Here is a 72,089-nt window from a genome sequence, read left to right on the forward strand (position 1 = left end):
ATAATAGAATTGCTTAAATGGTCCAGAGTTTGTGTGAGAAAGGGCACGTATACAACTGACAGTGGAAGAAAACAGAACAATTAACATTTTTACTTAGGGGAAGTACAAATGACTATGCAACAGCAATCACTTTGGAAAAGCAGATGGACTCATGACAGGGAGAGAGAGAGAGAGGACATCGAGATGCCTGATTCAAGATTTCATTTCTGAGGGAGGAGAACAAAGAAAGGGTTCCATTCTGGGCTTCCCATTCCCACTCCAGTCATCATTTAGTGTACGTTATCCAGGTCTCTGAGTCCCTCTTCAGGTCGATAGGCCAAAGGGAGGCTCCTCTTTTTGTAGAGTTCTCTGCCTTTGCTGGAAGGGTTAAGGGCAGCCATTTTTCTTAAATTATCATTTTTATCTTGAGTGTATGAGTGTTTTGCCTGCATGCATGTCAGTATATCACATGTATGCAGTACCCATGGAGGCCAAAAAAAAAAAAAAAAAAAAAAAAAAAAAGGCTTTGGATCCTTTTGGGACTAGAGTTTCAGATGGTTGTTGGTCACCATGTAGGTGCTGGAACTGAAGCTGGGTCCTCTGCAAGACCTCTTAACCACCACTGAGACACATTGCCAATCTCTGCTACACACACACACACACACACACACACACACACACACACACAGAGAGAGAAAATTCCACTGTATACATCTCCCATCTCCCAGTCAGTTGCATTAAGCAACACAGGCCTACACAAGAAAGTCTTTTGTTTTTATTGTTTTGTATTTTTATTTTGTTTTTGTTTGAGACAGGGTTTCTCTGTGTAGCCCTGGCTGTCCTGGAACTCACTCTGTAGACCAGGCTGGCCTCGAACTCAGAAATCCACCTGCCTCTGCCTCCCAAGTGCTGGGATTAAAGGCATGTGCCACCACTGCCCAGCTCCAGGATGTCTTGTTTTTCAAATATACAGAAGGATTAAGCAATCTTAAATCTTTTTTTTTTAATTTTTTTCTACAAGAAGACCATGTTATGGGATGTCCTTGCCTTGAAGGACAAGGTGGTCAGCCTTCAATGCCTTGGCTATATGGACGTACCTTTCTGCCCTGTATAGACTCTAGTTAGACCATCTTTTTACCTTTCCTTTGAGGTCACCTCTCAAATTACTTTCAGTAAGTGATTTTCCTATGGGTTCTTTCATGATTGAAGGTAAGACCCCCAGGCTACTCAAACCCTCAGCTAACAGAAACCACACTTTGCAAAGATAGCTCTTGATTCTTTGTAAACATGACTCATTATTGACCCCACCTAGACACAAGGGACCTGACCCAGAAAATCTAAAGTGTCTCATAATTCCAGGAATTGGCCAGAGTTCCACCCTGGATATATGAGCTTGGCTTGTTAAATGTGGGAAAAGCCAGGTCACCTGGGAATAATTTTGCCAAGTAACGTGCTTTAGGTCTTCAGTTGCATTTCCTTGAATTTGATAAGGTCCTCGGTATTTGACCTTTGAGGGCCGAGGGACTTGTGGATGCAGAGTGGGGTGACAAAATCAAGGAATTGAATGCACTGTTTATTCTTAAAATGGCATCCAATACCTGCTCATTTGTAGACACCAATCTCTATATCAGAGGAGAAAGAAAGGACATTATACGATATACAGTCTCAGACTCTCAAGCCACAGCATGGTAACTTTACAGTGGAGACATCTACACAAAACCAACTCAAGTCACACAACTCCTGGCATGACCCACAGAGAACATAACAATGCTTTATGATGCTCTGAGCTAAGGATGGGGGGCGTTGTCTTCCCTCAGAGCACTGCCCTGCTGTTAAGTTCCTTTACGCACATGCAGAACACCTCCTATTTCCAGTCCTCTCCAGTTCCTTTCCACACTCTCCTACTTCAAAGTCCACTTTTTTCATTTCCCTTATTATAATCTTTAATTGTTTTTCCCGTATCTTCCACAACTTGTAGCGAGCACAAGGAGACCCTGTCAGATACCATTCAGGAATGAACAGATGGACTCCCAACAAAATGACAAGATTTCTTCAGAGACTCACTAAAGCTCATTTGAAAAGAATCTTGTAGTACAAGGTTGTGGCTCCTGGACAAAACTAAAGAAAAGCTTGCAGTATGTGTCATTTGGAATATAGTGGCCAGGTATAAAATTCCTACCATAAGCAAGGGCTACACACAAGTTATTTATTCTAAAATAAACTCACTCTTTTGTGGAGGCATCTCACTTATGCTTGGACCTGAGAGCCAACCCATGTGCTGTGAATCTCAGCTCTACCACTTTCGAGTTGCACAACTCGTCCTGCTACGGTTGTTCAGCACATAGTGAACTCAAGTGTGATAACTTGAGTGTACCCAACCATTTAACTGGAATGTGGTGCATCAGCTGCTATCCAGCTCAGTAAGTTAATTCATTTAGGTATTGTAATGGTGCCAACTGTCAACTTAATTGGCTTAAGAAACCTAGGGCATTAGTGAGGCACACCTTTGGGCGGGTCTATGAGGATGTTTCCAGAGAGGATTCACTGAGGCGGCTCTGAATGTGGGTGGCACATTCCGTGGGTGGGGGTCCCTAGCTGAATAAAAAAGAAAAAACTTCAGAAAGCCATTAACTCCTCCCGTTTTCCTCGATCCCCTTTCCCTCTGTTCTTGGTTCTGAGATGTGAGCAAGAAGTCTCTGGCTGAAGGTCCTTGTCCCAGCCATGTTTTCCCTCCATGATCAAGATACTCTCTGCACCATGAACCTCTCCTCCCCGAGTTGCAGAGGTCAGACATTCTGTCACACTCTTGAGGAAAGTAACTGGCTCTGGTAGCTGAACTCCCTTAATAATTTATGGTCACAGTGACAGTTTCACAGTATTTGACTTTAATTTTTCCCAAGATAAAATGCAGCGTAGTGCACTGGCCACTCTTGACTGCACTGTTGTATACCCTGACCTACCAAAAGAGAGATGATTGGTCATGCCCTCAATACACTCGGAACCATGAAGAAGCAAAGTGGTCTTCATTTATGACCTTCCAGTTTCAAAAGCATGTTGCTTATGTGTCTGTGTTCTACATATTCACTGCACCCAAAGTTGAGCAAGTTTAGGTGGGAAAGCACTACTTGTGGAAGTTTGCCTGAGAGATGTACATGCTCGAAATGACAGGATAACAGTAATCCTTTCAAGGATTTTGTTAGCATCACTGTCCTCATCAAACAGTATTTTCTCAGGGGAAATTTTTGTTCTGTTCTCCATATCAAAAACAAACTGGTGAGTGTTTGTTGAGTCCTGAAAAATAAAATAAAATCACTTTACAAAGCAATTAATGTGTGTGGATTCATTTAGCCAGTGAAGCACAGCGATGAATAGATACCATAATCACCTTAACGTGTGAGCAAACTAGACCACTCAGGGATTAGGCAACTTGTACAAAGGACATAGCCAGTAAACTGTAAAATGGGGTTGGAATTCAGGTCATCTACCTTCACAGAACAGTCCCTAGACCATTTTGGGGTCACCTCATAAAAATCTTGTATTGTTTCCAAACAGCTTCCTTGATTCTATCTGGCTGGTTTCTGTGAATCATGAAACTGATTTAAATTCATTGCTAAGAGACTCGAGGCCAAATACCTAGCCATGTAAGACTGCTCATGGCATAGGTCCTCCATTCTAGCCTCTAATCTAATTCACCTTTCTTTCTCATATCTGCATCTTGCTTTTGTCTCGCTTCTTTTACTTAAGCAGTCTCAGAAGGAACAAAGGCACAAGCAGCCCAAGTACAAAGGGTTTCTAGGCCAGTGAAATATCCCTATACAGAGGACTACACACACCTGAAGAGTAGACACATGCCAGGACACACACATGTAGACCTCCTCCGTGATCTACAGCAGCAGGAGTGAGCCTGAGAGCCACAGAACGTGGGGTGACTGTGAAGTGTTAATATAGGGTTATCAACTGTAACTAATGTGCTATTCTGGTAGCAAATATCGATAATGGTGAGACTATCCATAGACTGAAGGCCATGGATATATGGGAAATTTCTGTGCCCTCCTTTCAATTTTGCTGTGAACCTGAAGATTCTCCAAGAAAATTAAATCTTTAAAACCATAAAAAGCCCTCTTGGCATCAAAGACTGGTGAGAACAATAAGAAAATGGACATCACAAGCCATAAATGTGAAAATATTTTAATTAGCAAATTGATTTAAGTAACATATAAAAAATCATAATTAGAATAACCATCTCATGACTGCAAAGATAGTCTGGCATGTGAGAGGCTGTAGGTTCATTCCCCACACAACAATGGAAGTGAAGGCAATCATGATGTAACATTAGAAATTATTGATCATATTAATACATGAGAGAAACAACATAATCATGTGTATTCTAATAGGGAAAGTCATGTCATAAAAGCTAGCTTTCATTTTTTTATTTTTGTTTTCTTTTTCTTTTTAAGAACAAGCACTTTACTAGAACTATGGTCCATAAAAAGCACAGCTTTAGTTCGAACTGTAAGATGCCACTTCGTGGGATGGCAGCATTGTCGTATTCTATTGCTGGTGTCTGTCATGCTAACCATGAAGTATCTTTGTATTACACATGCAAAGAGTAAGGCCTGGGAGCTTAGTTACCCTGCTCTAGAACTCAATCAGTTAGTGGCAGAACCATGACCCACAGTCTTGAGTTTTCGTGCATTTCACTCAATATCAAAGTGACAACCCCCAAAACAAAAACCCTGCCAATGTCACTTTACCCTTCCTCTTAATGAAAAGTCAACTGTTCTACCAGCCCCTTTCCAGTGGTATTTCGGGTTCTTTTAATGTCAGGATCACAGTATATAGCAGGGGAAGATAATATGTTTTTTTATAATCAGAACACAAAGTCAGACTGAGAAGCAGGTATGTCCTTGAGAAGTGTATTTCATTTTAGAATTGATTCAACTCGTTTCAGGGAAAATTTTAAATCCATTAATAGAATTAGAAATGAACAAGGAGTCCTTTCGGCTGCCGCAGCCATCTTGCAGTAACTCGCCAAAATGACGAACACAAAGGGAAAGAGGAGATGCACCCGGTAAATGTTCTCTAGACTTTTTAGGAAACATGGCGTTGTTCCTTTGACCACGTACATGTGAATCTACAAGAAGGGTGATATTGTAGACATCAAGGGAATGGGCACTGTTCAAAAAGGAATGCCCCATAAGTGCTACCGTGGCAAAACTGGAAGAGTCTACAATGTCACCCAGCATGCTGTGGGCATCATTGTAAACAAGCAAGTTAAGGGCAAAGTTCTGGCCAAGAGGATCAATGTGCGGATTGAGCACATCAAGCACTCAAAGAGCAGAGACAGCTTCCTGAAATGGGTGAAGGAGAACGACCAGAAGAAAAAGGAAGCCAAGGAGAAGGGCACCTGGGTGCAGCTGAAGTGCCAGCCTGCGCCACCCGGAGAAGCACACTTTGTGAGGACTAACGGAAAAGAGCCTGAGCTGTTGGAGCCCATTCCATACAAATTCATGGCCTAATGTACACAAAGAAATAAAATACCAGTACCAGGAAAAAAAACAAAAACAAAAAGAAATGAACAAGGAGAACAACAGGACTGGGGGTGTGGCTCAATGGTAGAGCACTTGCCTAGGATACGCAAGGCCTTCGGTTCAGTCCCCAACTCGGCAAAAAGAAAAACAAAAGACCTTTAGATGGCTGATGCACGGATTCTCTTTGGAAGCATCATTAGCAACATGACTACTTCCCAATTCTTTCCATTTGATAGGACAACTAGACAAATAATTTCAAACACAAGCCCATGTAGGCAATATACAGTAACGGAACTAGAAAAAAAATTTACTATCCAGTTACTATTCTGTTTGGGTTATGCTAAATGTAGCTATAGAACCTGTCCAGCAGGGAAATTAGGCAGAAAACCCTAGGTTCCTTAGCAGTCATCTGTAGATATTACCATGAAGGGAAAGGTTTGTTCTTATAACTATCTCCTCACTAAGTAAACTAGATGCCTATAGGGCCCAACTGCAGAAGAACCAAAGCACCAAAGCTGAAGGCAGCATGCCTCCTATATGAATAGCACGGTCTCCTCGTCAACCCATCCAGGTAGCACTACTTCAGTCTTCCTCCTCCATCCTGGACCCTTGAGTCCCCCACATCCAACATTGCAATTGGTGTGCCCAGGTCATTACTGAGTTCAGCTTTCTGGGTTTTTAATTTGCTGTGTAGTATTCTACCCTAAGTGATTAATTAGAAAAAAAATCTCTTCAAGAAACCTTAACAAAATACCAGATTCCCTATTAACAGCAAAAGGGGAAGGGGATTCACAAGCCAAAATAGGAAAGAAGATATCTGTGGCAGAACAACTCTGGCCTCTGACCTCTGACCTCTGACCTGTGACCTCTGACCTCAGACGCCTACTCTCAAGGAGTCACCGGCAAACCCCCATTTTTAAGAGTTAGTGGGAAACAGGACTGCCGCTCTCCCACTTAGCCATCCTCCGAGCTCTCAGCAGACCTGGTGTCCGTCGGTAGCCACCTTCCAGTTCCTGCGATTGCTTGTCCTCTCCTCTACCTCAGGGTCAGGCACCGGAATATGGGTGCTCTTCTCTTTCTTTTTCCTTTTGGTTTTCTTAGTGTCTCTTTTCTCAGTTTCCTCAGAACTGCTAGTTGTGGAATCACCTGACTGGGAAGTATCACTTTCTCCCCCTAAAGTTAATGAATTTTTGGGAGACTTTTTCCTGGTACTAGAAGCTCGAGTTTCCTCTGAGAACTCACTTGAGGAATCTGCTGTTACGTCAGTAGCTCCCTTTTTGGTTTTCTTCTGTTTTTTGGTTTTGTTTGTTTGTTTGTTTGTTTGTTTGTTTGTTTGTTTTTTATGTGACCATTTTTCCTGCTTCTTCCTATGAGATTTCTTTGACTTCTTATGTTTTGGGATGCATGGCATAGATGATTTTACCTGGGAGATGTTTTTCCCCCATTGGTAATGTCTTGCTGATCATGACTGTCTGTTTCAACCTCTTCAGGATACACCTCTTTATAACCACTGTGAATCCATCTGCCTGGTATATTGGATCCATCATCATATAACTTCTTGTTCCAGGACTTAGCTTTAAGAAAATCATCTTCCAGGGCCCCAAAAATTTCATTGACCTCCAGTAGTCTCTCTAACTTTCTTCATCAAAACCATCACTTCTCATCCGACTCAAGCTGCTGGGCACTGTGTTCCTTCTGGTCCCCTGGTAGGCATCCTCCATCTGTGCTTCTCTAGTTGTCTGATTTTCCATGTGTGGGATTCCTCCTAAATCTTACTGTGAGCATCTGCATGTCGTCGGATGACATTCCTCAGGAAGACTTTCCCCAATGAACCCCATGTCATTCTTTAATCGCGAGTCGCAGCCTTGGAGTGATGGGGTGGGAGAAAAGGCAATGGCTTCCTTCTCATCATGTTTTAAAAAGAATAATAGCACACTCAGAATGGATGAAAACCCAATGCCATGAAGTACTTATGATGATAACTGTGCAGCAGGCAGCAGACAGACAGTGGAGTACTGGAAACATTCCCTTTAAGATAAGAGGCAAGACAAGTGTTCCAATTAGTCTCTGTTCAACACTGGCCAGCAGAGAGGCAAGACAACGAGGAAATAAGAGCAACTTCACTGTATGTGCTGAAGGTAGGCTTGTGGAGGTAGAAAGCAAACCCCCACAAGGTGAATTGCCAAAATTTACAAGAAACTATGAGGAAATCAACTTCATCCTACTTGTCAACACAAACAAGTTAAGTATCTTTTAAATCCTTTTTTACAGATTTTTATCCTTCTGTTTAATTGTGTGTGGGTGTGGGAAAGGCATGCACAAGTGAGTGCACTTGCCAGCAGAGGCCAGAAGAGGGAGTGGAATCCCATGGAGCTGAGGTTTCAGACAATTGTGAGCCAGCAATGTGGGTGCTGGGAACTAAACTCAGGTCTCCTGCAAGAGAAATAAGTACTTTGAACCACTGGGCCATCCCTCCAGCCCTAGGAGCGAAACATTAAGTATCATTCTTAATAGCATAATTTAAAGGGCCTTTAAATGGTAAGACATTACAAGCCTTGTTATAATCCTGTGTTGCTTTGAATGGAAAATGTGTCCCCATAGCCTCAGGTGTCTGAACACCTGGTCTCCATCCATCAGCATTCTTTGTGGAGGTTATAGAAGCTTGAGAAAGGATAGCCTGGCTGAAAGAAGTACGTCGCCTAGGGTGGGCTGGGGTTGTCTTGTCCCACTTCCACTTTATTCTCTGCTTTCATGCGGTTGATAATGCAATCTCTTGGCAGAGGAGGCCAGGGAAATAGATCAATGTCTTATCCAGTGACCAGTGAAGCTTCCTCCTGCAGCAGATGGGAAGAGATGCAGACTCACAGCTACACATTACTCAGAGAGAGTCCTTGGAACACACAGATCTGAGGGAGATGTCTCCATCAAGTCCTTCCCTGAGAGATCAGGAAACCTTGTGGGAGAGGAGGTGGAAAGAGTGGAAGAGCCAGAGGGGATGGAGGACCCCAGGAGAACAAGGCTTTCTGAATCAACTAAGCAAGGTGCATATGAACACACAGAGGCTGAAGCAGCAAGCGCTGGGCCCACTCGGGCCTGCACCAGGGCTTTTGTGTATGTTATAGCTTTCACCTTAGGTTTGTTTTGTTTTGTTTTGTTTGTTTGTTATTTGTTTATGGAACTCCTAAGTGTGTGAACAAGAGGTTCTGATTCTTGTGCCTGCCTCTTTGGCTCTTTTTCTTCTGTTGTATCACCTTGTCCAGCATCAATGTGATGGGTGTTTATTTGTCTGCTTTATCTTCTTATATTTTATTCTGTCTTGTTTGGTTGTTATCTCTTAGAAGTCTGTTCTTTTCTAATGAGAGACAGTAAGGGAGTGGATCAGGAGAGGAGGGAAAATGTGAAGGGATTGGGAGAAGTAGAGGGAGGGGAAACTGTAATCAGAATAAATTGTTTGAGAAAAAGAATCTATTTTCAAAGACAAGAAGGAAAATGGAAAGAGAAAAGATTGTTCATGAAGCAAAGAAGATCTGGTGATCAACCACACACAGCCTGTGAATTCCAACGGCCTGCTTGAAAAGTTTGGGAAGGGGTCATTTGTAGTCCGCAAACACTTGTGAAATCCAGAGAGTAACAACAAGCTGAACAATAGAACAGATACTGTCAGAACCCTAATATCTGTGGAAGTGGTCAGTGGAAGAACAAAGTTAAACAAGGTAATGAGAGAGAGAGAGAGAGAGAGAGAGAGAGAGAGAGAGAGAGAGAGAGAGAGAGAGGAGAAATGATCTCTCAACCTCCTGATCCTGCTGCCTGCTGCCATGCACACTCCACCAACACCTCACCTTTGATGAACTCTCCCTCCAGAACCTTGAGCCAAAACACGCTCTCCCTTGGGTTGCTCTTGGTCACGGTGGTTTGTCACAGCAACAGAAAGATAACTAAAACAAAACTTTAGTAATTTTTTTAGTAAATAAAAGCAAAGATGTATCATGTTCATAGGTTAGAAAATTCAGTTTGTAAAGACATCATTTTTTTTTTCCAGAATTGAGGCCATACCATAACAAAAATCTTTTTTTTTTCAAATTTTTATTAGATATTTTCTTCATTTACATTTCAAATGCTATCCTGAAACTCCCCTATACCCTCCCCCCACCCTGCTCCTCTACCCACCCACTCCCACTTCTTGGCCCTGGTGTTCCCCTGTACTGAGGCATATAAAGTTTGCAAGACCAAGGGGCCTCTCTTCCCAATGATGGCCAACTAGGCCATCTTCTCCTACATATGCAGCTAGAGCCATGAGCTCTGGGGGTACTGGTTAGTTCATATTGTTGCTCCACCTATAGGGTTGCAGACCCCTTCAGCTCCTTGGGTACTTTCTCTAGCTCCTCCATTGGGGGCCCTGTGTTCCATCCAATAGCTGACTGTGAGCATCCACTTATGTGTTTGCTAGGCCCCGGCATAGTCTCACAAGAGACAGATATATCAGGGTCCTTTCAGCAAAATCTTGCTGGCATGTGCAATAGTGTCTGCATTTGGAGGCTGATTATGGGATGGATCCCTGGGTGGGGTAGTCTCTAGATGGTCCATCCTTTCGTCTCAGCTCCAAACTTTGTCTCTATAAGTCCTTCTATGGGTATTTTGTTCCCTATTCTAAGGAGGAATGAAGTATCCACTTTGTTCTTCCTTCTTCTTGATTTTCTTGTGTTTCATAACAAAAATCTTAACCTTTTGTTTATTTGTTTATAGAACCCAAAAGCTGGTTTTAAATTTTATATAGAAACACCAAAGACCAAGAGAGAGAAAAATCTTCCTGGTGATGCTCCTGGCAAGGAGCTTGTTCTATCCAAGGACAAGACTGTCCATGAAGTCACAGACACTGGAGCAATCTCACGTCTCTGCAGCATCCATCGAGAAGGCAGTTTTACACCATGGTCATTTTCACAGAAGTCGCCTATGACCATAGGAAAACACAAATGTTTACATTGCAATTACCAACCATAGCAAAACTGCGGTTAGGAAGTGGCAACAATATAACTTTATGGTTTGGGTCACTATGGCATGAGAAACTATAATAAAGGTCACAGCGTTAGGAAGGTTGAGAACATTAGGAAGGGCTGACGTGGATCGGAAATGATTAGGTTGAGGCAGCTGCAGGGACCTGATGTTCTTCTAAACAACACCCAGTCCACCTCAGTCTGAAGAGTAAGAACTAACAATCTTAACCAATCAGAAACCCCCACTAACCTCTAACTAGGTGCTTTCCACTGGATTGACCAAATTAGGATCACCGTTCACTTTAACCAAATATTTACCTTGTCTTTCTTCCCTGCCCATCTGGTCCCCACCCTCTATGCTCCTTGCTGGAGCCCAAAAACCAACTTTTTGCCTTCTGGAGTGACCCACTACCTGAGTTGCTATGTATTCAAAGGAACCCTTTAAATTTTCAATATTCTTAAGTATATCTTCTAACAGAGTATAACTATAAAATATAAATATTTCTGCAGTTTTTTAAATCTAAAATTTGATAATAATAATAATAATAATAATAATAAAGGTAATTTTCGGCTCACAAATACAGATATTCCATTAAATCATGCTGGGATGATAAACAATATGGAAAAAATAAAATTGGACTTCAACCTACTCCTCAACATCAACTTCAAGATTAAAATTCCAAAAGCAAATGGTTAAAATATAAAATTTCTAGGGGAAAATCAAGGCACATATCTGAATTTCCCAAGGATAAGAAAGAACTTTGTAAATAAGATTTAAACACACACACACACACACACACACACACACACACACACACACACTCACACACACACTCCATAAGGTAAAAAATCAATACATTGACTAAATTAAAATTAAGAAGTTATGCTTATGCCGGGACATGGCAGTGGAAGCTGGAGCCTGAGGTGGGATGACCAGCGTGCGAATGCATCTGCGAAGGCAGAACCAGGAAGATCCCAGGCCTGGCAGCAGCTCTTGCTAAAGCAGAAAACTCTAGGTTCCTTGAAAGACCCCGCCCCCAAATGAGGTGGAGAATGAAGGGGAAGAACACAAAGTCAAATTGTAGCCTTCTCCCTGCTCTGCCACACACACACACACACACACACACACACACACACTACACACAAACAAGAAATAGAGACGCAGGACAGAAGGAACAGGAAAGGAGAAAGGAAGGGGGAAAGAAAAAACAAACAAACAAACAAACAAACCCTAAGAAACTCTGTTTACAGACGTCTCATCATAGAGACGAAGAAAAAAAAGTCTAGTCACAGAATTGGAAGAAATACTGGCAATAACTGGTAACTTGTATGATTCAATTTTTTTATTTTTTATTTTTTGTTTTTTTTTAATTACGCATTTTCCTCAATTACATTTCCAATGCTATCCCAAAAGTCTCCCACACCCTCTCCCCCCACTCCCCTACCCACCCGTTCCCATTTTTTGGCCCTGGCGTTCCCCTGTACTGGGGCATATAAAGTTTGTATGTCCAATGGGCCTCTCTTTCCAGTGATGGCTGACTAGGCCATCTTTTGATACAATGCAGCTAGAGTCAAGAGCTCCGGGGTACTGGTTAGTTCATAATGTTGTTCCACCTATAGGGTTGCGGACCCCTTTAGCTCCTTGGATACTTTCTCTAGCTCCTCCATTGGGGGCCCTGTGATCCATCCAATAGTTGACTGTGAGCATCCACTTCTGTGTTTGCTAGGCCCCGGCCTAGTCTCACAAGAGACAGCTATATCACGGTCCTTGCAACAAACGTGATTCAATTTTTTTTAAAAGAAAGACAAATTAAAAAAAAAAAAAGCCGCTGGCCTCTGCCTTCATGAAAGAGCAAACATGAATGACCAAAGGATGTTCCAACTCATTAGCAATTAGGGAAATGCAAATTAAAGCTTAACCAGTCACAGCTTTATAGCCACGAGATTGAGCAAGAAAACAACGTATTAAATATAAATGTGTAAATTCTGTGCCTTGGTGAGTCTGTAGTGAGAGCTGGGCTGAAGCTGGCCCTTGGAAGATGGCATCTCCGACTGTGGAGACTGGGAACCTGACAGTGTGCAGTCACAGAACGGGCTCTGTGGAGAAAGTCACATGGAAGAGTCAGGTGAACAGGCATAGTTGACTGTTGCTCAGATTCCTGCCACAAAGTGTGGGTGGTCAGGGCACTACAGGCTGAATTAGGGACGCTACAGAGACCCATGGGGATGGTCTCACTTGTGAATAGACAGGGAGTTCATCTAATCTACTCTGGGAACATTATGGAAACACTGTTAGCTTCCCAGCACCTTATAGGGAAGTTGGGTAAGGAGGTCTAAATGCCAGCTCTCTTGGTTATGGGTCCCTGGAAACCCCAGAGGCTTTTCACAGTTATAACGGTCACTGTAAGTAAGACAACGTGAGTTGCATGGTTCTATACCCACCCATCGCCCTAAGGGCAAACCCTGGAGAATCTTTGGCACATGTTTTGCTATTATATATCTATAATAATAGTACTTAGTCATAAGCTCATAGCAAAAACTAGGAAAAAAATTCAAATGTATACCAAGAGTCTAGACAAATAATGCTGCTATATTTATATGTTAGAATGCTATAGAAGAGAGAAAATAGATGAAATTTAATTGTATGCATCTATATTTTTATATTGGTGCTATAATATATGTTACCTCAGTATGTTACATACCTCAGTATGTTACCTCAATGACATAATACTGAGACTAGAAGGCCAGTCACAAACTTCTTAAAACAGAATGAATTTACATATCACTTAGGAATATTCTTATAAGTGACAAAAAGAAAACCAACAAAATGATTATCAGGCAATGATAATTTTAAAAAATACTTTGTGTGTATGTACCCCATGATAGCCAGTGACCATGGGGACCAGAAGAAAGCATTGGGTCCCCTGGATTTGGAGTTACAGGCAATTGTGGGCTCCCTGACACAGGTGCTAGGAACTAAATTCAGGTCCTCTGCAGAGCAGCAGGCACTCTTCAGTCCCAGTGATGATTTAAACCTTAGTGCATATGTCCTGGAGACTTGGCAGAGGGTGAGGGGAGTACAATGGAAAAGGCTTGAAAACATTCGAAGCACTTTCCTCTTCCTTGCCTTAGCCTGAGTGTGGGCACACGCACATACACACACACACACACACACACACACACACACACACACACACACACACATGCACACACTTACCTCAGCGTTACAGTTTCAGTGCACGTATACACTTTTACATTTTACTGTTAATTAAGACATTTCTGAATTTTTGAAAAAGCAGATAACAGATGTTCAAAGAATATGAAAAACAAAAGATAAATCTTTCAGTGAATTTCAACTCTCATCGTTGTAATAAATTTTTAGAAACATCTTTGTTAATTCAAAGACACAAGTCTTTATTTGTATTTGTTTTGTCCTGGTCTCTGTCTCTCTTTATGTGTCTCTCTCTTTCTTTGTCTCTCCCTCTTTCTGTCTGTCTTTGTCTGACTCTGTCTCTGTCTGTTTCTCTCTCTCTCTCTCTCTCTCTCTCTCTCTCTCTCTCTCTCTCTCTCTCTCTCGGGAGAGGTGGATGTGGGGGTGCCCCTGAGGGGATGCATGCATGCCCCAGCACCCACCATGAGGATAAAAGTGGTAACTTTCGGGAGTCAGCTCTCTCCTTCCACCACATGTGTCCTGGGGTCAAAGTCAGGTCTCCAGTCTTGGTAACAAGAGCGTTTACCCACTGAGCCATCTCTAAGGCCCTTTTTTTTTATTATTAGTGTATGTTGGGTGGGTACATGTGGCATGGCATGCACATGATTGCACACATGTGGCAATTAGGGGACACCTTTAAAAAAGAAGTTCTCTTCTTCCACCTCCAAGTGGCTTCCAGGGATCAAGCGTAGGCTTGAGTGGCAAATGTCATTATGTCCTACGCCATCTTGCCACCCAGACATGAATCTTTTCATGACTCGGCATTTATGCATACCTGGCAGTAGGCGTTTGTAAAAAACGGCCTCCACTCTTCTGAATCCAGTCAAAGACTAAGTAACAAAAGAGGCTGTAGCTGTTGAGGGCAGATCTGTCACCTATATGGCGTTTTTTTTTTTTTTTTTTTTTTTTTTCTTCTCTAGTGGAAGCTTGCGTTAGATTCCCTTGCATACATACAAGTAGGAGGACTATTAACCCAGTAGATTGGAGCTGTTTAATTCTCCATGAACCAAAGAGAGGCTAGAGAAATTCTCACCTTCAGCCCGTGCATAACCCTCTTGGCTTTCCTGCCTGTGCAGCAGGCAGCCTTTCCAGACCAGCTAATCTCTGCTTCCTCTTCACCTGGAGTTCACTTTGGCCTTTTCCTGTGTGTGCGTGAGATTCATTGCCCACTCATCTTGAATGGAAACACAGAGACTTCAAACCCACTGATAGCTATCAGCAAAACACCCATAGCTCCCAACACAAACATCCGAAGAGAAACTTCCTTTCTTTGGATCCCTTGTGAGGTGCAGAAATAAATATTGTTGCCTGGGTCCAGGGAGAAGATAAATCCTTCCCTGCTACCAAAAACATGAGAGAGAAAGAACCTGGACACTACGAATAATGCCCATCTTCCTGAGTTGCAGGACAAGCCAGCTGTGCCCAGAGGCTGGCTTAGTCCCAGCCCTGAGATACTCACATGAGTCTCTCCACACAGTTCTAGCCTAGAGCCCTTTGCAATCCAGAGCCAAAGCTTGTCTAAGACTGTCTCTTTCTTTTCCTATTGTCATGTCTGATACATCTTTTATCTTCAACACTCAGCATTGTGACTGGCACTTAGCACTGGACTCTGGTGACAGAGGAAACCTTGCTTAAGCTGTCTAAGGGACACCTTGCTCATTCTAACCAAAGGAAAATGGGAGTCAAGATTCTAAAGAGACCTACCCAGATCCACAGAGAGAATAGGAGAGGCAGAATCATTTGTCTTCTGAGTTCCATCCCTATTTACTACCAGGTATAGAAACTCCTGGAACAGCTATATTTTATCCCAGTTCCTGGACTTTTCAAGTCTGCACCTCTGCCTTGGCAGAAACAAAATGAGCTAATTAAATGCTCGCACTAGCTTATTTTGGAAACTTCATGGAGTGTGTGAGAGCCTGAATGAATTTCTGGCCACTATTGATTACTTCACACTCGGAGGGAACCATTCAAGCATGGTAAGAAGGTGAGGAAGCTAAACCAGTGGCCGAGGGTTATTAATATTGTAATGCTTTTGCTTATTGGTGCAGAAAAGCAACTCTTGGCTATATAAGGGACTAAAGCTTTTAAGGCTCTAACAGAGAAGAGAGAGAATCCTTCAAGGTAGAAGGACAGTCCAGCCAAATGCTCGTTTACCTAATTGCTTTGGAACAACCAAGATAACCCTGCTTACTGTGGGAGAAAGAAAATCAATAGACTGTATTTAGAGGAAGCTAAAGGCACAATTGGGTCATTCTCTGTGTGGCTAGTGGAGTGGTGCCTGGGCACAGATCCCCAGAGGAGCAGCACTAGGTAAAAAGTCTCCCACGCCGCCCAAGATAACCATGAGCTGCTATAAGAGTTCCTTGTAAAACATAGGGGTTTCAGGGCCGTAGAGAATGACACATGCCTAAGGCCAGTAGAACTTAAAAACATTTTCCCCAGCAAGAGGGCATTTAACCCACTGGTAAGATTGCTGAGTCTATGGATGACAGCATTGGTTCTCACAGAGATTTCTGGGACCTGAGTCAAATCTCTCCTGTTTCTTTCTCATGGAGATTTTTCAGGCTTTGCATATTCACTTTTTGCACGTGTCCATCCAAAAGTGGCTGGCACTGACCAGCACATGGGCAATCGCTCTAGCAAACGCAAGATGTTTGGAAGAAATTGACGTCAACTCATGAAACCCATCCTGACCTGTGATATGTAAGAAACTCCTGATGGTCCTGAAAGCCTCCAGCTGAAATTCAACACATCTAAAAAGTCTTTGTGTGTTTCAAAGCAATTTGTGTATCAGGTTATCCCAATATAGTATCAAGCTAAAATATGTCTAAAGCCTTTATTTATTTATTTCACAAGGTCTCATGGCTGACTTCCAATCCACAACCCTCCTGCCTCTGCTTCCCAAGTGCAAGAGTTACAGGCATATATACTACCATGCCCCTGACTGGAAAACAGTTTTAAATGAAGCAAAATCGACCTTTTCTACAGTGTGGATTCTCAAAGCTAGAATTAATTTATTCTCTGTAGTAAAAGTTGTCCTATTTTAGAATGTGTCACCAGCCTTGTGGATTATTCTAAAACATTCCATAAAGCATCGAGGCCTCCTGATTCCCTGTTCCATTACTGAGCTGTGGTATCCTCAGTTGGCTCCTGGTCTCCATCTCTGCTTCACTTGCTCCTCCTCAGCCTCCCACCTGCTTTCTGCCACTCTCCCATGTGTTACGCCTCCCATCTGCCTGGGGAAAGAGTCCAGACCCTTCACCTCCTGATGTCCTTTACCATGCAATGGTCTGGCCCAGCTAGAATCCCTCTTCATCAGTAGACCTGATGCATGATGTTCCCTTTGCCTTTCTAGCTACCTAATGTAACTTTTTATAATATAAGCTCCTTTAACAGGGAAAATTCCACTCATTCACCAGCACCCAGCTCCTTGCTTCTTCAAGCCTCCCTCTGCTCAGGCGGAACCATCTACCTTTCTCTGTTCTTGTTTCCTGGAACAGTTGTGGTTGTGTGTTGATCACACGGGCACACTTCCAGCTCCTAAGGACAGGGGTCTGGTTGGGCCTTTTCTGTATCTTCTGTATATCTATCTACCTATTACAGAAGCAACACTATTGAAAGAACCAGTTCTATTGGAGTATCAGAGAAATTACAGTGCCCCTAATAGTCAACGTCTGGACTCTGAGCTTTATCAATGCCTGTACTCCAAAGGAGGCTGAGGCAGAAGTATTGCCTCAATATTAACAGAGGCAATGTACCATAAATTAGCATTTGTAAAAATCAATCATACTTCTCTATAAGACAGAGACAGAGCAGAAACTTGAAATTGTCTTCACCTGGTCATTTGTATTTATCTGTTAATTATAAACCTTAATTCTCTCTTTTTACTTCAAGGCCTGCTGAACTCTTGTGTAGTCAAAGATGATCAACAACTCCTGCTCTGAGATGATTCTAAGGCTCTTTCCAAGTATGGGTCTACAGTATGTGGTGCTGTCACTAGAACTCTGGGCCTGTTGGATGTAAACCAGGTACTCTGAGCTACACCTCAGCCTTGGATGGATTTGAGGAGGCTTTATTTTATTTTATTTTTTTCCTGTATGGATGATCAAGAAGAAACAGGAAAGACAGCAGCTTGGTTATACTGTTCCCTTTTCCAAGCTACATTCCGGCTTCTGGTGTCCTTTCTATTTCTTCCCCTTGGCTAGACGCAGGCTTTTAGTTCCTTGGCTTGCCTCTGTCCTTGACTTACATTTATTCCATGTTCTTGTCTCAGTGTTAATGGTTAACAGAGCATGTACCGTAAATTAGCATTTATAAAAATCAATTACACTGCTTCATAAGACAGAGCAGAAACTTGAGATTGTCTTCAGCAGATCATTTGTATTTATCTGTTAATTATAAGCCTTAATTGTCTCTTTTTATCATATTAATTTGCACAAATTGTACAACTTCAGAGTTTAGCAGTTTTCAAGCCCTTGAAATACAATTATTCTCTTAGCATTCTTTTCAGCAACATGGTGTTCATTAATGATTAGGTTGGTAAAATTAGCAGTTCTGATAATTGGCCTTGGCTTCTCCTTGGATTATTTTTTTCCTTTCCCTACTAAAGTTCTGGTTCTCATAATTATACATGTCTCTTGGCTTCATCTTGTGCCTGGGCTCTGTTTTAATTGGCCTTCATGGTTCATAAGATTTCACAGGAACTGGGCTCGATGTAGAAAAGTACTTCCATGCCAACGAGCTGCTTCCAAATAGGTTTGACTCTTTCCCTTCTTGGACTTCTCTTCTGTGAGCTCGGCTTACATTGTTGAAACTCTTCACATCAGAAGAGTTCGACGTGGAGGGGGGAAGAGAGCCCACATCCCAGCCTCACCCACAAAACACTACAGGCACCCACCTTGCAAGCGGACTGGTCTCTCCTTGGCCACCTTTCAACTTGGGATTCATCTTCTCTCGGCCTGACAGTCACTTAGAAGGAGTCACATATCACACAGCAGGTATCCAGAGACGAAACAAGATTTGTTCTTCCAAGGGGACACACAAATCTTGATTAAGTAGACAATCTACTGTAAAGCATAATGCGCCTTAACCATCCCAGAACTAGACATCCTCCTGCACCCAAGAAAATTGTAGCTTTCTGACACTCTCCAGAGGCTGTGCTTTCAACTCTGATCATATTGATTGACAATCTGCACGCTCTTTCCCCAAGGCTGCAAAGCTTGGGGGGAAGAGAAAGACACCTGTCCCCTGCTGCAGAGCTAAGGATTCTATCCTGTTGCACTGACTGTGCCCTCCCAAACAGAGGTTCAAACCATGTGTAGTGATCATCCAACATTATAGAAACAAAAGTCTGAGTCTTTGACTGGACACCTAGGCAGATTAGGTCACGGGGCTGATGCCCCTTCAGAAGCCACCAATCTAAAATGAGTCCAAAGATTTTCATACTTTACCTGAGTCAACACCCAAGCCAGGTATGACACGAGAGTCCAGACTGAAAGTCTGCAAGCTGTGGCTCTTCAGGATTTTGGTCATTTTACTGGGTGGGCAAAGGTGGGGCAGCCAGAAGGCAGCAGGAAATAGGGTCCCGTGATGATGCTTACTCTCAAAAGATTCTTCCACATCCCATTCCAGAATAGCAAGGACCACACAGCACCGCACCTGGCTTAAGACCAATGTTTTATGTCTGTGAGTGAAAGGTTGCCACCCCATCAGAAAGGAAAGGCTTCCCGGTGCTCTGCCTGTTGCCACTCTCTGTTACTTGTGGGATCAGGTTGCTTTTAAGACAAGGTGTGTGTTCCACACACACAGTACCTGCCAGACAGATCTCTGTCTGAATGTTCTCGAATGGCCTACTTTAATCCACACCGGCTTGGAGCAGCTCACGCCACAGAAGTGTGGTCGGGTTACCTCCTGACAATCTCTCTCCACCCCAGTTTCCCCGAATGAAGCACTCCAGTCTCTTGTGCTGGTGCCTGGCCGCCGGATTCTGAGTCCTGTGACAGCGCTAAGCTATTCCCAGGGAACGACCAATGTAGGCTGAAAAAAAGCCACTCACCCAGCTGGGCCTCTCTGAACTGTCACTTTTATAAATTGCAAGGCTGGGATAGGAATGCTACCTAACCAAAAGGTGAGACCAGAGTGCATCTCAATGGCTGGGATCCAGGTAAGGAGAGGATGGAGGGAAGCTGGTCACGAAGAACCCTCTGTGTGGAAAGCTTTGCAGGCAAAGCGCGGGGGACGAAGGTGGGTAGGAGGGTGGGACCCCATCTTATGCCGTGATGCTGTCTTAGACTTTATTCTCTTGGGTTTGTTTTGTTTTGTTTTGTTTTGTATTGTATAGTTGAGGATTTTGTTTTGTTTTGTTTGAGCCAAGGCTAGCTTGGAACTCATGATTCTACCTCAGCGCCTGAGTGCTGGAATCACAGGAACATGACAGAGAGCTGACATCTTTCATTTGTCTCTTCAAAACCCACAAATCAACCCAGTGTAGGACATGCAGACCTGCCTTGCTGGCAGCTCCCTTCAATTCCTTCTCCCCTACCCTCTTCATAGGAACCACCTGGCCTCCTCCGTAGCTCAAGGATGGCCTTCCTTCCTCTTCAGTGTTAGCAAAGCGTGAGCCTTTCAGGGTTCTGCTGTGAGTCCTCCAGGGTTCAGCTGCCAGTTGTCTGACATCAGTGTCTAAGGACAGCAGCCAACACTGGGTCAGGGGTCAGTAAAAATTCAGCCACTGGCTGTCATCAGATTCCAGAGGGGGTAAAACAAGAACAGCTGCACCAGTTTCTTCTATGTATGTCTCAGACTCAGCTGAGAGCCATGCTTGTAAGCAGGGAGAGAGAGAGGGAGAGGTCTGAATTCTGCCTTAGGCTAGCCTGGTGCTCTCATGCAGGGCACCTTGACCCCTCCCCTTGCTCCCTCTATCCATGTCACATGTCATCATGACACATGCCACATGTTATCCCCTCAAGTAGAAGCTGAGAATGTTGGTGTTGGTCACGTAGAAGTAAAGATAAGAATGAGGGTCAGCAGCATCTGAGAAGGCGGGGGACAAGGGAAAGAAGGAAGATAGATCATAGGCACCAAAATACAGTCAGACGTTACAGTGCTCTGTCACATAGAAACACAGCAAAGGCAAACAATGACTTAACATCACTTCAGATATCTAGATAAAGGGTTTCAAACGCTCCCAGTACGGAGAAATAACAAATATCTAGGGCAGAAACTGTATCTATTTTACAGTGTATTGAGTAAATGTGGTTAATAGTTACACAATTTAGATGTAAAACTAGACTTAGACCCTACTTCAGTTTGACCCCGTGTCTTAATCAAGGGAGATATAAACCTGAAAATGACGGTTGCCAACCTGTGCCCCCAAGGGAAATCAGTCAGAACAGAGTAGTCTCCAAACTGGAAAGGGGTGCGGCCACAGTGTGCTGAGAAACAGCCTGGTCCTGCCAGCTTCCCAGGTTAGTCCTTCGTTTGTCTGGGTCTAATGTCTTTATTGGACTGAACTTTTGGAGGTCAGAAACTGTCTCTTTTCTACGTCGTTCCATCCTAACCTGGAGTAAACGCAAACTACTGAGAGAACTCTGTTGAACCGCATTGAATACAAGCCTGTTTAGGCTAAGGGCATGTCGCCTGTTCACATCATTCATCCGATCTTTTGAATTCTCTATGAGGGAGAGGGGTGACACAAGTCCTTGGAGGCCACAGCCTTCCTTCTCTGGAAGTGTTGGTTTTGTTTTATTTCAGCATATTGGCATGATAATTTTCCCCATAAGAAACATGCTTCCTCTTTTTAATAACTTGACAGCCTATTGTTTAAGCCTGAGGGTAAGGGAAAGACCAGAAATAATTTACAGAGGAAACTTGGCTCAGGTGTCTTCCCCAGATGCTATTGGTATCGTGAGACCATCCAGAGAGGTAATTCACATAAACATATGCTCACACAACGGGATTTCAGTGGGCTTTGTGTTTCTGCGAGGGGTTCAAATGCTAACATTTGCCATCTGGTCTGTTTGGCTGGCTGGGTGTGGTGTGTTCCCAGCATCTGGGTTCACTGTGTATTCTTCAGACATTTACAGAACTTAAGCACTGTGCTAGGCACAGAGGAGACAAAAATGAAAACAAGCACTCTGCTCTCAAAAGGGAAGTTATGGGCTAATAATAATGATGATGATAGTAATAATAATAATAGCACAATGGTGCCATGAAACAAAACTAAACTTGCTAAGTGAACCTGGTGGTGAGGAGCAAGGAAGTGGGGAAGAACCCACAAATTCAAACTGTTCACACCGGAAATACCTAAGAGAGGAAAATGACCAGAAGGCGAGGGAAGGAACTCAGTGCGTTGACACTAAGCCATAAATCAAAGGAATGCGTGAGGGAGACTCACAGGAACAGCCAGCAAGAGAGCAAATGTAGAGAGGAGAGCCATGAGATTCCAAGGACAGAAATGAACATGGGGTCAACAGTAGGGACAATCTCTGAGTCGGCCCCCCACGGCAGCCATGGCATTTGGCATCTTAGAAAAAGTCATATATGTGGGTAAATATGAAGTTGTATATATGTATGTGTATGTGTCAATTTGTGAGTTTTCTCATGGCAAGTGTGAAGTGAATAGAGCAGGCACACCAAACAGTGGCCATAATGCATAGCACGCAATATCAACAAATTCACCTGCCGCACTCATTTCCCACCATACTAGTTAATCTCCATAGTTAATCTGACAGGCTCTAAAATCCAACAAACAGGAAAGACTCAAGGAGTGTCTGTGAGGGTTTCTTAAGGGAGGTTAATTTCAGCAGGAAGGCTCACTGTAAGTTTGGGCAGCAGCATTCTATGCACTGAGGTCCTAGAATAGATTTAAAAAAAAAAAAAAAAAAAAAAAAAAAAAAACAGCCAATGGAGAATTAGACCTCCTCCCCCTCTGCTTCCTGACTAGATACAACGTGACCTGCTGCCTCAACCCACCTCATGCCTAACCATCCCTACAACTGTGAGCCAAAGCCTTTCTATCCTTAAGTCATTTGGTCAGATGATTTGGTGCCAACAACTAGAAAAATAACTAATGCACACCATTTTGCTTTATTATTTGTAATCTCCCATTTATAAGATGCCATCATCAACCCAAGTGAAAATGAATGGTGAGGCAGTTATTTTGCCTCATCTACTGCCCATGTTTCAGTTTTGTTACGTCGTCTTTTGCTGAATTGTTTTCTTCCACTGAACAATTCAGGTTAGGACCAGGTATTTCATTTAGTTGCTATGGTAAACTTTTGTTGTCCTTGTTTATTTGGCAATGTTTTTTATTTGATACAAAGAATTGTACACACTTATCTGCTAACCTTTAAACACATGGGCTCTTAAACATCACAGAGAAACCTGCCAAAAATCTTGCTACCTCCTCCAGGAGCATCGGTCTCAGCCGGACACTTTGCAAGTTAGAATCATACACACACCCAGGAGATTCACTTGGCATGGAAGTCTGTGAAACAACCACATCCTTCCCTAAGAAAAGCTCCAGTTCGGGGCTGGGGAGATGGCTCAGCAATTAGGAGCACCGGCTGTTCTTCCAGAGGACCCAGGTTCGATTCCCAGCACCCACATGGTGAATCTGGGACAGTTACTGTTTACACATGGGGAAAAAAAATCACGTTGACAGCTCTTCAAAGTGAAAAGCAACGTGCAGAGCACCCTTATCTGTAACCTGGATCTCAACATGGTGAATCACAAGGAAAGCATTCCTCCTCCCTCTTTACTAACCACAGAACAGGGATGTGGAGAAGTTAAACACCTTGCTTACCCACTGCTGTGGTTTGCTATAGGGACCGCAAACGGCAGCACCAAGTACTGAATCCAACTCTTCAGAGCCAGAACGTATCGTTTAGGTGCTAAGTGAAGTTCCTGCTAGGACAATTCTGTCTCTCACTCTTAACTAGACACATTCTTAACTAGAAGGGGTTTGCATCACCCTACCTCATCTAAGCATCCCTGATGAGTTGGAATGAGGGTGGACCTCTGGGTACCATGTGCCAAACAGACTAGAACTGACCAGGGAAGCCGAAGACCTCGCCTGGAAGTGGTACTGTGGGACATGGCCAGGTCCAGTCTTCTCTGCAGCAACTAGAGAAAGCCCCAGGAGTTCTGCTAAAGACAGAAGGCCTAGACACCATGTATTCCTGAGGCACAGTTAAAACTATGTCCTTAGAGTAAGGATGCTATATTCAATGCTGCATATATATCTTGTCTGTTAGTCTTGGCAATAGCCTTTTGAGGTAGCATTATTATTCTTGGCTTACTGATGGAGCCTGGAGAAGTTAAAGGAATTGTCCAGAACCATGAACAGGTCTGGCCACCAGCCAGTCAATTCTTTTCTCTCCATATCAATGATAAAAGCTTTGATTTTAAAAATGCCTTCAAACTGTTGACTAAAATTATTTATATCATTCTGACTAGCTTTATCCTTCTCAATCCTTATTTTCGCCCACCTCTCTTCAAATATTAAAAAGAAAAAAGAAAAGGACTGAATGTGGTGGGATGATGTCCCTAGAATATAAACACAGAGAAAGGCCTGAAGGTGCAGTTAAATCGGCTGGTGGGCCCGGAAACATTAACTTTGCTTGCAGTCCTTGGGCAAATGGGAACCACAGATGACCTCAGGATATCTTGCTGGAGATTAATACCCAAGGTTTCCTGGTAGGCTTTGTTATAGTCTTAGAGGTGAGAAGAAGTATTTACAGGGCTTCCGAGAAAGGCTCATTGTAACCCAAGATTATTAGCTAATTATCTGCTAGGGCCAGGCAGGGCTAAATTCCACAGAACTGTGTGTCTGCCCTCCAACCTCAAATGGGCAGGAGGGCAGACAAATCTTGCCATCTCTTTCTGCTGACCACAAAACTGGGGGAGTCTTGTTTTGTTTTGTTTTGTTTTCATCTTTACTCTATAGTCTACACTGGCCTTTGTCTACAATTATTCAACCCTTTCTCTTTGTAGAGGGTCAAAGATTAGCCTTAGACACCAGCTTTCCAGTCCCTTCCTTCTCGCTTCAGGGACTTTGGAGGGAAAAGCTAGAACCCTGAGGTCAGAGCTATTAGCGTTGTCAAGGATGCTTTTTCCAGAGGGAAAGCTAGGCTTGCAATTTCATAATAGGAGAGACCGGAGATAGGATGGTGTTCCGTGGCCTCTGCTCTTCCAGCTCAAAGCGTGAATGGGTTTTATTTAATTAAGCCTAAATAATACAAAGCACTTGCTGAAGTTGAAATTTAAAAGTAAAATATGTCTGACAGAGAGATGGGCAAGGTAGACACCATGCAGGCCTGGAAGCGCATTCTTCCAGGTGCACCCCTAGGAATAGACCCCCACCACACCACTACCACCACCCCTCAAAAACACCCTTTTCTTTCCTTAAAAGAATTATCGAGAATCTCCAGCCTATTCTGACCCCACCAATCTCCATTTCCCCTGCCTGTGTCTGAAGCACAGATCACTCAGGCCCCTGGACGCTGCTTTCTTCTCAGTCTCAGGTGAACTTAAGGCTTGAACTGTTTCCAGCTAGGGAGATGTCTTCTTGCTGAATAGAGGAAGCACTGGCTACTGGCCAGTTTCAGACCCAGAGCCTCCCAAACCATCAGGAAATCTGGGGGTTATGGGAAGTCAATCTCTTTGAAACCTGATTCCTCTAAATGAAAAGTCAAGCAGGGCACCCTTGGGTATGGTGCTTCCTGGGCTGTGATTTGTGGCCCTGCATAAAGTTAGTCCTCTTCCTGACAGAGCCCCTTTCCTCTCAACTGTCAGATGGTCTATGAAGGCAGGAAACCGAAAAGTCAGCTTCCACTTGGAGCAAGCTTAGGAACTGACGCATTCAGCCAGGAGGCCAAGGAGAATTCTTCATTCACAACCTGACCTGTTGTTCTTCCTCTATTCCCATGGATTTTCTTAATTTGCTCTCACCTCTACAGCTCCAGAGACAGGGCTCAAGGCTCTAGTAAAAAGGAAAGAAAGGAAGAAAGAAAGAAAGAAAGAAAGAAAGGAAGGAAGGAAGGAAGGAAGGAAGAAAGAAAGAAAGAAAGAAAGAAAGAAAGAGAGAAAGAAAGAGAGAGAGGAGAAATGAAGAAATAGAGAAAGAAAAGAAAAGAAGCACAAATTCAGATGACCACAGGTCCTTGACAACACTACAGATGTTGTAGCTTAAAGTAGTCACAGCCAGTATCAAGGTGTGAGGGGTGTTTTAGAAAATATCAAGGTGTCTACAAGCACAAATAACTGCCAGTTAAACAGCAAAGGGAGGCTTGCAGAGACTGTTAAGAAGAAATTCCTACATTCCAGAAGCAAATCCTTACACATGCAAGGCAATGATCTTTAAAATTTTAAACAAGTCTTAATAATAGTCTGGCAGTATCTACCACCAAAATCTTGAAAATAATAGTATCGTTGGATTTGTAAATTGAAATTTTAATAATAGCAGCAGCAGCAACAACAACAACAACAGAAATCCACTGAACACCTTCCAGGCACAAGACTGTAATAGGTGGTACCGATTCTTCTACCCAGCAGCCTCCAAACCCGGGCTTATTTAGTTCAGGAGTTGAAGTGGAGTAATTGAGTTAATAGATATGTGTAGTAAATGTGCCTGTTAGTCTTAAGGCATTTCTGAGTTTGTAGAAGACTCCACAAAAGACCAAAGTAAAAAAATAAAAATACAAAATACAAAAGGAAGAGGTTCAAGGTTAGTCTTATTGCTCTGAGGCCAGATCTTGTCAGCACCAATGGAGGCCGTCATGTCTTTAGGTTAGCACTTTTAGTGCAGTCGAAGTCATGAGGAGTGGGACAGGTGCAGATATCACTAAGAATATCATAACTCAGAAAGCTACCTTGAAGCTGCTGTTGAAGCTGACTGGAAAGAAACCTGCAGCAGACCCTAAGAGAAGAATGAAGCCAGAAGAACCATTCACTCTTACAACCAGTCTCTCCTCAAAGCCATCTGTTTGGTGGATGCTCCCCAGTATAATCTCTCAGTCCAGGGCCGTACAATGTAAATACTGCCAGGAGACCCACTGATCCTCAGGCTGGAGATATCACAAGGGCCACTGGAAAAGCATCCCATGAGGTAAAACAAACAAGCAAACAAACAAACCCAGCATATCCAAAAGGGAGAGGTATCCGTTTGTAGGGAGTAAACACTGACGGACTATGAGCTGTACGTCAGCCAGTGACCAGACACTTCAGACATCAAGGACAAGGAGGGGAAATAGAAACTGTTCAAAGCCAAGCTTAATGAAAGCCCAGGGGTATTCATTATGCACACCACCCCAGCAATAAATACTGCAGAAGTAAATCAAATAGAGGACGCTGCAGAGGAACGAAGAAACGCACAGAGTAATCAAGGGAAAGAGAGTCATACGCTCTGCTTGGTGCAAAGCCAACTGGAACACACCAGACAAGGGTGAGTCGGCATGGGATAAACAGAAAGCATTGAGGCTAGATAGACATAGATGGCCCAGGTTGTGCAGAGAAGCAAGCAAAGCCAAGCAGGGGGGTGGGAAATAAATCAAATATACACAAAAAGACAAGTCTGGGGAGGCAAGTGACAAGTGACAAGGCCTCTGTGAATGACAGCAGCAGCCAACCTGAGTGGTCAGAGCCTTTATCACAGAATAATCTCAACGTTAATCTAAGTGCTCAATGTTAATAGCCGTTAAAGAAGCTGTGCCTTCAGCCAGTTGCAAGATCTTAACTGCAACCCTCCAGATCTCCCAGGGGACCCTCGGGGCTCCAAAGGGCACAGTCTTTCTTCTTCAAGGATCGTGGAGACTGAGAAGCAAGAGTCAGAGTCAGACACACCTGATCCACAAGAAGACGAGGACAGAAACAGAACCTGGCTGAGGATGGGGACTCTAGTGACCTCGGGGTAGTGACCTCGGGGTAGTGAAGGTCACGCAGAACAGAGGCCGTGTTTCTCGAGTCAGGCTACAGTCTGATCACCTCTCTTCATGTGAGTCTGCATAGTCCCAAACATAAGGAGGTAAATCACACGGTGGTTTCTAGCCATGCATATCGAGGAGATTCTACTACATGCCGGAAATTGGGCTAGACGTTTTATGTCCAGTAACTCCAAGCTCTTAAAACAGGAAATTTTTGCTACTACCACGAGTTGTTATTAAAGAACGAGTGATAGTAATAATCAGAAACACGTGTCAATCGGGCACCACTCCACAAGCTTTAATGGATGTCAATTTGTTTCATTCCTATATAACTCTATGAAACTGGGGTCATTGCTAACCTAGTTTGGGGCAGTGAGAAAGTAATGACTCTGGGGCTGTACCAAACCACTGCTGGTGTCCTTGAGGCTAAACGCACTGGGATGTGACGTCCAGACCTGTGTGACTAGAAGACCCACACGCTTTTTTGAATTCCACGTCTCCCCAGCCTTTTGGGTAGGCTCCCAATATTTAGGTATTAAGTGTCCTATATAGGACAAATTCTTAGCAGCCACTCTGACCTTGAAGTTCACTGCATAGAATATGGTACAGGTAAATTAAAAAAAAAAAAGAAAAAGAAAAGAAAAAGGGGGCCTGTGCCCAGTTAGCCCACACACAGCTGATGATGAATATACAGTGTCGACAAGCTATAGCCAACATCCTATTGTTTGTTTCCCTTATTGGTATCTTATCTACATGTTTTTTGGGGGGAGGGGTTGGCATTTACCCCACATCTGGAGTTTATACAGCTACAGAAGTCCTGACCTTGAGTAGAAAAACAAAACAAACAAAAAAACCTTACATTCTTCAAGATTAGAAAAGCAGGTTTTATATATATATATTTAATTATTGCAAAACAAGAGAGCGTAGGTGTGGGAAGAGAGCCAAGTTATCCACAGAAGCACAAATGATCAGCCACTGAAGAGAACAGTGAGACCCGGGCTCCAGCTACAAATGTATCTGTGTGGATATCAGTTAGGAAAGACTAGGCAGGGCCAGGAGGTGACCAGTGTGAGATGTGTTCTCTTGCCAGACTTCCTACCTCCCAGTGGACATAAGTGTGCAAAAAGGGGGAAAAAATAGAATCACTTTTATTTCTTATCATAAATTGCTTTTTCTTTCAGTTAATTTTCAGGCAACAGGAGCCATTTATAAATAAGGTTGACACTGGAGGTTTTTCCACAACAGGAATGGCTTAGCTTCTAAGTTACTAGAAGCAAACATCTAACATATATAGAAGTGGCAGTGCCTTTGTCTTCTGTAACCTTCTATATTACAGAGGCCAACACCAGTAGCCAGGTCCATTCTTCGTTGAGCATCCAAAACCAGCACCATTAAGGTCCTCTTTGTGCTTCTCCCACAGAGTTGGAAGAGCACTCCCAAGCTGTTCATTCTAACTACCAACCAAGGGACGTGCTCTCAGCACTCACAGCCCAGAAGGCTCAACATGCAAACAATTTTTGAATTCTTCAAATACTACTGTAGAGTCAGAACAAGTTTTGTAGAATCTATACAGACAGTGGTAGGAATCTCTCTGAGACTCAGAACCACAAAGAACCAGAAACTGATCAGGTATCACAACCACCTCTTGACTTTTGGTCATCTTTGGGGCCAAGGACACAGCAAGGAGGCCCATTTGTTCCTTGAGAGGGCACATGGAACACACTGACTCCTATACCCGTATCCATATGCTACTCTGGCTATACATTTAGGTCAATCTCAAACACCCTTCCTCTCCCAGCTGTGGGATGGAAGTACCTAGGCTTAATGATGACAAGACTCTAAATTGCCCCCAAGAGAACACTTCAGCAGAAACCTGCAAACGGTGCAAGAATAGATGGCTACCAGGCACCTAGGGCAGATGTCATGAGGCCCAGGGGGCTTAAGCCTTCAGATAAGTCTACCACTGAAGCACACCAAATCACCTTCAAATATGTTGGTCTAAGACAACGAGCAAATATTTATGTCCTACAGTGTGGAGGGTTAGAAGTCTGGGAATAAACACCTCACTGTTTCTGGCTGGGGAATCTTGTGAGGCTGTAACCATCTAAAGGCTAAAGTAGGTTGGGAGGCGGGGCTCAGGTCTCACTTCCTGGCCCAGAACTGTCACCTTGCTGAGTGTGAGCAACAGTCTATTGCCTCCTTTTAAGGCAAGTTCTTGTACTCACCTACATACCAAAAACTGATTCTGTGGTTATCAGAAAATAATCAGTTAGTAATCAATCAGTTGGTTCCTCTTCTATTCATGTCACCATATACTAGTAGGAGCAGCTGAAGAGAGAAAGGATTTTAGGTTGCAATCTACCATGGCAGAGTACGATTGGTGATGACAGTTGACTCCACTGTAGCAAGGAGCATGCATGCAGTTACTTGCTCCTATCTTGTCCTAACAGGAAGAAGGTGGGGGAAGAGGATAAACGTGGAGTTGTCCATAGCCCTCAAGTCCCACCTTCCAGAGACCTATTTCCTCCAGACAGATCCCACCTCCTGAAGAATCCACCACTGTAAACAGCATTTCCAGCTGGAGGCCAAATGTTCAGGTACAAGAGTGAGCCTGTGAGGGGCAGTTCTCATTCACTGTAACGGTCCGTGGTGCAGGCTTGTTCATGGGAGCATCCTGGTCAGGGCACCGGCAGAGGCAATGCAAACTCCATCAGCCAAGTTCAAGCCCTCTTCAAAGTCTCTTGACAAGTCTGAACAACTGTTTAAAGACCACACACAAGAAGCAGCCGCGGTAGAGGCCAGGGTCAGCAAACCTCTCTCTGTGTGAAGGCCAGAGAGTAAATGTCTTGGGTTTCAAGGGCTAGAAATCAGTATATGTTCTGGCAAGGGGAAGGAGACCACAGAAGATAGGCAAATACATGAGTGTGGCTGGGCTCCAAAAAACAACTGCTTACAAAACCGGAATTGGGCCAGACTTGCATCACAGACCAGCATGTGCCAGATCCTGATAGGAGACCTAGAGCAGACCTAGAGATGTTTTCTCATGAAGAAATATCTAGAAAGCTTGACTTTGCTAAATATATGCATGCCATTTAGATTAATAACACTTAAAATCTACCTTTGGGGAAATCTTGAGATTGTATTTTTTATCCCCAGATAATGAGTAGGTTCTCGGGCTATCAGGCTAAGTTCAGAGTTTGCCCTCTTAAGAAGCTAAGAGTGGCTTAAAGCAGCAGGGGATTTTTGGTTGGTTGGTCGGTTGGCTGGCTGGCTTTTTGGGTTTTGGGCTTTTTTTTTTTTTTTTTTTTTTTGGTGGTGGTGGTGGTGATGGTGATGGGTTTTTTATATTGTTGTTTTGATTTGTTTTGTTTTCTTTCAGCCTCTGGGTGGGAGAGGAAAGAACTATGCGAGGGGGTGGGGGTGGGGAGCTAGATGTTCAGTTTCTGCCCAGATGCATACTCTGTCTGCAATTCCATCTGAGATAGCGTCGACTGCCCAGCCAGACCTAACACTACCCTCACCAACATGGATTCTGTCAGACACATTATAAAACTGGAAGCCCTGGGATAGCCCCCCAAGAATGTTGCTGAGAGACAGGAAGTTGCCCCGCTTCTAATCTACCCTCTTCCACTTTATACACCACAAGCACATCTTTTATTGGAGATCTGATTTCCAGACCAAGGGTTCCTGGTTTGGGTTTTGGTTCCTTTTGCTTTCAGTCATTTTGTTTATTTAGTCCATGCACTCTCCCTCCGAGCCACGCCCTCGGCTCCCAGACAGGTTTTCTAAAAGGCTAGTTTTATTGCATGCATTAACTTGAGAAGTACAGCCCCAGCCCTGTCTACCTCTCTGAAGAAAACAGTAACTCACCCTCTGCCAACCATGCCACGTGGGCAGGAGCATTAAATGCAGCAAATCTTAATCTCCTCTAAAACAGTGCCCCTTGGTTGTCCACAGTAAACACTCTCTGTCCTGATCCACTCCGTGTGTACTGGCTGAAATTTATTTACTGCTTTTCATCGTTATCAATCAAGGGTGATCTGCCTAGAAAGCTGCGAAACGGCCTCTGCAAGCTTGTAGTTCAAAAGCTTAGAGCAGCCCTGGCTTCCCCGGTCAATCGGCCAAGACTTCTGCTAACCACCCCAAAACACTAGCGATAAGACAGCAACGAGCAATAGGAGTTGGCAGAGGTTTAGCTCTGAGAAGACCGGGAACAAGCTTGTATTTCTACTTTGGTTGCTGAAGTATGTAAAAAAGAAGAAACATTGTATCTAACGGCTGTTTTTCAGATTGTTTCCACAGCAGGGCCAATCACAACTTCCCATCTCAGTACATACAGCCTCGGAAATGTGCTGTGTCTTCAACAGTGAACCACACGCCACACCAAGCATCCAGAAGTGAGGTAGGTGAGGTATATAGCCCATATCCAAAAAGAGACTCGAGGCGTTTAACTAAACTAAATGTGTGAATCTAGAATTCCGATTTCAATCAATTGGCTCAGTCTCTTTCCTGTCTGTCTTAAGCCCAGTCTCTCTCTTATATGACTATTTTTTTTCCCCCAACTACATCTTCATCCCAGGTATCCAACATAGCATCTTCACTATCCTTGGTGCAAGGTCAGAGGGTGAACAAAGACTCCTTATGCTGCATCCTATGTCACGTTCCCAGTGAGACAGGCATGGGGAGGAGCCTGCTGTACATCATATTAACTCAGGGTAAACACTCATCTCCCAGCTCCTCTTTTTCCCAGACACATTTGACTTAAACACACTCAACAGCATAAGCAAAGACTTGAATTTGCCATAACTGCTCTGAGCCTGACCCTAGGCCATGACACTCAGACTATATATATATATATATATATATATATATATATATATATATATATATATATATCAAAGTCATCTGGAGGGCATGTGGAAACCAATCACTGGGTCTGACTTAAAGTTTCTGACTCAGCCTGAAGTGGGTTCTAAAACTTAACATTTCTATCTTGAAGATGCCCATTAGACCGGGGATGACACGCTGAGAGGTACTGCATGGGACTCATAGGCACATGGGAGCTTCATGGAAGTCAATGATCGTGGGAACCAAGCCCTTCAGTTCTGCCTCAAGCAGAAAGACAACTTGCCTGATCCTATTGGAGCCCAGGTTGGGAGCTGGAGAGAAGTTGAGTCAGTAGATAGTGAAGCTTTAAAAGACCATACAGGAAGCAGTGAGGCTGGCAGCCCAGCTCTGAACTAGGACCCCGTGACCTCTGCTTCACTCCTTGTCTGTTCCTTGGATGTGACCACAGGCAAGCAGTTTCTTCCTCTGTATAAAAAGGTGTTGGAAAGCATAGTTATAGCCTTGGGAAGCTGAGGTAAGACTTGAATGAAGTCATCTATACAAATCATGCAAAGTGCAGTATTTGGAGGATTTCAAATAGGTTGAATGGAAATGTTCAACCTCAGCATATTGCCAGAACTTAGACCATCAAGGAGAGGCCTGGATACGAAGACTGGACTAAGCAGACAGGTAAAACTGAAAGAGGCCAGATGAGGAGGCACACGCCTGTAACACCAGCAACTCAGGAGGCTGAGGCAGAAGGGCTGTGAGTTCCAGGTCAGCCTGAGCTATATATTAAATCATTGTTTTTAAGATAAACAAACAAACAAACAAAACCAAAAAACACAAATTTTTAAAAAGCCATAAAACAGAGTGAAAAAACCAGTATGTGTAGCTGCCTCAATCCACTTTGGGCTCTGAACAATGCCTCTGCCCACAAGCAACGGACAACAGACCACAAGACCCAAAGCTCCTCCCCTGTGTTTCAGTACTCCTTCTATTAGCCCATTTTCTGTTACTATAACAAAATGCCTAAAGTTAAGTAAGTACCAAGAAAAGAGATCCATTTATATAACAGTTTTGGAGACTCTGAGAAGAAACATCATAACACTAACTCTGGTGTGGGGCACTCGGCTGTACTGCATCACAACAGATGGTCGCACGTGCGAGAGGGAGCGGTCACATAGCAAGACTAGGAACAAAGTGGGTCCCCCGAGAACTTCTGCTTCAGAAGGCATGCCTCCAAAGATTCAAACACTCACTCACCCTTAGGCCCTAATGGCCCCACCACCTTTTAACCTTGTCACACTCTGAACCCAGCTCTCAATGCATGAGCCCTCGAGAGACTCGGCCCATATCCAAACCAGTCTCTTCCACTTCTACTCAGCTTTCTGCTTCTGCTGGCCAGATCTCCAGGACTGCTTACCAGGCAGTTTTCCCCACTAGCCCGTAATCTGTCCTTTCTCAGCAAGCCTCTTGGCTTGTCCTGTCCTTCTACCCACGATGAGTCCAAGTGGTGCCAACGCATATGTCCTGAGCTCTCCTCACCGTGACATACAACCATTGATCACTAATCCAATTTTGCAAGCCCTTTTCTAAGAAGCGGTGTTAAAATGACCCCCATAAAAATTATTTTCCTACTCTTGTAGTTTTCAGATTGCCCAAATATGGAGAGCTTAGCTTGTTTTGTCAAGTCCAATTGCTTAGCAATGGCTGCCTGGGGCATCATGCGTTGCTCTAATTATTTAATTTTCTTTTTACTGTTTATTATTTTTTTAGTCAGATAGGCATGCATGCTTAAAGTTAATAGTCAGATAATTCTATATGGTTTATTATTAAAAAGGTGGCAGTCCCTGTCTCTCGCAGCCTCTTCTCCATTGTGAGGTACTTTCAACCTTGTCACTAATATCTGATCAATCTCTTGGTGTCTACAATGGCAATTTCATGTTCTACCACTTGCTTTAAAAAAAAAATGAGTTGGTCCTTTAGTTTGAGCCAATAATATTTACTAACTTCTTCCCATAAAACCTAGTATTTTATTTTTATATCTATGCTACTTTACCCATGTACATCTTAATCACAGTTTTAAATAGACCAGTATTTGGATTTGTAATAGTATTTCTATTTAAATGTTAGTCACAGATGAGCCAGGTAATAACATTTGCCTTTCCCTCACAATGTTTTTTAGTCTCTCTGAAAAAAAAAAAAACTGTGCCCTTGCTTTCATTTAAAATTTTCTATGTGTGTTTATCATTAATTGAATGCCTAACTCTGACCGCCCTGTAAATCTCTCAGGACATTTGATACATAGGACACGCCCTCAGTTCCATCTTCCTGGGCTTGTGGGAGCATCTCGCAGCTTCTGGCCTGTTCCACTCCAGCTAGGCTTCCTTCCTGGTGTCTCCCTTCACCTGCCCTTCTGAAGACTCCTTTTGCTTCCAGATTTCTGTGTCTTAAAACTCTCCCTTTCTTGGTTTAATACCCTTATACCTGGGACACATGTACCTGCTGTTTCCTAAGAACTTTCTGGAAAGGAAGTGGTTTTAAGCATTTGGTATGCTTGCTCTTCCCTTACGTCCTTTCGGTATTTTGAATGGCTGTTAAGGTCAAGGCTAACCACCATATCTCCCTAGAATTTGAAATGTGGGAAACCAGTGCCATTCTGAGGCTACTCCTTCTTGTGGTCTCCCGTTCAGTTTCTAGAATAGAAACTCCGTTCTCAATATTCTAAAATCTCATCACGAGGTAGCCTCCACGTGGGCCAATTCCCATCCAGTCAGACGAATCTCAGTGAGGTCTTCCAGGCTGGAAACGTCCTTCTTACAGAATTCTCTTAACCCATTTGGTTGGTGACTTTGCCTAGTGTTCCTTTCCCCCTTATTAACAACTTTTATTATTCAGATTTAGACGTCTTGAACTAGTCCTTAGATTTTTGTATTAGTGTCTCGCCTCCACTCTCTGTCACTTTTTATTTTTGCTGTATCTCACGTAGATTTACTCACTCTTATAGTTAGGATTTCTTTTCAAGCTTCCTTCTTCCCACTATGTTTTTAATTTCTAAAAATTTTTTTCTGTCCATTTGATTTCTGAGTTCGAGGCCAGCCTGGTCTACAAAGTGAGTTCCAGGACAGCCAGGACTACACAGAGAAACCCTGTCTCGAAAAAACCAAAAAAAAAAAAACCACAAACCCATTTCATTAAAAAAGGACTTATTAAAAAAAAAAAAAAAAAAAAAAAGATGTTCCTTTTCAAATAGCACTTGTTCTTATTTCATGGTAGTAATATTTTCTCGTTTCTTGAAGGATACTAATAATAGACTTTAATTATTTTCCCCTGTACTAGAGACTGAACCCTGAGCCTTATACATGCTGGGTAGGCACTCTACCACTGAGCTAAATCCAAAGCCCCTATAGGTTTAGATTTTTACAATGTTCATCTCCTGGCCTAACCTCTCCAAGACGTTTTGTGTCTGAGTGTCCTCTCCTTCTCCTTCCTCTCCTTCCTCCCCTTCATCTATATCCCCTCCCCTCTCAGATATCTTATAATCTTTGATCAAATCCTCTTATGCTGGGTGTGACTGAAAAGCTGACTTTAGACTTGGCTTGTTCTCAAATACGATAACATCGCCATCCTAAGACCTTATCTCTGTAGCCCAGTAATTGTCTTTCAATCATAGCTGTCGAGAGGAGCCAGTGAGCAGAAATCTCACTGAACGGTGGACGGGTAGCTACCATAGGTGAAAAACAGGAAATCAATAGGCAAAGCCCAAATCAGACTACATGTAGAGAAACCCATCCTTAGATTTCCTTCCTTTTGATAGCGGTGGGCTGGCCTCCCCATCTACCTGTGATCACACACCTGTGTGAAGATTCTTACTCTCTGCAGCCTAAGCAGCTTTCTTCTCCTGCCCTCTTAGAAGTGTTAACAGCTCCTGCAGTAGTCTACAGTTCTCTGTTGGTTTCCTTACACTGTACCTCTTTATAAGTGGCCCTATTGCCAGCGTTTCCTCTGTTACTATATTTGAGTGTGCTGTCTTCCTCCTGCTGGAACCTCATACTACACAGTGAACACAGCAGGGCTCACTGATGGCAGACAGCAAACGCTATCACGCACACACTAGCTCAATTGTGACGAACTTGCTGCCGTCATTTGGAAAGGACTCAGAGAGAACAGAATCCAAACTTGGGGAGACTGGCACTGCAGCCGGCATTTATCTCACATCTATGACGTCATGAGTTTGACCTTAGCACTAGAAAAAGAGATAAAGCTTAAAAAGTTTATACTCTCTCCCCCACCCCCATCAAAGTCAATTTGCCTTACAGATAAATATATGTAGTTACAAAACAACCTCAATCTTTCAGGCATAGATAAGTTAGTAAGTTAGTCATGGATTTTCTTCAGAATTCAAAGTTCAAAGTTCTGTCTCCCAATGAGTCCACGGGAATACAAAGACGTGGAAAGTCCACTTTGTTTCCTCTTTTAGAAGTTCCAAAGCAGAGGGAAGTCTTGCTCTCAGCTTCTCTTCCAGCTCCATATGCAGAGATTCTCCCCCATGTGAAGAGGGATGTGAAATAGCCATCAAACGAGAGCACACAAACCGGTCACCATCATCCTTGGACAGCAGAGGCCCCCTGGGAGACCAACTCAGCAGAGACAGATTCGAAGTTAAGAATATTCTCTTTCCTACTGATTTCCCAGTTCCCCCAACAAGTGAGCACCAGGCTCTGGCAGAAACTTGGCAAGCAGAGGTCAGAGTGTCTCCATGGCTCGGCAGGCCCTGGCAGAGCTCCCTTAGGACGGGGCGCAGAGGTGCCAGAAAGCCTAGTTACGTCACCAGTGCTGTCAGGCTCTGATCAGCAGATAAGATTATCGAGGGGCCTTTCATCTTCAGGTCATGTTCAGCAGCCCTGAGTCAGAGCTCAGGCTGCTCCTTGTGGAGATGGTGGGAAATGAGTGGGTGCAATCAACCCACATCTTCCTAGAGGAGGGCCACCGGACCAGATCCACCCATGCAATGGGCACAGACGAATGGGGACAGATTCCTGGGTTGTGGAATGGGAAGGCTGAAGAGAAACTAAAACGCACACACTCTGCCAGAGAACTTGGCCCAATTAGGACACATCACACAACCTGAAAACGTTATTCTCACACCAGCCACTCTAGCCAGAAGCTTCCAATGCACCGTAAATGTCCATTCACAGAGTCCTGGAGATCTAGGACCAGAAGAACGTGAATACTGCCCCCCACACACACACACACACACTTTGTGGATGAGAACCTTTGTATGGACAAGTCCTCGTCTGACAGACTACTGAAGATTTCCATCTGCTCACGATTAGCCAAGCCTTCCAACACCCAAACACTTTCAATTAGCTCTTTCTCCTGCTAACAGGTACTCACAGGAATGAGTAGCAGCAGCAACCAGAAAATCTCTAATTCTAAGAAGACTCACTCTGCAGGTCTTGCTAATACAGTGCTTTAAGTGGTCACTAATATCACCAGTCACATTCGCAAGACACAGGGGGTGGGGACAAAAGTAGGAGTCAGGTGAAAGACAGAATATGGCTAATATACCTTGTTGATGTGACAAGGACAAAACTCAGGGCTACAAATCTAAACAAAATAGTGGCCACTCATAATTACGGGCCAATAAAACCCAATGAGCTAAAGTGCACAAAACCTTTTGCCTTTCCTGTGAGTTTTTCCCATGGGGGGAAAAATATGATCAAACCCAAGATTTGGAGCTTACCCAGGGGACTTGCTGTCTACAAACAGGGGTTTTAAAACTGACAATGAAAGCTGAGTGTGTTGCACACGCCGTTGATCCCAACACTAGGCAGGCAGATCTCTGTGAGTTCAAAGTCAGCCTAGCCTATACAGCAAGTTCCAGGCCAGTCAAGGCTACACAAGGAAGATATAAAGACTTTCCCTGGTTAACGAATCTTCTGAAAACTCCAGAAATTACATTGGGGAAAATGTTCTTTTTATGGGGGAGAACAAAGGGGAAATCAAGGAGGAAGTGCCAGTCAGGTCTCAGTGAAGTCAAGCATGAAGTGGTTATGCCTTGTCTGTTATCTCCATTACCACCTGAATTTATAAGTGGTTCCAGGATGGCAGAAAGTATCTGATATCGCAGTGAGGGAGAAAAACAGATTGCTCAAAGCATCTGTCTTCTTTTCCTTTATGTAACATTATAAATGTAATGTAAATGCACACACAGCTTCACAAAGATAAAGGGACAAAGCTACACGGTGGAAGGGCAGTCATCTATGGATGGCAGGTATAGAGAAGGCCTCAACATTTTCCCCGTGGCTTGGTTTTCTGTGCTGAGAATGTATTTATCATTTTTCCTAAACAGAAAACAAGGAAATAATCTTTAGACTCACTCCACAATGTTCAGAAACTGTGCTGTGAAAGGCCAAAGAGAAAGGGCCCGGACTATGTTTGTGAGTTGTTGCTTCCCTTGTTTTATGAAGAGGAAACAGAAATGTTAAGACTCTAACTTGACCGCCACTCTTGAAAACGTGGTCAACCTCCCAACAAAACAAAATCCCTAGATGAAGAAAGAAGCCCTCACTGGACAAAAATCCCAGGGAAAGAAAAAGTTTGGATGGAAAGGTGGGAAACAGCTCTCAAAGTCCCCTTGATGGGACCACTCACAGCCAAGTGGGAGTCCTGGATTCTACAGGGTAAAGCTGCACACTGAGCAAAGGTGTGGCCAGAACCAACCAGAGCAAGGTGCTCTGTCACCGTCACACAGTAGGATTAACTGTGAGGAATCATGTGTTGCATGTGGCATGCGTTCTAGGACCACAGCCACTGTGAAGGTAGCAGTGGGCATATAACCCCACAGCCCAGGGTAAGCATGACAGGGCCATGCTATGCAGGCCTCCATTTCCTCAACTACACAGCAAAAAGTTTTGCCTGGAAAATCCTCAGAGTCCTGTCTAGTTCTATCATCTGTCTATCTATCTATCTATCATCTATCTATCTACCTATCTATCTGACTAACTAGATATTCATATATATGAATATATATATTTTTATTCATGTGAGTATATATATGTATATATTTGTGCACATATAAATATGTATATACTCACATGATATATATATATAATCACATGAATAAAAAGTTAAACCTATGATCTAATTCCAACCACTATTTCTCTCAGATTCATTAAACAATTGCCCCAGCACGTTGAACTGGTCTACCAGACATTGCTTCGGGGCTTAAAATTACGTGAGCTAATAGAGAGATGTAAAATCACTTTTGTAATCTGTGTAGGATTGTGCTACCTACTCACCCTCAATTATCTTTGAAAAACAGACAAGTCTATTTACTATATCATCTAGTTTCCAGACGGAGCCAAACCTTCCCTCCCTCTTCTTAAAAGCAAATCCCCAGATCTCAGGTGGGAGTCAGGCTAACTCCGGAGATTTGGTGGTCTGAGCTAGAAGCTTTCACAGTGGGCCACAAAGGCTTTATTTCCTGGGAGCAGTTTTTGTAAGGCAGGGAAGGAAGGCTGTATTTATAGTTAGAATATATAAATGGTTTTTGCAAATTAAACAGAATTGTCTCTGAAAAGCGACCAGTAAAGAGGTTCTATATTATTTGCATACAAGAATGCAAAATGCCAATAAAACCCCATTGGTCCTGCAGACAGGTACATTCTTATCAAAATGGGCCAGCAGAGTGAATCCAGCCACCCAGGAGATCACACTTCCACCCCTTAACAATATTAACTGAGACAATCTCAGAGACAATGACAGTGCGCACAGTTATAAATACAGGCTGCAGATAAATCACGATTATCAAACCCAAAAGCTGTTTGGAAAGAATAAGCCAGAAATGAATTTAAATGCATCGCTTAGAGGTCAAGTTCTAATGTTTTATCTGGTTGCAATCCACGTCTCTGCTCTGGGGATTCTCTGTTAACAGCATCCAGCCACTCTCCAGCCTCCTTGGTTGTCTCTTTTTGTCCATGACAGAGGCTCCATGGATTCACCGACCACTCCTCTCCTCCATTCTTTCACTGTCCGGGGGCAGGGGATAAACCAGGAAACTCTTTGAGATCTCTAGGAAGGTATTTGCAGCATTCGTTACAGGCAGGTATTCTCAAAGCCTCTGTCACAGACATGCATGCTTCCTCATTATTGTTTTAATATCTCTTATTTTAAAAATCAAATTTTGAATACATTTTATGTATTTCTAACAAGTCATTTGTTTGACAAGCCTCGGGTTATCTGTTTGCTCTCAGTTGAGATCTGAAATGTTAATTTAGTTACGAATACATGTGTATTATGTTTTGGGAGGGTTTTGTTTGTTTTAGATTTTTTTTTTTAAACCGGTTTCCAGAGAAGTGTATCTAAGTGCACATCTTAGTCCAAGGTAATAAAAGAGTCTGTTTACCTTCCTGCCTTAGCAGGTTCCAAGTCCTAAGGAAGCCAGTGCGTGAGTCATCTTTTTCCTGAGTGTCAAGTCTTCACAGAGCTAGTTGGCCTCTGTCTACACAGGAGCTGCATGGCCCGTTCCCACCCCAGCTCCAGAGCTGCTCGCCCTTCTCCTGAGGATAGAGAAACATTGTCCAAGTTCTGTGTCCCACCCATTTCTTAGACTAAGAGAACTGTGGACTGGAAAGTGCAGCGGTGCCAGCTCTGACATTAAAGTTCGCTGTCTCTATTTCTGAATAAGTCATCACTAAGGAACCAAAGGTCACTAATTTCACTGTGGGCTTTTGGAGCAGGGGGAGTGGGATTTGGTTTGGCTTTCTTAATGTTTTATAGTCATGATTCCTTTAAACTTCATTCTAAAGCCCAGCATAATGTAAGAAACTGAACACAGGAGAATAAAACGGGGTGGGGGAGGGAAGACAGAGGCTGGAGAACTATTCCCAAGGAAAATAACAACAGTTTCAGATTCAAAGGTCAAGTGTATAGAAATGGTGGACAAACTATCTGAAAGCCCTTGGCAGGAGGAAACTTTAAGAGATTATAGAGGTCAGGCTGGTGTTTAATTACAGCTTCACCATGGCCATCAGGACAGATGCCTCCTGAGCCCTTATGCCCAAACTTGTCTGTCACCTCCAGGACACCATCCACCTCTCTCAATGTTGCCCTTCTGTCATCATCTCTACTCCCTCTACCATCTCCTCAGTCTTCTCCACTCCCTTAGCCATGTCCTCCCTTCCTCCTCTTTCCCCTCCACCTCACCAGGTCTACCTCCATAGCTACTATTTCAGTCATCTTTCTACCAACACTGCCACGGCAACGTTGTATTTCCACGAGTCCTCCATCACCTCTGCCACCTTCCCCACCTTATCCATCGCCTCCTCCATAATTCTATTGTGCTGGCCACAAGCGTCTCCACCTGCATCATCACTGCTGCCTGTATTGCTGCCTCTACCACACTCTGGACTGCTTCTTCCTCTCCCACCATTCCGTCCATCTTCGTAAGCTCCTGTGTATCTTCGTCCACTTCCCCCATGACACCCACTCCTCCCTTTAGTCCACCACCTTTCTACAGCTCTGCACTTCCACCACTTGCTCGCAGGACCTTTCCTTTTCTGGAATAGTCCTCCTCATTTGGAGACTGCAGGGAGGGCAGTTTCGCAATCTTTTCTGCTTCTTCCTTTGTTTCTTGTTTTCTTTTCCCTACTCTCAGTATTTTGGTTCTCTTTGCACCCCTGCATCCTAAAGGTGATTTTACACTGATTCCCTCCCTTTATAAACCAGGGAGTGGCACTATTGGAGTAGGTGTGACCCTGTTGGAGTAGGTGTGGCCTTGTTGGAATAGCTGTGTCACTGTGGGTGTGGGCTTTAAGACCCTCCTCCTAGATGCCTGGAAATCAGTATTATGCTAGATGAAGGTGTAGAACTCTCAGTTCTGCCTGCACCATGCCTACCTGGATGCTGCCATGCTCCCACTTTGATGATAATGGACTGAATCTCTGAACCTGTAAGCCAGCCCCAATTAAATGTTGCCCTTCATAAGAGTTGCATTGGTCATGGGGTCTGTTCACGGCAGTAAAACCCAAACTAAGACAGTGGGCATGGAATAAAAATCAATAAATGTGCCTCTCTTGTCCTCCATCAGCAAGCTCACCTCTCACTATTCTTAATCCTGTTTCTACTCTCGCCCCCAAATCATCTCTGGAGAGAGACCCACCTGGTGGTGATGAAGCTGACATGTAGGAATGTTCTTTCCTCTCTCTAGCCTCAATGGTCTGTCTCTGCAAACAAACAAACAAACAAACAAACAAACAATAACAGCATAACCATCTCATCCACTGAAAAATGACTTTAGCCTAGATATAGCAATCTGGAAACAAGGCACAGTATAATACGAGGCATGCTGCCTGCTTCACAGGTAAGACTGGGCTGAGATGTGTGAGCCACCTATACCCCAATGATCATTTTTCTCCTGCCATGGTCACATGAGCATCACAGCAGAAAAAAATATCCAGCCTCAGATGGAATGTACTGGGATGGTGGAGAACAACATAGTAAGAATTCAAGGCATAATGACACGTAAACATACAATACAAAGGGAATTTACCATAAAAATCCAACTGAGCAGGCCCTCTGTCTCCTTTATGGAGCCTGTGATAGAAAATCATGGGGATTTTCAGGTGGTAAAGTGGCCACAGGAGGGAAGTAAGCTTGAGGAATGAGTCAGCCCCATCCAACAGACTACACCAGGAGCAAACAGGACGAGAAGTCTCTGAAACTGCTGGTTCCAAAGCCCCAGTTGGCTCCTTCTTGCTCTGAATCTTAGCCTTTGAAAGGGATTAAGGAAGAAAGACATGAACTTTTCAAACAAATACAAAAACTCTTAGGCACTGAATTACCATACAAGTTAGAAGGGCGAATCTTTTCCGGTACCATTTCCTTACCTTGTACCATCTCACATGGGCAGTGGGACAAAGAATAAAACAGAAACTAAGAGCTTTGGAAGGCGATAGTGATCATCAATATACTCCACATGGCATGCAGAATGTAGCAGCTCTCCATGGAAATGACTGAGGTATATAAGGGGAAAAATTTGTTCTTGAGGAAAGGCCAAGAAGTGTTCATTGAATCTCACCTATCACAATGAATGAAAAAGCTCCTACTGTGTGTTAGGATCTATGAGATCTCCCAGAACAACCTGTGACAGACAGCACCCGGCCATAGCCAGGCATCTCTCTCTATCCTCTCACTCAACTTTGTCTGTCCCTCTCTCTTCTTATTGATTTATGATTATATATTTTATATTGGTCTCATGTGGCTTTATTTTGGTCTGATGGCATATCATCTCCTCCCACTGGACTACAAACACCAGCAGAGCTTTTACATCTGTTTTGGTTCCTGCACAGCTATATTCCCAGAGCTAAGGATGGCTCTTGGCACAAAGTATTTGCTTCATAATTGTTAGGGAAGGCAGGGGCTTAGGAACTGGTAGAGGAGGCCAATTCTCAAAGAGGCAGCTTAATGCTTTCAGTCACTAACATTACAAGTAGTCCCCCAAACTTCTTGTCACTGATTTCTTAAAAATAGACCAGAAGAACACCTTGAGGACCTTAAACTATCCACAAAGCAAAGGACAAACTGAAAAGTACAAAGGTATTCTTTCCTGACCCAAAGTCAACAAAAGATGAAGGGTAAACTCAATAGTAAAAGTAGCTAGCAGTCTCATGGGTCCATCTTGAGTTTGGGGCCACACAATGCACAGCCTTTAACTGACGCAAAGGTAAAAGCAACAGTAACATACTACAGTAAACACTTCCTCCTTGGTGGATCTGAAAGGGGGACTCAGTTTTATGCCCAACCCTAACATCATCTTGGGCAGAATTGTTTCCAAGCTACTTTAATAAAACCTCTTCTGCAGACTCAAGGACTACAGGTCTTTGTTTTCTTCTTATGGCCCACCATGGCCCTCCGGCTGCATATCCCTACTTCTCTACATTATTAAACGTTCACTTATGCTCTATTGTTTGGACAAATGACCTAAAGAAGGTATCACCAACCTTAGGTCACCCCACCCAAGGACTAATGTGGTATCTACTTCCCTGGTGACATAATTAGTTAATATGTATTATTAGGGGAAAAAAGTCTATGGGCTAAATAAATAATTGTACTTCTAAATAATACACATGACTGTTGATATTTGAATGAAAATGCCCCCCACCCACCCCGTAGATGTTAGGAGTGGCACTATTGGAAGGTATGGCCTTGTTGAAGTAGGTGTGGCCTTGTTGAAGTAGGTGTGGCCTCCTTGGAGTAGGTATGGCCTTGTTGAAGTAGATGTGGTCTTCTTGGCATGGGTGTGGCCTTCTTGGAGGAAGTATGTCCAGGTCCAGGGTTGCTCTCCCTTCCTGCTGCCTGCCCATCTGGATGTAGAACTCTCACCACGTCTGCCTGCATGTCTCCATGCTTCCTGGCATGACCACAATGGACTAAACCTCTGAACTATAACATGGTTTTCTCCATAAGAGTTTCTGTGATCATAGTGTCTCCTCACAGCAGTAAAACCCTAGCCAAGACAACTGTTAATATAATTATGAGGTTGTCTATGTAAAGTGAAATATATTTTACACATCCCTTTGACTTTAGATTTCGGGCCAGATGATATCATGATCAGTGACTGCCATGTTTGTGGACTAACGTCTTTCATTTGCTTCTGTTCCTCAGTCTGCTATGATCTCACCCTGTGTAGCCTCCCAGCCCGCTCTCCACCTTCAATCCTTGGCCATATTAAAGGATAAGTGACCTGGTGGAGGGAGTGAACAGTGTGTGACAGCTACAAACTCGGTCCAACGTAAACACCCTCATCTCTAGTCCTGCTTTTTTATTTAAATTCAATTCGTATCTCTTAAGATAATCAAGGTGAGGCAGGCAGAAGGGATAGGAATCTACACTTGACAAAAGATCACATATTTAACCTAGAAGACTTTGAAATAGCCCCAGCAGAAAAAAAAAATCCTTTAAGAGGAAAGACAACTGTGTGTGTAAAGAGTATTAAATAGGAAACCATCTATAGTAGAATATAAATGCACAGGGGAAAGGGCTATGTGCTGCCTCTGTAAATCTACTTCAGTGAGGCTCTGATAGGTCCCTGGCTGAAGACATGCTGGTCCTGAAACCCAGGGGAATGTTCACTGTGTTTTAAGTTATTGCACATTAATCCATTCGATTCTCACCCACAGCCCTAGCAGATTCTATTATCCACCCATTTTATAGACAAGAAAAGTAAGACCCAGAGAAGCAAATTCCTTGCCCAAGGCTGCATAACAAGCAAGAAGTAAAGCTGGCATTTGAATGGTCTCATCATAAAGCCCATGTGTTTAGTCCCTAGTCTTTCAAGAAGCTAGGTGAGTGTGGTGCTTTGAATATGCTTGGTCCAGGGAGTACAACTATTAAGAGGTGTGGCTTTGTTGGAGTAGGTGTGGTCTCGTTAGAAGGACTGTTTCACTGTGGGGGTGGGCTGAGAGACCCTCCTCCTAGCTGCCTGAAAGACAATCTTCTCCTGGCTGCCTGTGGATCAAGATGTAGAACTTTAGTCTCCTCCAGCCCTATGTTGGCCTGGATGCTGCCATGCTTCCTGCTGTGACAATGATGAACTAAACCTCTGAACCTGTAAGCCAGTCCCAATTAAATGTTGTCCTTTATAAGAGTTGCCTTGGTCATGTTGTCTGTTCACAGTAATGGAAACCATGAGACAGTGGGACTCATAACTACTGGGGCCTGTCACCACAGGCTGGTACACATCTTAGATCTATACAAGGAATAGAGAAAAGCTTTGAAAGGGCAACCCAGGAGGGATAAGAAGCCAATGATTTCTGCCATCCACCCAGCAGTTGGCATTAAAGGTGCTTACTGGCCTGTTTCTCATGCCACTCTTTTAGTTGCTGTGGTGGTTTTGAATATGCTTGGCCCATAGGGAGTGGTACTGTTAGGAGGTGTGGCCTTGTTGAAGGAGGTGTGTCACTGTGCGGGTGGGCTTTGGAGGTCTCCTTCTATGCTCAGCCTCTACCCATTGTTGAAGAGAACTTTCTCCTAGCTGCCTGAAGATGCCAATCTTCTCTTGTCTGCCTTTGGATCAAGATGTAGAAAAACTCTTGGCTCCTTCTCCAGCACTGTGTCTGCCTGGATGCTGCCATGCTTCCTGCCATGATGATAATGAATTGGACCTCTTAACCTGGAAGCCAGCCCCAATTAAATGTTGTCCCTTATAAGATTTGCCTTGGTCATGGTGTCTCTTTGCACAATATAACCCTAACTAAGACAGCTGCTTAAACAAGAAAATTATTGTAGAATCAAAATTGTGTGGCACTGTACCAATCGGTATGGGTTGAGATGGTATCCATAGTCTACCTCAGGAGTAAGGGACCTATCACCTGTGTTCTCCCTATGTATACCACACCCACATGGCACAGCCTTCTCAGTACCAAACCTATGCAAGCCATAAGGTCATAGGGTATGAGATCACAGCTCTCTCCTCTAGCCCATAGTTATCCCAGCTCAAGACTTCTTATAACAAATCTGCTTCACAGAGACTCGACCACAACAAGCTTCTAACAATTCAATATGCTTTCCTCTCTCCCTTGCTACTTAGAGCTGACCACAAGAGCACTGTCTACTGAAGCTCATGAGTTATAGTCCCTGCCCCAGAGTAAGTTTCCCAGGAAACCCAGCCCATCCGGCTCTCATGCCAACAACTGCAACCATGCCACATTTTCAGATAAAAAAAAATCTCTTGAATCAATAAATAACCCACATTCAACAGGACTGCACTAAACTGGAAGCAAACACAAATGACTACATTCACTCTCTACAGAACACACATTACCCACAAGTCCATTCTTTAACATGGAGTCTCTTAAAGAGTCTTTGGAAAGAAACCCTGTTCCAAGCTCTTTATGGGATGTGCTATCCCCCTGACCCTTGGCTATTGTTTTCCTTGTCAATTAGGGGCACTACAGAGGTCTAAGCATAGAAAGGTGGGTCTGGCCTGAACTGCTTTGTGGTGCATGAGCAGCAAGCCAAACTATGTTCTTGAAGTAAACCTTTAGGGGAAATCCCCTATTTACCATAGAATGCTTGTATATGACTGGTTGTGCATATTATTAAAATCAGATGCACCCTGGGAAGTGACATACACAGCTGGGAAATGATTATATAATCCTAATCTGTGATTTAGAATAGAGACATACTCAAATCAGCAATCATCCCCTCCTTTTGAACTACACAGAGAGCAGCCTGGAGAGGTAACCTGGAGCCTTGGCTGCCCTCACTTGGGAGGACTGTTCTCTTCACTCGGGAGGACTGTTCTCTTCACTCGGGAGGACTGTTCTCTTCACTCGGGAGGACTGTTCTCTTGCACTGGATTTGCCTTGAATAAAGTCCCCTTGCTGCTCTGCAGTCTGTGTGGTCTTTTACCTCATTCTTGAATAAAAGGCCAAGAACCTGGGAACATAGGTCTTCTCCCATGACCTCTCATAAGATAGTTTCTGTATCTGCTCCCCACACCCAGAGAAAAGGACACATAATAGTCCACGTGCCTACTTTCCAAGATCTGTTAGTTATTGTTTTTATTTTTGAGGTCTTACTAACAGCAACATACATACTGATGGTTCTGATATTATAGTCAACATATAATATTCCTTATGAGGTTTTTCATTATAAATTCTGTATGGGCCAATATTGAAAGTACTGCTCACAATCACTTTGACTCGTATATACTTGGTATTCCTTTCCGTTTCTTCCTTTTAGGTCTCTCTGTATCGTGCACATGACAGATGAATCTCACGAATGTCGCATATCTAGCTCACAAGAAGCATCTCTTTCACGGGTAGTATTGATTCACCTGTGTGACCTGCCAGCAGGTCACACTGACACCTCAGTGCCTTTTTTGCTCATTTTTGTTAAGTGTTCCTTTTCTTGCCATCCTTTCTTCCTATTTGGTTTTGTTTGAATAGTTCACGCTTCTCGCTGCTGGATTAAATTCTGTAAATCTGTAGCTACTATTTGGACGGCTGCCCTAACTTATTTTCTGACTTACACCCAGTTTTCCCAACAACGCCGAATAACTGTGAATTTCTATAACCAACCCAGAACAAGAAGCTAAATTTCTCCTCATCCCATGCTCTGACTCCTCTTGACATCCCAAACATCTCAGTCCAAGGCTCGCACCTGACCTATGAATCCGGTCTTGTTTCTTCCATTCATACACATTTCAAGTTTGTCATCTCCACAAAAGAACTCTGACGCACTCAGCTGTCCTCTTAATCATTTCTCTCTGGACTGAAAATGTGCCTCTGCTAAATGTGCATTTTCCGGTCAAAGCCAACTTTAGCTCAGTACCCACTGTGGCTCCTGGGATCCAGTGGAGGTACTTTCAAAGGAATAACTTCTGCGTGGCCTGGGTTCCTCTTTCTTAAGTACTCAGTCCTAGGGAGCTAAGCCCTGGGCACTTTCTATGCTCCTCTCTGGCTATGTTCTACATGGCTTTGTCCTTAATATCATCATAGAGAGGAAAGGTAGGCCTGGCCCCAAAAAGGGCCATATCAGACAGCCCATGCCAGATATCGGTGACTGTGCCAGATGTTGGTGTCACTTATAGCATCTGCTGGGGAAAGGTCAGATATGACAGTAGTTCATCTGAACTAATGGTACAACTACTAGTAGAACATATGAACTACTCATTCATCTGAACTAGCAGAAAGTGTGGGTTGACAACTTCCCTAGACCCGTAGAAGAACTTCAGAAAGAGTCAGCTTGCTATCCATATACCTGGAGAAACAGAAAGACAAAGGAAAAGAGACCTAGCCCACCCTAACAAATTGCAGGCATGCAACTGAGCCCGACATGGCTTTCTGTCTCAGAAGCATTTAGGAGTAGAGAGTTGTGACCCCTCTATAGACAGCTCAAAGTACAGGTGAACAAGGCTCTGGCCCTCACAAGCAACTGAAGAAGACAGATGCACACAAGGCTGTGCAGAGAACAAAACGAAAATGTTCTCAAAACTCAGTAATTTCGAGGCACAGTGACTGGAAGTCATCATTCTAAGGAGACAAGAACTGAACCACTTGAGAGTCCAGACAAGAAAACCACTTCCTCTTCGGGGCCAACTCCCTAGTATGCCCCCCCCCCATTCCCTGTCTCTTTTACATTTTACAAATGTTTGAAATTTCTCTCAGTAGAAGTAAGGGCAGTCTCCAGCAATTTTAGAAAAAACAAGATCAAAATAGAAGTGCTCTAGGATGGTCAGCTTAAGTGGAAATTAGGTCAAACCCATGTATAACCGACGAATATCAGTATCAGAGCATCGCAGTGGGATAGGAGACAAAGCTTGGTGATTTGTAAGCCCCGAGGCCGAGGCCATGGGGATATCACTGAGAGAAAACCCAAATGTTAAACAAAGAGCAGGCATGTGTCACCTGCCATTCTAGGTGTGCACTGCTGATTTCTATTTATGGAAAAACAAACATAGCCAAAAGGGCTGTCACTGTTCACTCTCCTGAAGCCACTCAGAAGGAAGCTGTTTAGAAAGCCTCACCAGTGTCTGTGTCATCGACTGTCACCTGGGACTGTGAGTACCACAAACCCTAAGTTCCTCTTCATATTCTGGTTCCTTCCTGGGCACAGTCACCTGATCGGGTCACCACCTCTTCACAGAATGGCCTTTAAACTCTTCCAAGGTGCCTCCAAGGACAGCGACCGTCTCCCATGTCCCCATGCCTGCAAGGATCTGATGATTCTCCTCCCATTCCTCCGTCCACAGCTGTGCTCTTGATGACCCCTCATTTGTCCCTCTCCCTAAACAATTAGATCTGCACGAGGATAGGTAGGTGTGACAGAGGATTCTTGTGGGGGGGTGGAATATGATTTTTTTTTATGTGGCTTCAGAGCATCAGCCTGGTTTAATAACCCCCAAGCACCACTTTGTGTTGAGGCAAGGTATAAATATATGCTAATAGGAGGTCTAGCTCCTTGTCACAACACATTGCAGGCTGCATTCGTGCAAGATAAAATAAAAAGATTAGATGCAATCTTGAAGTCAATCAGAAAGCAAGAGAGAACTGGGAAAAAAAAGAGCTCAGATTGTCAACAAGGAAAAGCAGAAAAATGACTTGAATCGAATCGCAGTTTATCTCGTTAAGCGTTAAAGGAAACCAATTTCTCTCAGAAATTGGAAGGCAATTTAAACATTTCTACAGTTTTACTAAAGTTTGAAATTTCCAGGGAAAGAATGAGGTGGGTTTTTGCTTTGTTTTGTTTTATTTTATTTCTGCACACCTGACATTTTTGCCTGACTTTCAGGGGCCACCATCAGAGAATCTTTTTAAAAGGAGAGCCAGTTATCAAGACGTGAGAAATGGTTCACTAAAGAAACATTCCATTGACTTCTTGGGGCAAAAGGTTCAAGGAAACTAAAACGTGTAGGAAAAAAAAATCAGACTACAACATCCAGTCTGATGTTGGATTGTCTTAGTTAGGGATTTACTGCTGTGAACAGACACCATGACCAAGGCAACTCTTAAAAGGACAACATTTAATTGGGGCTGGCTTACAGGTTCAGAGGTTCAGTCCATTATCATCAAGGCATGAGCATGGCAGTGCCCAGCCAGGCAGGCATAGAAGGATCTGAGAGTCAACAGGAACAGACTGCCTTCCAGGCAGCTAAGAAGAGGGTCTCAAAGCCCACACCCCCATGACACTTCCTCCAACAGGGCCACACTTACTCCAACAAGGCCACATCTCCTAATAGTGCCAAACATATCCAAACCACCCCAGGAAGACACCTTTTAAAGCTACTCTGGTCAACCCTCTTCTGTTAGAGAACTCTGTGTGTCCTTTTAAGTCCTGGTATTCCTGTCAATATTGAAAACACACTGCTCAATCATGCTTGTTTCCAGCTAGCAAGTTGCTTCTAGATGGAACATCAGCTGGGTCTTAACTTTAAAAAGGAAAAGAGGCTTCATTAGTGATTTCTCTCCACAGTGGGAAGGAATTATCCTTCTCATGATTCTCAGCAAGGGAGGAAGCAGTAACAGTGGCATTGCAAAACAGAGGTCACCACTGGTTTGTAACTTGTAGGAGTCTTCTTAAAGGAGACTTGAGTTTATCATGAACAGCACCTTTGGTTTAGAGCCTGATCACTTTAGGGACTCTAACTTGGCTTTGGACGTTTACCCTTCACTAGCTCAAGGAGACCTCTCTTTGTTGAATAATTCTACCTAGTGATTTATCCATGGGGGTAGTTTGAATATGCTTGGCCCAGGGAATGGCACCATTTGGAGGTATGGCCTTGTTGGAGTAGGTGTGGCCTTGTTGGAAGAAGTATGTCACTGGGGATCTGGACTTTAAGACCTTCCTCCTGGGCTGGAAAGATGGCTCAGTGGTTAAGAGCACTGACTGTTCTTCCAGAGGTCTTGAGTTCAATTCCCAGCAATCACATGATGGCTCACAACCATCTGTAATGGGATCTGATGCCCTCCTCAGGTGTGTTTGAGGAAGAGAGCAATAAAATAGTCAATACATTAAATAAACAAACAAACAAACAAACAAACCTTCCTCTTAGCTGTCTGGAAGGCAGTCTGCTCCTGTTTGCCTTCAGGTGAAGATGTAGAACTCTCAGCTCCTCCTGCACCATGCCTGCCTGGACACTGCCATGCTTCCGCCTTGATGATAATGGACTGAACCTCTGAACCTGTAAGCCAGCCCCAATTAAATGTTGTCCTTATAAGAGTTGCCTTGGTCATGGTGTCTGTTCACAGCAGTAAAACCCTAACTAAGGCACCCCATTCTACTCAATATCGATGAATGTTGTTTGTGTCTTTCACAGTGAAAAAGTCAAGCAATACTGTAATTTTAGCAAATGCACTTTAAGATGTTTCAAGATAAATAGGCTGAGACTGGTTTGGATCGATGTCTCTGGAAACCCACCGTTGCTGCCTCTGAAAACCTGCACACATGGATCCTCAAAGTTACCACTTCCTTTGTTAACATTTGGTATGAGGTGGACAAAGTATAGCTTTCCAGAATTCACTCACTGCTTTGAGACATATTTTCTGAGCATGTCCTTATGAGCTAAAGAAGTATGGTGCTGTTGTAGTTAGGATGGCAATAGTTCCTACAGCTTTGAACACTTGGAGCCCAGGTGGTAGCCATCTTTCAGAGAGTTGCAGAATCTTTGTGAAACCCAACTAGAGGAAGTAGGTCATGAGATGGAGTTGGGGGCTTTGAGTCTATCACCTAGTCTTACCTGTGGTTCACTCCCTGACACCAGGATGTGAGGAGACCTAGCCACATGCTCTGGCCCTCAGGAACGCTACTCTGTCTCCCCAGTCAGAAGGGGATGATACCCATTCGAACTGTGAACCAAAATGAATTCTTCCTCCTTTGAGTTGCTTTTGTCAAGTATTTGGTCACAGTGAGGAGAAGAACTAACTGGGACATGAAGCTCAAGCTTTCTGAAATGGGAAATGCAATAACAAACAACAGACAGCGTGCCAGTTGTGCCTTATTATTATGGCAGACAAAAATCTCAGACAGACTCGTCAGAGAGAATGTTCAGGAACAACAGCAAAAAAAGTGCCTACCCTGTTACTCACTTCTACTGACAACTTTTCCCTTTCAATAACGAGTTATGTGCCAGGAGCAAACAATATGAAATCCATTCCTAATGAGCAATAATTACAGCTCTACGGAGCCATACAATCAGTGTTCAGTGATTTCATTATTAGATAGCACCATAAATTATGCTAATGCTGATAACAGTCCTGGATGAGAGAGGTTCAGATCCAGGAGACTGCACTGAAATTATTTACATCCTCTATTTCTGAAACAATACATCCAGCAATTTGAAAATCAGATGATCTGATTTATTCTGGCAGGACACACATGTTGCATCAGCCATAAAATTAAGCGGGCTTCTTCTTCTCCTTCTCCTTCTCCTTCTCCTTCTCCTTCTCCTTCTCCTTCTCCTCCTCCTCCTCCTCCTCCTCCTCCTCCTCCTCCTCCTCCTCCTACTTTCTTCTTCTTCTTCTTCTTCTTCTTCTTCTCCTCCTCCTCCTCCTCCTCCTCCTCCTCCTCCTCCTCCTTCTCCTTTTCTCCCCTTTTCTTTTTAAAGTTCCCCTTCAGCCTTCTCTTACTTTACAGATCGCCAGTCTTCTCCAGAGAGGCTTCTAGTAAGTGTAGGTCTTCTTTCTAAAATCATTTGGTAATGGTGGCTGATGCCCTTACAGAGCAAGAACAGCCCCGGTGACTGCTACATCTTTATAAACGCTAAGATTTAGGATGTGATGTGTGAGACATCGCAGTTGCCCATCAGGTATGGGAAAGTGAGTAGCAAGCTCTTGTGTGTGAGAGATTTTTTGCCCATCCTTTCCAAACTCCAAGGTTTTAAAGGGTGGTTTGTACAAGGCGACTCTCCAAGCGGACATGAGAAGCAGCCCTGCTTTTCTGGAGTCTGCGCTCCTATGCTTAACTCTTTCCTCAGACTTATTTTTGTTTACTCTTCGATCAGTAGTAATGAGAACTGTTTTCCCTCCCATCCACGTACTAACGGGCCTTGCTCAGCTTCCAAGAACAGAAGAGATTGGGTAGGTTCAGCCATAGACAAAAGCTGATTTCCTTTCTTTCTTTCTTTCTTTTTTCAGTACTATTTTTATGCCTGATACTATGGACTTTAACTTCATAAAAATCCTACACAATGCTTTTGTGTTGCCCATTCTGCGATGGAAAACAGAAGACCCACACGGTGCTTTACGTGAAAAGTTCTCCCATGGGCTCTGATAGCTGAACACTGCCCCCCCCCCTGTTGGTAGCGCTGCTTGGAGAAGGTTGTGAAACCTTTGAGAGGTGGAAACTTGCTGGGGGTGGGCTTTGAGTAATGATAGTTCTTCCCTTCTTCCTATTCGCTCCCTCTGCTTCATGACTGCATTGAAGATGTAAGCTCTCAGCTCCCTGTTCTGGCCACCAGGCTTGATGCTTACTGCCACATTAGAGGACTCTATCGCTCTGAAACAGTGAGCCTAGATAAATCTTTCCTTTTCTCTGTTGTCTTGGCAATGGCATTTTAGCACAGAAACAGGAAAGTAACTACTATACACAGAGGCAAAAAGAAAACAGGGGGAAAAAAATTAAAAACCCAACTTGCTGAGGATGAGAAAAAAAAAAAGGAAAAACCAGAATTCAAACCTAGGAAAACAAAAGATCACTCCCTTCTGCAGAGATTATGAGGAATCTTAAGCAAATCTGATTCCAATCTGATTCCAAAAGCAACTTTTCCTGATGCCCTGATAACGAGGGGAGGGATTACATCAGATAATGCTCAGAAAGACTCACAGAAACAACCCAACTGGAGCACTTTACATCGCTCCAGTGTGGCGGGTGCCAGATGATATAACCACTGTGGAAAACTGTTGTGGATAACAGTACCAACTAAGTCTAAGCCATACACTTACACCCTGTGAACCAGCCATTGTTTATACCAAGCAGAAATTGTATGTCCCATAACACTCATAGCAGAGATACTTAAAATTAGAAATGGCCCAAATGGCCACCAACGTGGGCAATAGATATGTCCATGAACAAATTGTGGTGATCTATTTAATGGATCACTGTACAGGAACCAAAACTAGATCACTGGGGCTGCTAAACACAAACAAATACTACAGACCCATGAAAGAAATTGAAACAAAGATGTCCTATATGACTCTCGAAAGTGTAAAAATCATCAACCAGCTCTATGGGATCAGAACAATGATCACCTTTAGGCTATGAGGTATTGATGTGGTTAGTAGTTGCATGATGTCGTCATATATAAAATACACTCCGCTGTACACTTCCTCTCTGTGAAATTTACCTAAGTTGTATCTCAGGGTTTTGTTTTTTTGTTTTTTGTTTTTAATAAATAAAGTTTCATCAGATCTCTTTGTTCCCTAAGTTGCAGTTGTGACAACCACTTTCCCAGAATCCTCCCTGTTTCTCCAAATTCAGCTCCTCGTCTTTGACCTCTCCTTATCCTTCCCAGATTTATTCTTTCCTAACCCACTTGTAGCTTTGTGTCCCTTTCTATGTAAATCAATTTAGCTCCCTCTGTAACCATCCCTTTTTTTGCTCTCAATATAATCAGCAAAATAAAAATCAAACAAATATCTCTCTAGAAGACTATCAGTGCGGGTGCAGATGCAGACTACTATCATTTGTCCCTAAACTCTCGGAGAGGAATAAACCCATGGGTGGTCAATACTCACAACCTGAATGGTGAGTAAACGTAGTGCTGTAACCAATGAACACTCTTACTCAGTCATGATCCGTTATCCAAATTGTGACACTGGGACATCCACTAAGGTCTTGTCAGACTCCAGTGTTGAGGATGTATTAAGTCATAAAGATATACAGAGTCCACATCAAAAATCAAAATTTCAGAGGCATCTGCCTAGAGATTGTAAAACACATGCAAAATGACAGACCCAGGTTCTCTGATGCCATTAGCATTGCTTTTCATCCTTATATCTCTAATTCACTGCCTTTTACTAAGCAAGCATAACCAGGCAATTCCACCGTCCAAAGGGAATAAAACAATAATTATTTTAGAATTTTTATAGAAAAGACAAGACATTTAAGCAAAGTATTAAATTATCTCATCTCTGAAGTGTTTGAAATAAGCCACACTCAGTTCCTCACCACACATGAACTCCTAGAAGTGACCTTAGCTCCCCACTGCTTGCTGGGAGAGCACTCAGGTGGGACCACCTCAGAGGAATGGCCTTGCTTTTGAACTAGGAGTACACCTGCTACCAAACCCTGACAGAACCTCAAAGTTCAAAGTCGGGGGTGCAAGGAGAAAAGAGATACAGAACAATCACTTCAACCAATACCTGGTCTCCACTGTTACAGCGCAGGCGTCGATAGCCTATATGAAGCCGAGCGTGATGATAAAACCTGCCTGCCTGGAGTCCCAGCACTCTGGGCAGCTAAGGCAAGAGAATCCAGCCCAGGCTACAGGATGAGTTCCAGGCCATCCTGAGCATCCCAGTGAGACCTTGTCTCCAAACCCACAAAGCAAAACCAACCTGCCTCTTCAAAGTGTAAGCCACTTTTCAAGAATTGATATATCACAGGCATTCATAAAGCATTATGTCACACAAAAACATGCCCATGTTTAGAAAGAGAAAGCACCGATCCTCCCTGGTCCCCCAGGATAGCCCTCTCAGTTGCGTGATCTCTGTATAAATACAGAAGTTAGCTGCTAAGAAATACACCTTTACTTCTTAGAAAAGAATCCCTGTGTTTATCTTTTGGTAGGTCTGGGCTTGCTAGACATAAACCATCCCTCATCAGCAACAAGTAGAGGTTTATTTTTGTTGTTCATAAAATAAACCAGGTCCCAGCCAAAGGAAATGACTCCTGGAGGCAGCCCTGTCATAGAAGTGCTGTAGAAGTTACAAATGGCTCTGTGGCCCAGGCCATAAACAGTCTTTAAAAAGGCTGGTGCTGGGCTGTTGATATTAAAAATCACCTCATTAATTATGTTTGTAAACAATGCAGCTGTCTGTGCTTGCAGGCTGGCTTCCTCGGCATGATAATATTTGTAACAATAATAACCATCATCTCAAGCATAGCAATAAATACTCAGGCCAGAAGCCCCCAGGGAAATCACATCTGGGTGCTGCCACCTGGCCATTCAAAGTACTTCCTCAGAAGGTAGGAAGGTGGTTGGTTGTCCTCCACCCCCAGGGCACTTTATTAGAATCAAATATTCTACTGCAGTCTTCCCTACCTTGTCTTTTTGGGTTTTTGTTTTGTTTAGTTTTGGTTTTTGTCTTTTTTTTTTTTTTTTTTTTTTTGGACATGTCAAGAAAGAAAGAATAGGGGCTGGAGAGATGGCTCAGCAGGTAAGAGCACTGACTGCTCTTCCAAAGGTCATGAGTTCAAATCTCAGCAACCACATGGTGGCTCACAACCATCTTTAATAAGATCTGATGCCCTCTTCTGGTGTGTCTGAAGAGACAGCTATAGTGTACTTAGATATAATAATAAATAAATCTTTAAAAAAAAAAAAAAAAAAAAAAAGAAAGAAAGAATAAATCCAAAGGGAGGCTAACTATGTCCTGGGGCATGATGGGAAAGGGACCTAAGAAGCCTTCGTGAAGGACAAGTGACGATGGGCTGGTAGCATCCTTTCTGGGTGTTTGTCCAGTTGTGCTTTTACCCTACAACAATCTATCAGATACCTACTATGTGTCGAGGATGCACCGCCGCTGGAGAAAACTCACAAGCAAATATCCATTTTCTATGTCAGTTGACAACGCTGCGGGGATGTCCCTGGCAGACAGCATAGTAAGGAAACTGAGAGACACACGGCATTTGTTTTCTTGGAAGTCGTACACTTGGAACACGCAATTCTAAAGTAAGCCTGGCTGTTGTGAGTTCTTAAAATCACTCAAATCAAATGAGCTTCCATGTCCCCTAGACAGGGTAGAAGTACTAGACTTCTTTCCCCATGAGAGAACAACACCTTCATACCTCATTTATACCTCCTCCGCATGTGAATTTTAATTCTGAACTTCACCAGAGAGATATAAATGTGGTACCCCATTCCAAAGCATCGCCCATTTTCTCTGTCTCTGTCCCTGTCTCTCTCCTCTCTCACTCTGTGTATATATTAATTTTATAGATCTTTTTATTGTCTGAACTACACTGGTTGCGTGAGAAGCAGAACAATCGGCCAAGAAGTCCCATTTCACACATGCCATCCTTATAATTCAAATAGGACAATAAAAAGAGAGAGAGTGGGAGATCTATAAACTGGTGATAAATCAGTGTCCTAAACCAAATTAACCATCGAAATGGATTATCATAAAAATAACGCCATGAAAAATATTCTTCACCTTCCTGGTTCAGCTGCCTACAATAGACAAAGGGAGGAAGGGGGTATGTACATATATATGTGTGTGAGTGTATGTGTGTACACATGTGTGTGTGTGCATGTACGTGTACATGTGTGTGTGCTCATGTACACTTACACATCTATAGAGACTTACACATGGGCCAAGCTTGTGGGCAGATACACACACACTCTCTCTTATTCAGAGCCCACACGGCATGCATGCTGCCTGTTCCTCCTCGATTAACACCAGGGTAAAGAAATTGCAGGACTGACTGCTAAAGTCTCCCAGTTTCTAATACTCTGCTTCCATTCAGTATGGTAAATAACAGTAACCACATGCCAAGAATCATGTTAAACCCTATGGATACAAATGAGCTAAAACAGGCACCATCCTTGTCCTCATAAAACTTACAGTCAGGCCAGAATAAACAGACATTAATCAAATAATTACACATATAAAAATGGTTATAGCTATAAATTCTCACAAGTGTCAACAAGGCACAGGCTGCTATGAGAGTAATGAACAATCTGAGGTCAAGAACAAATGAACCTTTGAGCCAAAAACCAGTAGGGACTAGAGAGATATAAAACAAAACAAAACAACAACAACAAACAAACAAACAAACCCACTGGCAGGCAGCATCCCACACTGACAGGAGAGAAATATGGTTCTTCTCGGGATAAGGCCGAGCAGATGGATGAAGAATGTAGTTGGGACCAGGAACAAGGAGAAAAGAAAGCAATGCTCCTGACAGGGAGACTCATTCACAAAGACACTAGGGGTGAGGGAAGGTCGTATATCTGGGGAATCAAAAGGAAGTCTGAAGGGCAGAGAGCAAACAGGAAATGACATCACAGGAGCTGGAGTTGGGGCAGAGGCAAAAGCCACACCATGCAGATTAGGAGCATGGGATAGGGAGGAGGAAGGAAGTGAGCGTTGGGCTTTCTCTTGCAAAGCCTTACTTCATTTTCTGTGGAGAACTCACTGGTTTGAGGGAAGGAAAAAACTAGGAAATCCTTTATTAGGCCTCTTCCTAGTCCTCAGCACTGATCTCACAGAGTCTAAACCAGAAGCTGGATGGTGAATCTAACACTAACTAGCTGAGTGGCCAAGGATAGTGTGTTTGACTCCTTTAAGGCTCAAGTCCCCGACCTGTAAAATGGCAACAATAATAGTTTTGGTGGGGATTAAATAAAAGCATGCCAGTGAAGTCTGGCCACCATAAGCCCTCAGTAAGTGTTAGCTATTGGTGGCATTATAGACGCAGGGAAATCGGCAGATTAGAAGGAAATTACTATACCTCACTCATCATGAGGAGGAATGACACACATTTCTTTCACAGACAGATCAGGATGAATTGGTTGGGAGAAGCCATTGCTTCTGTGCTGGTTAGTTTTTCGTCAACTTGACACAAACCTAGACTCCTCTGGGAAGGAGAAGCCTCTGTTGAGGAATGACTCCATCAAACTGTCCTGTAGGCATGTCTGGGTGGCAGGGGTGGGGTGGGGGTGGGGTGGAGAGACACTTTCTTGATTAGTGATTGATGTCCAGCACACTGTGAGAGGTGCCAACCCTTGCATATGGTCCTAGGTTGTACAAGAAAGCAAGCTGAGGGGAGAGAGAAATGACTCAGTAGGACCCATGTTTGAGCAGGCTCACAACTGCCTGTAACTCCAGCTCCAAGGGACTGGCTCCCTCTTTTGGCCTCTGTGAGCACCTTCACTCACATGCACAGACCCACACACATACACAAAAATTAAAATGATAAATCTAAAACAATAAATATTTTACAGAGATGGATGGATGGATGGATGGATGGATGGATGGATGGATGGATGGATGAGTGGGTGGATGGATGGATAGATGAGTGGGTGGATGGATGGATGGATGGATGGATGGATGAGTGGGTGGATGGATGGATGGATGGATGGATGGATGGATGGATGGATGAGTAGGTGGGTGGGTGAGTGGGTGGGTGGGTGGGTGGATGGATGGGTGGATGAATAGAAGAGTGGATGGATGGATGGATTGAACTGTGCAAGCTGTGGAGAACAAGCCAGTGAGCAGCATTCCTCCATGGTCTCTGCTTTAGTTTCTGACTTCATCTTGATTTCCCTCACTGATGGAGTATGACTTGTAAGCTGTGAGGTGAAATAAACACTTTCCTGCCTAGGTTGTTTTGGTTGTGGTGTTTATCACAGCAGTAGAGAGCTGACTAGGACAGGTACCAACATGAAAGGCTCCCTGAAGTTCAAACAACTCTTGTTCTTTATTGTAAGCATTGCCTGTCTGTGAAATGAAGCAATTTATTTAAAAAAACAACCCTAAAACAAACAAACAAAAATGGTCAAGTCATATTGCCACAAGCCTTACCAAAATGAAAACAAACATTGCCAGAAAGGATGATTTGCTGAGAGTCATGGAACTGAAGCCAAACCTTGAAGCCTGCTGAACTCCACTCCTCTACCCTCTGCAGAAGCAGGTACCCAAGGAATCCGAGCCCCCTCTCCTTCCCAAAGCAGTCAGTCTAACCAGAAGAGAGAAACAGAAGGACAGACCTAAAGAGTAAGGCACAGGAGAAATTCTTCTTTACATGGAAAATTAGGATAACCCAATAAACTCAGTATCTGGCAGTAGCATTAAACTTATTCTATAGTGTTACAAAATAGTTCCTGCCATGGCGTCAAACAGCATCACTTTGAGAATCTTATCAAAAGCCTACAGGAAGGTAAAGAAATGAAACCGAGGCTGTTTGTCTGTTGCCATCGGCAGTTGTTATTCGCTTCTGAGGCAAGGTGGATGATGAACCATTTGCATATCCAAAACTTCTAATGTAACAAGAAACAAAAATGATCCTCTGTATTAAGCACAAACTCCAGAGTTGCAAGACTTCCTTAATTAAATCAAACTGCTTTTCCAAGAAGATTTAGGTAAAACCTACTTGTGGGAAGCTTACGGTAATTGATGTTGGAATTAAATACTTGTTCATAATCTGGGCACTGACTGCTGGTGTACCTCCAGAAAAAAAAATGGTTTTCCCCTGGTTGATCCTTGAGGGCATCTCCTTTAAACTTGCCAGCCTCCTCCAGTAGGAGATAAAATCATGCAGGGGTATAGATTAGCTATCATGTCGTTATAGCAGGCTTTGCCGTCTGTTAGAGGTAAATTGCCAGGCGATGTAATAACAATGCACTTTATTTACTGTGCAGGGTGCTTATCTACAGAAATGTTCCCAGCAAACAAAGAAAGGCACAGCTAAATGCTTTCTCTTTAGAATTATAGACTGAAGCTCTGCCAACACCTTCAACGAATAAAAATACTAAATAATCCCTGTATAAACAGCCTCCCTAAAAATACAAAGCATCTCCCAACACAGGGAGCAGAAAGGTGGCAACCGTTAGTCTATGATGTCCATGAGCTCTTTCACAGGAGCCCATCACTAAGACGCGGCTTAAGAACAGGAGGACCCAAAGAATGGTCAGGCTATGCCCAGATCAGAGCAGGCGTTATCATCGAGTGAGGAGGGGGAAGGAGAGGCAGATGAGGGAAGCGACAGTTTGTTGCACGTGGATTCATGCACCCTGCACAGTTGAACACTCTTTCTTTTCATCCTTAAACAGCCCTATGAAGTTCACAGTAAGGGGCTAGTCCACTGAGCTGTGTACTTGAAATTCAAAACCAGACCTGCCTCACTCCAACACCAGAGCCACTAACCTTGACACTAGACAGCTCTGAAGAACTCGAGGGCCTTGTCGGAGCTTAGACAGCACACAGGACTCCTACACTCCAGTCATCAGCACCCACCTCATGCACAGAACCAACCCACAGGAGCCTTACAAGGCTCACAGTTTGCACTCCACCACGAAGGCCAGCAAAACAAAGAGAAGGGCAGCACTTTACTGGAAACCTACCACATGCCTCTTTAGTGGGCAGGCTTCTGTGAGTAGAACAAATGAGTTGAAGAATGGAGGAATCCAATTAAGAAGTCTTGGATACTCCTCAACGGATCCCCAAAATGATTGTTCTGGGAGAAAGCGATCCGTTTGTCGATAGGATTAACAGAGCTGACAAAAGAGTGTGTCCACAGAAGAGAGGCTGTCTGGCCTGAGTTCAGAAAAATGGAGTGCTATTAAAGTTGGCAGCGTTTATCCAATTGTGCCCAAGGGAGATGGTGAAGAAGTTTAGTCGTTGAAAGATGTTCTCGGATTGTTTGGTTCACTTTAGCCATCTTCTTAAACCTTCTGTGTGCCATATTGCGTCATAAGCAGTGTTATTTTTCTGTGTTATTCATTTACAGTTAGCACACAGAGGGACAATTTTCCTCAGTACATTTTCATTCCTACTTCATGTTGGTTGTTCCTCCCCTGCTCTCTTCTGACCCTGGTGCTAGCTCCATGTGCTTGCACCCCGCCACCCCTAAGGTTCCCCCTTCTTCTGCTTTCAATTTACTTGCAATCTGTTACTTTTCCAAATTCCTTTTCTTTAAGCCTCCCCTTCTTGGGGGCCGTTTTCTTGTTTTATGACTTCTACCAACACTGACTACTCCATAAATACACGTACTTAAAAGTTAGAAAACCCAGGTGTGCCTGCAAGCAACACTTGGGAGGCAGAAGTAGCAGGGAGTTCAAGGTCATCCTTAACGATTTAGCAAGTTCAAGGCCAGTATGAGATCTCTAAGACACCGTCTCAAAAAGAGAAGTAGCGCGTAAGCAAACGAAAACTTAGAAGCTAGGGTCAGAGCAGGAGAAAGAATATGCGCTTATATGTATTTCTGAGCCTAGGGTAGCTCATTTAATGAATTTTCCAGTTTTGTCCATTTGCCTGCTAATTTCATAGCTTCGTTTCCTACGACTGAATAAAATTCCATTGTGTATATATATCATGTTCTTATCAGTCATTCGTCTGCTGATTTCTGAAGTAGGATGTGGAGTCCTTTGGAGATATGCCAGGAACAGTATAGCTGGGTCATAGGGTAGTTCTGGGTTTTCTTTTTAAAGAATCTACCATACTTGTTTCCACAGTGGGTACACCAATTTACAGTCCCATTAACAGAGAACAAAGGTTCCTTCCTCTTTCCCTGCATCCTCACCAACATCTGTTCACTGTGGTGGTTTGCATTAGATGTCCCCCATATACCTGTGTGATTGAATACTTGGTCCCCAGTGCTCTAGGAGAATGAGGACTAAGAGGGAGGGAAAACTGTGGGTTTGGGAAGTGGCACTGTTGACCAGACAGAAGGGACAGATGAGGAAGACCGAGAAATCAAGGGTGGCTTCAAGAATCTGGTTTGGAAATGTGGTCAGGGGCTGATAGAATGAATGGGATGAAGGACAGGTAAGGAGTCTGGGATCCAGCTACAATAAAATCATGAGTGAAGTCGGGAAATACACAAACATAGAAGGCACAACAAATTTGGATTCAATAAACAAGTCTGCTTTGGAACAAGTTAAAGTGCCTATCCACTGAACATGCAAGGAAGGCTATCCGATGGGTAACTCTGAAACTCACTGCAGTCATCAGACCTAAAACCTGAACATCACAGGCAGGTAGGCAAAAGTTAAATCATAACATATAAGAGATTAGGCAAAGAGACGGAGAAGAAAGCAGGACTGTTAGTAGAGATGCAAAATCTCCATTATTAGGAGACTGGGGTAGGATTGCAAGTCCAAAGCTGCTTAGACTGCACAGTGAGCTAAAAGCAGCTTTGGTAACCTAGTGAGAGCCTGGGCTAAAAAAAAAACTAGAGACTGGAGAATGGCCCAGAGGAACAGGGTTCGGTTCCCAGCACCCTGAGGCAGCTTACAAACATTCATAACTCCAGTTTCACGAAATCTGATGCCCTCTTTTGATTTCCTTAGGCATGAGGCACGCATGTGGTACACATACATACAGGCAGGCAAAGCATTTGAACAACTAAGTAAAACAAGCTAAAAAGGACAAGGAAGGCTTGGGTATGTCTCCATGGTAGAGTGTCTAGCATGTCTGAGGCCCTGGATTCAATTCCTGTAAGATAAGGAGGAAAAGAGGAAGGTACTTAGACTTAGGAACATATGTTAAATAATATTAGATTACACTTTATTAGATAGTTTTAATTTAAAGGAAGTATTAAGATCTAGTTTTACTTATCAACAAACTAAAATGATTTTAAGGAAAAGGGGGAAAAAGAAGCATCACATAACTGTGGGAATTTTGCCATAAGAGGTTTGTTTGTTTGTTTTAAGTTCTCTAAGAAAAAAATTGTATCAAAAAACCTAAAGTGGTTGGCCATTTCTAAAACTAAGCCTCCTTCTAAAACAGCTGAGGGAGTTAATATCCTCCCAGCCTGACCTACAGCCCATAGTAAACAATGTAACATTCCCTTTCTGCCCTGTTACTAAAGTATCTACTTTAACTAGACCTAATTTTCCCATGCTCACCGCAGCTCTTTCACTATGACTGATCCATTCTTCAGTCTTTCATTTTGATTGACCTCTGACCAGGCTGAAACTTGTCATTGAATAATTATTTTTCCTAAGGTGTGTTGGTTCGTTCTTGAATTTGCTGAAACCTGAGAACGTGGTATCCGTTGTCATTAGATTTAACCAACACTTTGGCTGAGTAGAAGACTTGAGTCACTGAGTTCCTCAGAAATGTGTAGACATTACTTCACTAAATCAAAGTCCAAGAATAGCTGGGTTTTTCCTCTTCATAGGTGACTTGAAAAGCTCATGTCTTTAGCCAAGTGGTAGCAGGGAAACCTATCCCCCCCACATGCGCCACTCCTTTACATTTTGAAGTAGACAAATTTCTTCTATGACAATAATAAAAGTCAACAATTCAAAGCCACAAGTCCTTCTCTGCCTCATTAGACATTCTCATCATTGAAGACTGCTCAGATGTCCTTTTCTAACCCATAAGCCTTCCTCCTCTCACCTTTCCAAGTAGAATTATCTTATTCACGTAACATTTACTACATATGATGAGTTTCCCTGCTAACGACTAGGAAGAGGTCCGGGTTTTCTACAGAGGACGAAAGAAAATAGGTTAAATAATACAGAGTTTTATTTTAGTAGCCAACTTTATCACAGTGCCAACTGAATAGGGACTCAAATGTTGACTGGTCACCTATCTCTTCCAACTTTACCCTGTGAAATTTTGAGAGACTCTGGAGTTAGTATACTTGAACTTCAGCAGGTTTCAGAAGCACCTGGAGGAACAGCTGAACTATAGCCCACTAAGCCCCATATCCCCCGCCTCATGGCTGTGACAACATGGTTGTGGTAAACTTAACAAGGGACGGGTTTATTTTAGCTCATGGGTAAATTGCCCATCATGGCAAGTAAATAACGCCAGCAGGGGCATGAGTCAGCCAATCACACTCTCCTTTGCTTCCATTTAATTCAGCCCGTGAGACAATGCCACCCACATTCAGGGTGGGTCTTTTCCTCCTCAGTTAAACCTCTCTGAAAACATCTTCACAGACACATCCAGATGGATGTGTCAATGGAGAGATGACTCAAAGGTTAGTGGCAGTTTCTGCTCTTCCAGAGAACCTGAGTCTAATTCCCAGCACCCACATGGTGGCTCACAACCATATGTTGTGTTACATAAATACCTGGAGACACACATACACACATCATCATCATCTATAAATAACCCAGTAGTATGTCTCATAGGTGATTCCTAATAGAGTTAAGTGGACAGTAATGATAAACCAACACAGGTATGGCTCAAGAATTTTCTTCTCTAACAAGTGCTACGCTGGTGCTGTTTGATCCAGGCTGAGAACCAGAGAGTTAGAGTACTTTAGAAATGTAAGAAGATGGACGTGTTCTTGGAAAACAAGAGAAATCAAGGTTCAGATTAGGACTTTCCATATAGCCCCAAAGTCATCAAAATTCGTCTTGAGAAACATAAACCTAACACAAACAACTATTAGCCTATGTTCCCCCTAAGCAAAGATATCTGATGTGTCTCTTAGCTCCTTTTTATTCACTGGCCACTCATGAACAAGAGCCTTTAATCAAGACCCTCTACCCTGAATGATCATCACTCTTTAATTCCGTGGTTCAAGTATGAACCCAGAGGAATTTTGTGTGCCTTAGACCAAATTCTCCTTCAAGATAAAACAATTACAATTATATATATTTTAAATTCGTGTTTCTCTTGTTTTTTCTGTTTCTCGGGCTTTCCATTCTCTCTGCCTGCCCTCTCTCCGCCCATGAGGTAAGAGAACAGTGATTCTTGGATTAAGACTTGACAAACCACCAATAGTTACATATTCCTTGCCACCACAAGCCTTTCCACTTGTCACTGAAAACGGTGGTCACCAACCCCACCCACTCCTAGCCTGCCTCCCGTACAGAAGCCTCCACGTGGTGATTGTTGTACCCCTTTTCATAAATGGTGTTACTATATAGTGTCTTTGAGCACTGTGATTTCCTTAAGTTTTTCTGCGGACTTTGAGGTGACTAAAGTTGCATTGTAGCTCCACCTAGAGCCTGCTGCTGGTAAGACCTAGGACCCAGAGCAGACGGATGCGGGACACTCACTTCCAGTAAGTAGTAGGCTTAATGAAAACTCAGCTCTCCGGGATTCAAATGGACTGCAAGGCTATAAGAAATTGCTCAGCGTTAGGTCAAAGAGGCCTTCCCTCTGGACCTGTGACTTGATAACTCTCATTTTAAATAGTGTCATCGGCTTGGATTTTGGCTTCACGTTAGGATTTTAACTCTGGAGACACAGTCTTTTCGAAAGCATTTCGATAGGGAAGGAGCCTGGAGGGAGGAAGTTCAGCAGCTGACAGACCTTTTGGCTCTACCTCAGCTGCGTGGAGATCTGCGACCTGAAAAATCAGCGTGGCCTGGCCCAGGGCCGGTTGCAATGGAATGTGCATGTGCCCGAGAGTCCATTAGTCTCATTTAATGTGTGTGTGTGTGTGTGTGTGTGTGTGTGTGTGTGTGTGTGTGTGTGTTTTCCCCTAGCGGATAAATGTGAGCATCAAACACCCTGGCTTTTTTACAACACAAAAATCACAGGTCAGTGCCTTCCATGAGACCTGTTTGATAACAGGGAACAAGGAAGCAACGTTGGAGGACACTCAGACCCAGGAGGGTGAGCAGAGTGTTTGGGCAGAGCCAGGGGTTTGTCCCTGTAATTTAAGTATTAAATTAACTCTCTCTCCTGCTTGGGAAGAGAAATCAACACATTGCTGCAAGCCTCCTGCCAGCAGCAGCCTGCACCAAAGCTGCCCTAGGTCCCTACCACCAAGTTCTTTCATGGAAGGCTAGTCTTCACCCACCATTAAATAGACCAGGGTGGATTTTAAAGCACAAGGAATTCACATACCTTTCTCTTGACTATTTATATCAAGAGGTACAAAAGCTGAGCCATGCAAATGATGGGACCCCCTTCGTAAAGGTCCACAAATGTTGTCTGCTATGCTCCTTGGGACTGTTCCAGCTTCTGCATTTCCTAGGCCTCCCAGTGTGGCTTTTCTGTAAATTCCATGAGTCCTGTGCCCCAAATCATCTGAAATTGTTCCTTAGTAGTCAAACTGCTGACCACAAAGCCAGGGACGTTAAAGAAACAACCGGACCATCTCCCCAGAAGAGAGGTGAGAAGGGCAAATGAAGAAGACCTGGCTTGCATCTGACTGTGAAGGAGTAAAGTCTAGGATCAGTCAGGTCAGAGGGAGGCCCCAAAGTTCAGTCACGCCAACCGCATGAGCATATGAAGGAGTGCAGAGCCACAGCCCTGGCGGAGTGTAGAGCAAGCATTCCACATGAATCAGGAGCTTCTTTGGGAACTATCTCCAGATGAGCCAAATGGTTCAACAAGGCCTATGAATCCTTCAGTCCATGCTGCTCTGTGCCATCCCAGCCCTCCAGACATGCCTTACACACTCGTTTCTAACATCCCATCCCAAGAGGAGACATAGGCAGCATCTACCCTGCCTCCTAAGGTCTCAAAGGACAAACCAACTCAGTTACTGAGCTAGCTTATGGAGCACAATGGGGTGCTAACTTAAGCACATTTCCCCTTCCCTAGCCTTTCCCAGCCTAGAGACACCAGCCCCTCCTTGAGGCCAAGTGCTCTTGGAGAAGGGCTGCAAACAGTGGGTGACTGGAAGCAGCTAGGTATTCAGATGACCATCACAGGCTGAGCAGCACCCTTCCCACCCCTTTATGAGGGGTTGTAAACCATCCACGATCCCAGCAGCGGGGACAATCTTTTGCAAGTAGGAACAGCTGAACCCCTTAGATGACAGCTGTTTGGCTAGGAGAATAGTCCTGTACAGGTATGTGCATGCAACTGCGTGTGCGTGCGCACACACAAATACACACACACACACACACACACACACAAACACACTGGAGCCTAGTTTCTCAGCATGGCCACCAGACTGTAAGTTAGATGAGGATCTGGGCTGCTGCTTTTTTTTTGGGGGGGGGTGGTTGGTACGTGGGTATGGGATATTTTATTAATGAGTCTCACTGTCTAACCCTGGTGGTCCTGGAACTTAAAGAGTTCTGCCTGCTTCTTCCCCCTTAATGCTAGCACAATGTTTCTCAACCTGTGGCTCATGACCTTTTTGAGGGCTGCATCTCAAAGTCCTGCATCTCAGATATTTACACTGCGATTCATAACAGTAGCAAATGTGTAGTTAAGAAGTAGCAACAAGATACTTTTATGATTGGGGGTCACCACAACATGAGGAACTGTAGTAAAGGTTGAGAATAGCTGTGCTCAGATAACAGATGTCCACTACCTCATCTGGCAGTTACCAAATTTCTTGATGTAGACTTTGAATCCAGCTTCACCATCCTCAGGAGATGAGGCCAATGCGTTCCCAGGTTGCCAACCCCTGGGCTGTGCCAAGCCTCCCAGCTCTGAACTCTTTCTGTGGAAATGCAGACGATGAGACACTGATGTGGAAACCCATTCTTAAATGTGTCCCTTTAACACACGAGCATAGGAAAGAACAGGAAAACAAGAAATGAATAAATGGAGACTAGAGAAGAACGTGGAAGGAAAAAGGAAATTAAAGGCTGTACATTCCAGGAACTCAGAGAACAGACCTGTGTCCCAGGGGCTGCAGCTGTGCTAGGCACAGGTTTCTCAGGAAATGTTAATTGAATGAAAAACACAGAGAAGAAAAATTGACACAGGATCAAGGTGGGAGAAGACGCCCTGGAAGCATCTTTACCCAGATCCCCTGGATCTTCCACACAGCTTGGGGCTATCCTCCAGCCCCTGAGAACCTGCAGACAGGGAAGGGGAAGGGGGGGAGGGCTGCGGGGCAGAGTAAGGTTGCTGTGCAGTGCACTGCACCACTTGTCTGAAGCACAAGTCCTGGTCGATCTCCTCCTCCTCCTTCACCCTTAAAAACACCCGTCTTGATGCAGGGAAGAGTCACTGGTTTCATTTGAAACCGTTCCCAAACAGGATATAGAGTCTCCAACAGCTCCTGGGCCCTTGGCAATCGCCATGAGCAGGTGTTTCAGGAAAGTGCTGAGGAGCACGTACTGTGTAAAGAGCCAGGGCGAACTGGGTGGAGGCCAGGAGAGCAGCCCAAGGCAGAGGCACTGTGGAGACCAGCCTGAGCCTCCTCTGGCTTCCAGGGATTTGCGCTCTTTCCTCCTGCCTCCTCTGCCCTCTCGCAGCCCCCTCCCCCACCCCCAATCGGTGACGTGATAGAAATTGGGAAATTCCTTTTGTTATTTCTATAACCAGTAAGATTCCCACCAAAATCAAAATCCAGGCCTCAAAGGAAGAAAAATAACCTACAGTGAGCAAAATGGAAACGGGAGGAATGAGGAAGGCCTGTGGTAACAACATAAAACAGGAAGGCATTACACTGACACAAGCCAAAGCAAACACACAGGACTGGGGCTGCTGAGTACAAGTTCATAGGTTAAAAAATATATAAAAAAATAAAAGTGTGCACACATTAGAAGCCAAGCTCCTAGAGGTAAAGTGGAAACAAGTTGTCCTCTCATTACAACCCCAGGGACTTTATAAGCAGCCCTGGACAAGTCAGACATTCCTGGGTACACGCCCAAGGGAAACAAAAATCTCCATCTAAATAAAAATGTATGCGTAGATATTAGAGCCAAATGATTCACGAAAGCTAGACCGTGGGGACAAAGATCTATGGTGTGATGACTGGATTGTACCCTGGAATAGCCTCTTCCTCATTCCTCAGAAAGAGAATGGAGCGTTGACACACACTATGATGCCAAAGAAACTGAAGAGCATCTCGCTAAGTGAAAAAAGGCAGGCACCACAGTGGGCTGTAGGCTGCGTGACCCCTTTGTTTTCAATGCAGGTTCGTGTTCTCCCTTCAGGACGGAAACAAAGAATTTATTTTTATAAACATAGTGTATGGAATGGTGGGGTGAGGTAATGGTGGCGTGGTTGGAAGGCTCTAAAATCGACTGTGGTGATGGATGGTTGTTCACCCTGTGAGTGCGCTGAACACCACTAATCACACGCTTTAAGTGACGGGGCTGTACGGACTGTGACTGTGAAAAGAAAAGAGCGGTTTCCTGAGCAGGAGGGATGGTGGGCGTGTGGTTAGGAAGGTTAGGAGGCAGCTCATTCAGTCCTGCACATAGGAAGGCCTTCTCCATATTCCTTTCTAGCCTTACCATCACCTCAAGACTCCTGCTGCAACACCTCTCAGAGGATCCTAGTAGTGAGGGACCCTACCCGCTTTGTTTTCATGACATGCATAACTGATAAGTGCTTAAAATAGTCTTTCTAGATAAATGTATAGTTACAGGTTAGAGTCATAGGAACTTGGAATACTTTATCTGAGACCACAGAGGTATTACCTGAAGTCAAAATATAGGGCCTAAAATATAAAATATATCCTATACTTTCCTCCCTCCCTCTCATCCCCCACCAGTTCCTCTGTCCAACCCAGCAGGGCCATCCCAACACAAATGAGCAGGGCAGGGAGGGGACAAGGACGTGGACCTGAGGGTAAATTAGCAAACAGACACAGCCCACATCACATTTGCTCACATCTCATCAGCGATGATTCATTTTCAGATCACACTAAGACGCAAGGGGTTCTGGGAAACGCTCTTGTTTGGGACACGGAAGAAAGACCGCAAGCGTTTAGACCGCACGCGTTTAGTGGCCAGCTAGCCATCCTTGCCACACTCAGACTTGAACAGATTTTCAACCCCTCTCGCAGCTCCAGCGTCGTGAGGCTCATGCGGAACAGAACCAAGAACAACGGGAAACGGATGTCGATGATCCCATCAGATTTGGGGAATCAGTCAGAGGAGCTTGGTGCTCCTAAGAAGACAGCGATTCCCATAAGTGCCAGAATATCCAGTACCCTGCCTTCTTACATAAACTATTGGTGACAGGGAGTTGTCACGGAAATTTGAGGTGAACTGGGAAGGTTGGAGGACACAGGAAGAAGGTGATCACCAAGTCACATTTGGCCTCCTGTCTCTAGGTGCTCGGGGATCCATTAGGAGCAGAACAGCAAGAGAGATGCAGCCCGAGGGTGAAGGATAACAGACTCCCTTGCTCTGGATGCTGTCTCCTCTGCCCTGCTTATACTTCAGCTCCAAACATTTACATTGAGGTCCAGCTTCCTCCACCATCATGTTAGAAGTGTGCTTACATTCCTTGTTCCTATATTTATATTCTGTTGAAGGCAGATGATTTCTTCCCATTCTGTAATCTTCAAACACAATAATGTACTCACTTATGCTGCACTTCTATGCCCTCCTGACCTCCAA

General features: G+C 43.7%; 1 long non-coding RNA gene and 1 pseudogene across 1 annotated transcript; both read right to left on the reverse strand.

Annotated features, from left to right (window-relative positions):
• On the reverse strand, window positions 4,430–7,415 carry Gm7557 (predicted gene 7557; annotated as a pseudogene).
• Gm36213 lies at window positions 40,130–56,410 on the reverse strand. The gene is made up of 5 exons (XR_381606.3): window positions 56,332–56,410; window positions 43,020–43,239; window positions 42,630–42,693; window positions 40,875–41,028; window positions 40,130–40,497 (listed from the first exon to the last, which is right to left on the reverse strand). It is a non-coding gene; the product is annotated as a predicted gene, 36213 (long non-coding RNA).
• Between the last annotated feature and the right edge of the window lie 15,679 nt (window positions 56,411–72,089).

Source organism: Mus musculus, chromosome 12 (assembly GCF_000001635.26).
Source record: "Mus musculus strain C57BL/6J chromosome 12, GRCm38.p6 C57BL/6J".
NCBI lineage: Eukaryota > Metazoa > Chordata > Mammalia > Rodentia > Muridae > Mus > Mus musculus.